General features: G+C 41.0%; 3 protein-coding genes, 1 non-coding gene and 1 pseudogene across 5 annotated transcripts; 4 read left to right on the forward strand and 1 right to left on the reverse strand.

Annotated features, from left to right (window-relative positions):
* Positions 1-25,999: 25,999 nt before the first annotated feature.
* LOC110908987 lies at positions 26,000-31,661 on the forward strand (annotated as a pseudogene).
* Positions 31,662-32,374: 713 nt separating this feature from the next.
* On the forward strand, positions 32,375-32,526 carry LOC118486833. Its single transcript, XR_004880000.1, has one exon. It is a non-coding gene; the product is annotated as a U4 spliceosomal RNA (small nuclear RNA).
* A 1,039-nt stretch (positions 32,527-33,565) lies between these two features.
* Positions 33,566-38,669, forward strand: LOC110908986. Of its 2 annotated transcripts, none has more exons than XM_022153992.2 (18): positions 33,566-33,877; positions 33,981-34,021; positions 34,118-34,209; positions 34,328-34,366; positions 34,460-34,513; positions 34,724-34,798; positions 35,508-35,573; positions 35,683-35,725; positions 36,097-36,142; positions 36,220-36,313; positions 36,408-36,460; positions 36,580-36,664; positions 36,747-36,849; positions 37,186-37,278; positions 37,380-37,446; positions 37,564-37,630; positions 37,718-37,771; positions 38,317-38,669. In XM_022153992.2, exons 2-18 carry the CDS (start codon positions 33,982-33,984, stop codon positions 38,446-38,448), a joined length of 1,203 nt encoding a protein of 400 aa, XP_022009684.1. In that variant the 5' UTR covers positions 33,566-33,877; position 33,981; the 3' UTR covers positions 38,449-38,669. The 2 variants fall into 2 exon arrangements, with proteins under 2 accessions (XP_022009684.1, XP_022009683.1); XM_022153991.2 differs by having other exon boundaries at positions 33,567-33,877; positions 33,959-34,021.
* Positions 38,670-39,211: 542 nt separating this feature from the next.
* Positions 39,212-54,364, forward strand: LOC118486533. Its single transcript, XM_035983037.1, has 2 exons — positions 39,212-39,705; positions 48,744-54,364. The coding sequence occupies exons 1-2, from the start codon at positions 39,681-39,683 to the stop codon at positions 54,362-54,364; spliced, it is 5,646 nt and encodes a 1,881-aa protein (XP_035838930.1). The 5' UTR covers positions 39,212-39,680.
* A 1,115-nt stretch (positions 54,365-55,479) lies between these two features.
* LOC110907148 lies at positions 55,480-59,048 on the reverse strand. The gene is made up of 4 exons (XM_035983038.1): positions 57,596-59,048; positions 57,109-57,522; positions 56,140-57,035; positions 55,480-56,076 (listed from the first exon to the last, which is right to left on the reverse strand). The coding sequence occupies exons 1-4, from the start codon at positions 58,314-58,316 to the stop codon at positions 55,480-55,482; spliced, it is 2,628 nt and encodes an 875-aa protein (XP_035838931.1). The 5' UTR covers positions 58,317-59,048.
* Between the last annotated feature and the right edge of the window lie 5,122 nt (positions 59,049-64,170).

The following is a 64,170-nucleotide window of genomic DNA, read 5'->3' on the forward strand; positions in this document are numbered from 1 at the left end:
AATCAAGGACAGCCACAACAGCAACAGAACAACAATTCTGTCAGATCAATAGTTCCTGTTGGAGGAAATGCATCTGGATCCACAAACACTAATTCCCACAGAGGATTGGTTGTTCAAGCTGATGAAATATGCAACTGGAATCTTCAGCTTGGAGAAGGAGGAAATGGTGGAACAGCATGTTATGCTAAAGTGATTGAGAAGGTAGTAGAACCCGTGTCTGCTGGTGAATCTTCAGAAGATGAAGATAGTTCGGGTTATAGTGGGAGCATGACTGGGGAATCACGTGATGCTGGTGATTTGTCAAGTGATGCTTTGGATTTGGAAGTTGATGAGCTTTTGGCTGAAGCTGAAGCATTATGCAAGAGGAGATCTATTCTCTGCCAGAAATCTGCTGGAACTTCCGAGAAGCTTGCTAAGTTTTTCTCTGAAGATGGATCTTTTTCTTTTCATACAGCCTTTATGGCTCATGTAGAAGGTCAAACTTCTCAGGTATGTGATACTAATTCTGACTCTATTTTTGTTCCTGTTGAATGTGCAAAGTGTTTAAAATATGCAGAAAAGGAAAGTCAGTTTGAAATCACACAGAAACACAATCAAGAATTGATTGTAGATCTTTCTAAAGCAACCGAAGCTAACTTGTTTTTAACCAGAAATGAAAAGGAATTTAAAGCAACAATTGCATCATTAAGATATGATGTTTCAGAATTACAAAAGGCTGTTTTGCGAAAACAACATGCTAACAATAATCTTATTGACACAATTGAAAAGCAAATGGTAGAGTTAGCAACAGCTCGATGTGAATGTGAGACAATTAAGCAGAAATTGGAAAGCTATTCCAATTCCCGCTATGTTTTGGATCACATCATTGATGTTCAAAAGAAAAAGGGGGATACAAAATGTATTGGATTCAAATCATGCCCTCCCCCAATGAATCACAATTACTCCAAATTGCCTGATGACGCGGATATGCCCCGTTTTGAACCTACTGTGCCACTCGGTCTAGATGACTTTGCAGCAGGCCTCGGGTTCACAACTGGTACATCATCCTCGGGTCAATCAGAATCTGAGAATGTGACAGATTCATCGTGTGTTAAGGAACAGAGTCCTCCCATTATTGAGGATGCTGATTCTTCGGACGATGAATCTGAAGAAATTGTGAAACAACAGTCTAACTCGGTTACAACAGATATTCCAATCGAGATGTGTGATCCACCAGTGAAACCGAGTAAGACTGAAATGTCAAAAGCAATGGAATCTCTTGTAGTTAGCCCTGAAGGGAATAACTTGTTGTATACGCTCAAAGGAGATAGCAAAATCTACTCTAACAAAGATTTTCCAATTAAAAATGTAAATCAAGATTTAATTGAGCAAATTTTTGAAGGATGCACTGATAAGTTTTTGGGGAACAAAAGTGGAAAAGTTACCGTCACTCAATGTGATCCAATTCCGTGTGAACGAATTAGAAAACAATACGGAAACCAAAAACTACCTATTGAGCGAAAACAACAAATCAACTCCGGAAAGGGTAAGGTACAGGGAAAGAAGGCTCAGAACAAGAATGTTCAAGCACCTAAAGTTCAGCAGCCTAAGACTGGACAACCAAAGGTTCAACAACCTAAAGGTGAACAGTCTAAGGCTACTCAACCTAAGGCTGCACAACCTAAAATTCAACAATCAAGGGTTGAGCAACCTAAGGTTCAACAACAAAAGGTGCAAAACAAAAGAGCTCCTGTTAAGAAACAAGAACCAAAAATGAACTTTGTTGGATCCACTGGTTTAGACAAACTTGAAACATTTCAGGATAAATCTAATGTTGATTTTGTAAAACAAGTTAGAATTTTAAAACGAAATGATCAAAATAATTACACCCAACACACCAACGGATGTGATTGAGGTCCTAGTACGTCTAGATCACAAAGTTCATTGTCTGGTTCTTCGTCTGGTCATCAACATGTTTCTCCAAGGTTTGTAGAGCGGAGAACATGTTTTGAATGTGGCACAGTTGGACATATTGTAAGATATTGCCCATACATGACAAAGCTGAAGTCAAAAACGAGTGCTCCCCAAGAAATCAATTACCAAAAACGACCAGTTTCCCCGAAACAGGACCCACGTGTCTTGAAAGAAAGGGAAAAGAAGCTAAAGCAAAAGAATCAAAAGGTAATTGAAAAGGCCTTAAAATCAGAGGTCAAAGAAGAAAAACCTGTACAAGCAAAACCTGAAACTGTAAAACCAGTAAATGCTAAAACAGTAAATTCAAATACTGGTAAACGACAAACAGCTTGGAAGCAAAAGCAGGTAATTCAATCAGGGGGAGCACCACAAGTTCTTTTTCCTAATCATCAAGTGATTGAGATCACCTTCCTTGATGATCAAGGACGACTCAAGTCCACAAAGGCTTGGGTCCCCCTCTCCAACTAATCTTTGAATGAGTGTGCAGGATGTTCCAGGAGAAACTATTGATAGTCTTAGGATTGTTGATAGTGGAGCGTCCATGCACAAGATTGGCGACATAAGCTCCGAAATATTGTTACAAACTAGGAGAATGTTGTTGCCATTGGTGGAGAAAGGGAAAAAGAAAAGAAGACAAAAAATGTCTGGTGAAAGAATGTAGCTGAATGAAGTTGTAAAATTCGACCAAATGAAGAACGTGCAAAAATTTGGTTGTTATGGTTTTTGATCGGGTCCTCAGGAAAGATTCCAATGAAATGTACGCACCTGCAGAACGTCTGAAGTTCAAAATCAACAAAATAGACGTGTAGTGTACATTTCTTCGCGGTGTGATTGAAGAGAATGTGTTTGTTGAACGAACTACACCGGATGTGCAAATGTCTTGGCGTGGATTAAATAACCACACACTACTTCTCAAGAGGAAGACAAAGACCTTCGCTGGTGCAATGTGGAAGACCAGCCGGAACCAAAGGTTTCTGATCGGGTTGCTATGAAGAGATTTTTCAGTAGCTACAAAATCGACTTTGAAGTCCACACCCAGTGGATATCCAGTTTGGGAGAGTGCTCAGATTCCTTGTAATGCACGAAGCAGTTGCAGGATACGGTTTTTAAATTTCTAATCTCTCCTATACTTGTTGATTTTTAAGCTGCTATATGAATTATATCATCTCGTACAACACTCTTTGGCCTGGCACGTTGATCTCGAATATCACCTTACACGTGATTGTTTCACTATGAAACTCGTCAATGTTGTCATGGTCCGCACCGCTTACCGACGTGCCAACTGATTTTTCCAAAATTCGATAAATCCTTTCTGATAAAAACTTAATTTTGGTAAACGGCATTAAGGTCAAGCAAGAGTAAAACCAACGTCGGAAAATCATTTTTGTAAATACCTTTGTGTTTTAAATTTATCTTAGTTTGTTGATTTTAGGGGGAGTAAATCCAAATTTGAAAATCCAAAAACATTGAAAAATTTCAAAACCTGAAATACAATAGAAAATCAAAAATGAGTTTCCTGGCGAGCAAAAGAGAAAATGATAGTACATCAGTGGTCTATCCAAACCTCTTTAAACCTTAAATGAAAAACGATAAGCAGCTCTATATAAGATGTATCGGTAGGCTCACAATCATTTTAAAGTGTGCAGGGTGATATAAATCTTAAATCGACTGAAGACCAGGTGGAAACCATTCATTGGCATATGGTCTTAGTACCGAAATTTCGTTTGATAGATTGCCGAGGTTCTGAGATATTCGGTCTTTATGCTGCTTATCATCTGGGTATCATGGTTGTATCTTTTACCGAAAAATAACGGGGACGCAAGTCTAGATCTTCCATGATACTATACATACGTGTACATATTGCATACGACCTCAATAAGTGATAAACAATCACATGTCCATAACAAAATAAGTGATAAAATATCACATTTATCCGGGAGTCAAGTTCGTTTCTCTGTTGTACGGAAGTACTGACCTGTTCACGGACTTGCTCCTGTGCCCTCATGCATCGAAAATCAAGTTCCTCATCAATAAGTGATTTTATCACATAAGGGCTTGTTTTCAAATCAAAATAAGTGAGAATCTCACATCATATACGGTCAAACAGATGATAATCGGTATACTCACCGGTAAGATGAACCCTCGTGCATACCTTGATACGGGAATGTGTCGTGATGTGGATGAACATCGGTCGGTAAGTATCAATCATACCTTAACGTATCCCCTCGCCATGACTACATCTGATAAGTTGAGATTAAGTGGACAACAATACCGATAATTGTTATAGGATGCTTATCTTAATGTTAACTAACTGAACAACAAGAGTGTTTTGGCTTGACCGTACACTGATATGATTCTCTTACCCTTGAAACTCGCAAAAAGAATGTCTGTATATATTTATTTACTGCTTTCAGTCTTTACATTTCAAAATATTAAAACACACCTAAAATCTGTTTTAATATAAACTTTATAAAAGCCAAAAAGATTTTATTTCTGTTTTATTTTCGATCGTACGATGTTGGATATCGAGTCTTCGTTACCTGAAACCTGACTGAAAAACCGAATTGACTAAATCTTCATAAACGGTCGAAATTTGCAAGTCTTTGAAAGTTAAATCTAAAATTGACAAATTTATTAAACTTTCAAACTGTCGGACGGTGTTTGATTGAAACATGGTCATACGTGTGTCATTTGTTTATGCTAACTATATTCCAAGCAGTTGTTCTCATTACGCGTTTAGATTTCTTGCATGTGCAGATTCTAAAGGCAAGGAGAACATAGTCGATGACAAGCTTCGGAATGAAGACACGACGTGAAGGCCCTCAAAAGATGAAAATGATCGAGTTGCCGCTGACCATCATCAACACCACAAGGATCTCAAGCTATAAGGATCAAGTTTTTCACAAGCATAACTCAAGGAGGAGCTTATGTTAAGGGGGAGTTTGTCAACACACTTCCTACATGAAACGGGGAGTTTGTTGATACACTTTCTGCTTTCAAGACGTGAAGACCTTGAAGATCCTCCGACATTGAAGACTTGAAAGGACGTCAGAGACTTGAAGACACGAAAATCGAGACAAAGCTACAGCCAAGGGGGAGTTTGTTGGTGCAATTATGTCTGTACTTTGTCTGTATTTCGTCATGATACAAAACGATGTCTTTTGTCAGTCTGGGTTACGTCTTTTTGTTAGTCTGTACATGTGTTTTGATGTAAGTTTGACCAAGTCAACCATCCTCCTGGTTTGACTTGGCCAAACAGTTAACACATGGTTTGTAACATATGTTGTGTCGAAGGATGTCATCGAAGGATTGTTTATATCCTTCGATGACCTCGAAGGATAACCTTCGATGGATACAAATGGACCTCGAAGGATATATCATCCTTCGAGGTATATATGGATCCTTCGGTGAGATTCTGGTCGATAGATGATCTTTCGACCAGACATTCTGATCCTTCGACCAGTGTATCTGTCATGGGTATATATATACTCATGTAGTGTTCACTTCACAGGGGATGAGTAGAGACACTTAGGGAGACAGTTAGACAAGCAGATAAGGAGAGACACCTCACAGTGAACACACACACACTTAGAGAGTTTGCAAAACAGATTTGTAGACATTGAGCTTGTAAACGAACCTTTCATACATATTAATACAAGTGGTGTTAATCGGTGAATATTGTGTGTCTTGTGTTTGTGCTTGTTTCATCTCGGTTTGCACTCTAGCTTGGATTCCGCACTTGCTAGTGTGTTTCTCATAACAAGGTTAAGGTTTGAACTCATCCTCCGGGGGACCTACAATAACCTTTGATTATTTTCGCACTTTTGCACTTGTTTAAGAGATTATCTTAGTTATTGTAGTAGGCCCCTCTTTTGAAGGCGACGTTACCCTCAACCCAGTAGTTTGAGTCAGCAAGGATACAATCCAAAAGGGTCGGATTATTGGAAGATAATGAATTAAGTTATTAATGCAAATTATGGTAGGCCCCTCTTTTGGAGGTGACGTTACCCTCGACTAAGTAGTCTGAGTCAGCAGGGATACAGTCCTAAATAGCCGGGTTATAGTATTAATAGTAGTTAACTTATGAGGGGGTCAAAGAGTTTGGATCCCCGCCATCCAATACCTATGGGCATTGAAAGAGATCCTACTAAATTTGACCCAGGTCCCTTGCAGGACCTCTAAACGCTGAACAAGGGCAAGACCCTTACCAAACCGTTCCCTTAACCCCCGACCAGGTAGCCAACATACCTCCATATAGACCGTGGAGATATGAATGGTGAAAATCTTTTATTTTATATAGACAGTAAAATAATGCCAAGACACCACGGACAAATGATAAGGAAAGATCACCTTCAACATAAGCAACTAATTATTAAAGTCATTAATACAAAACCAAATAAAAAGTGCAAAAGATTAAAAATAAAAAGTATTATACTAAACACTTGTCTTCACCAAGTGATGTAAGAGACTTAGGCAAACATGGCCTTGATTGTCAAGAACTCTTACGATCAATCTTGGATCCCGAGACGACTCACACACTCTATGATGGACAATGGATGATGGTAGTGGATGATGGTGTTGTGATGGTGGTGGGTGGTGGATGAAGTGTGAGAGAGGTGGTGTGCCAAGGGATGAGTTGCAATGAAACCAAGCACTCCTATTTATAGGCTGGGCACGGCCCCGTGTCCGCTGGACACGGCCCCGTGCCTGTCTGACACTCTCTCTCTTCATTAATTGTAATTCGCAATTACAATTAATGCGCCTGCTGTACTTTCGCCACGCCCCCGTGTTCACTAGGCACGGCCCCGTGGTGGGCAATAGAAGCTTCTATAGGTTTGTCTTTTCTGCTGCTTCTTGGGCACGGCCCCGTGCTGGCTGAGCACGGGGCGTGTTTAGTCTTCTGCCTTCTCTATTTTGCTTGGGAGGATGCTGTTGAGGGGTCGGGCAATCCACTTATGTTCCTTTTCTTTGTATTTATGTTAGATTTAGCTGTCTTTTTGCTTCTTTTGTGAATTTGAGCTCATTTAATCCTGAAAATACAAAAGGAAGACAAAGACACTCTTTTTCCAACATTAGTACTTAAAAAGGGTTAGTTTTATGCCTCATTTGATGTAATTTATATGTTGCATTTTACACACATCATCAGCAAATCCATGGTGATTTGTTCCCATTTCCAAACTGGGATGTCCAATGGTTGCAGTTTGCCATATGGCTTCTGGTGCTCCGCTTTGACTTGTAAGCAGGTCAAACACTTCTCCACATATTTCACAATATCTCTTTTCATCCCGGACCACCAATAGTTTTGTTTCAGATCATTGTACATCTTGGTCGCACCCGGATGAATTGAATATCGGGACTTATGAGCTTAATCAAGTAGAAGCATCTTCACCCCACAAGTATTTGGAACCCAAATTCTTCTGGATCGAGTCTTCAACCCGTTATCTCCATCCGACAAATCTTTCAACTGGCCGATTATTCTTTCTTTCTTCCAATTCTCCTCTTTCACTGCTTCTGATTGCGCCTCTCGGATACGTTCAAGTATACCCGAGGTCACCACAAGTTGCATCGATCTTACTCGTATTGGGACATAGTCCGCTTTTCTGCTCAGAGCATCCGCCACCACATTTGCCTTTCCAGGGTGATAGTGTATTTCACAGTCGAAATCTTTCACTGTTTCTAACCATCGCCTTTGTCGCATATTTAACTCCTTCTGATCGAAGAAGTATTTTAAGCTCTTGTGATCAGTAAATATGGTGCACTTTACCCCATATAAATAGTGCCTCCATATTTTTAATGCAAATACCACCGCAACCAACTCAAGATCGTGCGTGGGATATTTCTTCTCGTGTATCTTCAATTGCCTTGAGGCATAAGCTATAACTTTGCCCCGTTGCATCAAAACGCACCCGAGCCCCGATAGTGAGGCATCCGAATAAACCACCAAGTCTTCGACCCCGTCCGGCAATGTTAGTACCGGAGCTTGAGTTAATTTCTCTTTTAGCGTTTGAAACGCTCTTTCTTGATCTACACCCCAAATGAACTTTTCTTCCTTCCGGGTTAGTTTTGTTAGCGGTGACACAATCTTAGAGAAATCTTGAATGAATCTCCTATAGTATCCCGCAAGTCCCAAGAAGCTTCTAATTTCCGAAGGGTTCTTCGGGGGATTCCATTTCGACACGGCTTCGATCTTTGACAGTTCTACTAACACTCCATCGGCACTTATGATATGACCAAGAAATTGCACCTCTCGTAACCAAAAGGCACACTTAGAGAATTTCGTATACAACTTCTCTCGTCTAAGTGTCTCCAACACCTCTTGTAAGTGGTGTGCATGATCAGCTTCACTTTTTGAATACATCAAAATATCATCGATAAACACGATGACTGACCTATCCAACCTTGGCTTGCAAACCCGGTTCATGAGGTCCATGAAAGCCGCGGGTGCATTTGTTAGCCCAAATGACATCACGAGAAATTCGTAATGTCCGTATCTCGTGCGGAAAGCCGTCTTCGGCACATCTTCCTCCTTGACCTTTAGTTGGTGATAGCCCGATCTAAGGTCAATTTTTGAAAACCAGTTCGCACCTTGTAATTGGTCAAATAAATCATCTATCCTCGGAAGCGGGTATCGATTCTTTACCGTGAGTTTGTTTAACTCCCGGTAATCGATACACATGCACATGCTTCCGTCTTTCTTTTTCACGAATAGTACCGGTGCGCCCTAAGGAGACACACTCGGCCTTATGAATCCTTTGTCAAGCAGGTCTTGAATCTGGGACATCAACTCTTGTAATTCCGACGGTGCGAGTCGATATGGTCCTTTTGCTACGGGTTTTGCGCCTGGAATCAATTCGATTCCGAACTCTACTTCCCGTTCAGGCGGTATCCCTGGTAAATCCTCCGGAAACACATCTTCATAGTCTCGTACTACCAGTACATCTTCAATCTTCTGTGATTCTTTCTCGGGTTCATTTGCGTATATCATGAATGCCTTGCATCCTCGCTTCATAAGCTTGTGAACTTTCAACATTGAGCATACTATGGGGTTGCCTCCTTTTTCACCATAGATCCCGCTTGGAGATATTAACTTTATCTCCTTACGAAAACACACGACCTTCGCGTGGTGCTGAGATAGCCAATCCATCCCAACGACTACTTGAAATTCCCCCATCGACATCGGGATTAGGTCTATCAAGTATTCTTCATCGTCAATGCTTAATTTGCAGCCTCGACAAACATCACAAACTATAAAACTTTTGTTGTCCCCTATTTCAACTTCTAAGGGCACAGATAACTTTGTCAATATAAAAGAAGGATGTCGAATAAATCCATGCGAAATGAAGGATTTATTCGCACCCGTATCAAACAATACACGTGCTGGAATTGAGTTAATTGTGAATATACCTGAAACCACATCGGGTTCTATTTTTGCTTCAGCCGCGGTAAGTTGGAAGGACCTAGCCTTCGCCTTGGGAGTTTCTGTTGGAGACTCTTTTGTGTCTCTCTTTCCAACCAACTCGGGGCATTCAGACTTTTTGTGGCCGGGTTGATAACATTTATAACAAACGGAAACTTTTCCGGGACATAACGATGCAGTGTGCCCCGTCTTCCCACATACCGGACATGGCTTGTCTTTGAAGCGGCACTCGCCTTTGTGCCCCTTTCCACATACTTTGCAACTTGGCGACCCGCCTTTAGCATCGACCTTCTTTCCCGATTCTCCAGTTCGGGCTTTCTTTGTAGGGCTTGGATTCACATCTTGTGCCCTTCGCTCACCTCTTTCAACTTGTTTCTTCAACTCGATTTCCCGTTCCTGAGCAACGTTTATGAGTTTGGTAAGGGTCTCGTATTTTGAAGGAGTCATAAACTCCCTATATTCAGCGCTCAACATGTTGTAATAATAGTATATCTTCTGCTCTTCAGTGGTGACTAACTCGTCACAAAACCTCAGCTTATCCATGAAGATGCCCGTGATCTTATCAATTGATTCTCCCTTTTGTCTTAATTGGATAAATTCCTCTTTGATCCTGTTGATAACTGCTTTGGGACTATGGTGTTTAAGGAACGGCACCTTAAACTCGTCCCAAGTCATGACCCTTGCCGCTTCGGCTCCCATTACCTTCTTTTTATTGTCCCACCAATCCTTGGCTTGATTTCTCAATTGACCGGTTCCGTAAGCAACAAAGTCACCTACGTCACAGTGGGTTCGTTCAAACACTCCTTTGACGTCACTCAACCATCTTTGACATATTATCGGGTCGACCTCCCCGTTATATATTGGCGGTTTACACTCCATGAATTCCTTATATGAGCACCCTTTGCGTTCTCCAGTTTTGTCTTTCATAAGGTTGACACTATCATCCAACCTTTTAACTCGCTCTTCGACAAGCGACAACACCGTGCTTTGAATCTTGTCTATAAACCCGGATAGGCTACGTTCAATTGCCTTCCCTACTTCTTCGGCAATTATTTCTTTCATTTGTGCGGTGCTTGTTTGCACCGGATTATCATCATTTCCATCAGACATCTTGAAACTGAAATGTTTACATTTAAACGTTAAACATTTCATTTATAACATTGCTTCTTTTGTTTCGGTTTAGCCAAGTTCTCAACTTGCTTTAACCGTTCACATTTGGTGCACTTTCCGGGTTTGAGTGTGTTAACACGCTCTTCCCATGCACTTCAATTCCTTTCTCATTCTTATATAAGACATAATTTGTTAACATAATAAGTTAATTCTTACCAGACGATCGATCGAGCTTGAACCAAACACTTTGTTGACAACCTTAAGCTCTGATTACCAACTTGTAACACCCATCTAATTTACTTGAATTTAATAATAGTTAAAACCATTTTAGATAAAAGATGCCTAGTTAACATAGATTTCATAAGTAGCAAAGACCTTAGTCAACTAATGACTAAGTTAAAACATCCAAAAGTGGTTTAACAATTTGTTTAAAACCCATAAGCATAATCTATCAAAGTTTAAAACATTGCGGAAGCTTGTAAATAGTGTTTGGTTCTTCAAAAGCTAGCTCGATCATCTTCCGGTTAGTTCCAACATCACCTAAGATCAAAACCACAACAAATGTTAGTTTTGATAAAGCTACTATGGATATAAACAAGTTTCAAGGGTCAAACAATCAAAGAATAAAATTTTCTCGGATCAAGGGGGCGTCGCGTGACGCCAAGGGCCTAGGCGTCACGCCTAGCCCTGATTTTCACAGACTCTTCGTTCAGTTGATGCTGTATATTCCTAGCTCAAAGTTTAATCAAGTCCCAACTTAAAATAGCCATAACTTATGATCCGTAAGTCCGTTTTTAGTGATTCTTTTTCCTATATGTCTGTAATTTCATGACCAACGTACCTAATACGATAGTCATACCAAAATTTTAACTTACGGACAGAAAGTCTATAAGTCGTTATACATTTATTCGACCCATTTCTACTTAACACAATTTACTACCATTTACCTAGTAAACTTATGATGCTTTATACCCAACATCCCGGGCTTATCATCACTCGCATTTCTTGACCAATCTCATGGCTTAAAGCTCTTGTGATTTCCAATACCATTTTGACTCTCTAAACACTAAAACAACAATTTATACAATTAAATGACCCGTTTGGCTCATCTTATGGAATTCCCAATATGATGACTACCAAACGATTCTTTATCATTCTTAGACTAGTAATTCAAGTAACGATCATGGTCGCTACAATCAACACCCTATTTATCCTATAATGAGACTTCACAAAATTTAACAACGATTCATTTAATGTAACGGGACAAGTTACATACCTTCAAAGTGGACCCTTCAAACGCAAGTTGCCACCGGCTTGTCCGCTTGATGCTTCGGTGTCCTTTCCTATAGAGTTCAATTATGGCATATTTAGAACTCTCTTTAAATCACATATCGCATAATTTTCCGAATCATCATAATTATGTGTTTTAACTTAAATTCTCAGTTTTAAGCCTTCTTTGAGGCATTTATGCAAACACTTTATGGGCAGATTTTTACATGATTAAATATCAAGTCTCTAGTTTATCACTTAGCCCTAATTTCACATCAATCAACCATTTAACATAATTGTTAGCTTCTATAATTCTGAAATCACTTCAAAATTGTCAAGTTACAATAGAACAATACCCAATTTCCTAGTGTTTATCAACTTCTACATAACCCACTAATCACCTACAATGGTGTTCATAGGTTTCACTAAAATTTCACATGATTTCAGCTTGTGTTTGTCTAGGGTTTGTCCCTAGACACTATATAGTTCCTAATTCATCATAAAACAAACATGCATCCAAGAATTTTAGATTTTCCCAATTTCATGAGAATTTCAAACAGAGAATTAGCACCAAATTTCACATACCTTGTAACCCCCTTGTGATGAGGATCACGAATCTATGTTCAGATTTCGATTTGGGACAGGAATTAGCCTTCTATTGATCAAATTTGTGGAGTTAGGGTTTGGTGAGAAGCTTTGGTCACTCCTCCTGTGTTCCTGATCGACCAGACACCAAATGGTGTGTTTGGTTTTTGTTTTAATTACTTCTAGTTTCAGATTTTTACAAGATTAACCCCTCCTCTTTTGTATAACTTATAGTTTGGTTGTTTTTAACTCTATTGTAAGTTATTTCTAGACTATTAGCTAACTAGGTTAAAATTCCTAGTTAGTAAATTCTTGTTTATTTATACTTTATGATCCTAATATAAAGTTTTATATTTTCGGGATGTTACAAGGATTCTGTCCTTGCCATAGGATAACTGTTCTTCAGTTACTCCTAGCCTTTCCTCAAGGTAGTTAGCTTCCAAGACAGCTTCCTTCTGTGCAGCTAACAACCTTTCATTCAAACTGTTCTTTATCTCAATGCTCTTGGCATTGATTTTTATAGGCTTCACTCTCTCCTTTCTACTTAAGGCATCAGCGAATACATTTGCCTTGCCAGGATGGTATCTTATCTCACAATCATAATCATTCAAAGTTTCCATCCAGCGCCGCTGTCTCATGTTCAAGTCCTTCTGATTGAACAAGTGTTGAAGGCTCTTGTGATCTGAATAGATCACGCACTTGGTTCCATACAAGTAAAGCCTCCACAGTTTTAGTGCAAATACCACGGCACCCAACTCCAAGTCGTGGGTGGTGTAATTCTTCTCGTGCACTTTTAACTGGCGTGAAGCATAGGCAATGACTTTGCCTTTCTGCATAGGCACACATCCCATACCGATGTGTGATGCATCACAATACACTACAAACTCATCAATTCCATCAGGCAACGTCAATACTGGAGCGTTGCTCAACTTCTGCTTCAGAATACCAAAAGATTCTTGCTGCTTAGGCCCCCAATCAAACTTGCTATTCTTGCGAGTGAGTAAAGTCAGGGGTGCTGCAATTCTTGAGAAGTTTTCGATAAATCGCCTATAATATCCTGCCAGTCCTAGAAAGCTGTGAATCTCCATAGGCGTCTTCGGCTCTTGCCAGTTCATAACAGCTTCAACCTTAGCGGGATCTACTTGGATACCACGCTCACTAACAACATGTCCAAGGAATTGGACTTCGCGAAGCCAAAATTCACACTTCTAAAATTTGGCATAGAGCTTTTCTTGATGAAGCAGTTTCAGAATATAACGGAGATGCTTCTCATGTTCAGCTTGACTCTTCTAGTAGATGAGAATGTCGTCGATGAAGACGATGACAAATTTATCTAGATAAGGCTTGCAGACGCGGTTCATGAGATCCATGAATGCGACTGGTGCATTTGTGAGCCCAAAAGGCATCACTAGGAACTCGTAATGACCATAGCGAGTCCTAAATGCAGTTTTGTGTACATCTTCATCCTTAACCTTTAATTGATGATAGCCTGACCTCAAATCGATCTTAGAAAAGTAGTTTGCCCCTTGCAACTGATCGAACAGATCGTCGATCATGGGCAAAGGATACCTATTCTTGATAGTAAACTTATTAAGTTCACGGTAATCGATGCACAGAAGCATCGACCCATCCTTCTTCTTGACAAATAGGATTGGCGCTCCCCAAGGAGACGAACTAGGTCTAATAAAACCTTTAGCTAGCAAATCATCTAGTTGCGTCCTCAATTCCTTCATCTCTGTTGGTGCCAACCTATAAGGCGTTCTCGCAATAGGTGCTGCTCCGGGGATGATGTCAATTCTGAATTACTTGCCTGTCTGGTGGCAAACCAGGTAGTTCTTCAGGGAAAACTTCAGGGTATTCAGAAATGACTGGAATATCTTCAATCTTGGGCTTCTGCTCATCAATAGTCACCTGTGCCATATAAATGACACAACCCTTCTTTAAGCTTCTAGATGCCTTGAGCATGGACACTTGCCCAGGCGGTCCATACTGTGTATCTCCCTGAATGGTAAGTGGCTCACCAGACGGAGTCTTGATCACCACTTGCTTCTTATTACAGACGATCTGAGCTTGGTTATGCGATAACCAATCCATACCTATCACTATATCAAAACCGGCTAACTTAAAGGGAATTAGGGACAAAGGAAAGAGTGGTTCCTAATGGATATGAAACATCCATCTAACACGGTTGATGCGGTTTCTATGGTTCCATCAGCTAATTCCACCTCATACTTCACACTTAAGGTTTTAACAGGCAATTTCAACAATTCACAAAACTTATTGTCTACAAAAGACTTATATGCTCCAGAATCAAATAACACTCTTGCATAAACATCATTAATTAGGAAGGTACCTGTTATCACATTGTCGTTCTGGGTAGCCTCCTGCGTGTTCATCTGAAAGACCCTTGCATTGGTCTTTTTCCCTTATTCAGCCTTCTTCGCAAGTTTCGGGCAATTTGACTTAATGTGCCCCTTCTCGTTGCAACTGTAGCACGTTGCGTCCTTCAGCTTCTTGCAATCGAGAGTCTTGTGTTCACTTGACTTACAAATCCCACATTCCCTTGGCTGTGACTGGGATTTCGACTCATACCTGCACTTCCCAAAATGATGCTTCTTGCAGGTTTTACACTTGGGCTTGTCACCCGTCAGCTGACCCTCCTTCTTAGATCCTGAACCCTTTTTATGGTCATTGTTTCCCTTACGTTTCTTATCTGACCGCCGTGAGTTGTCATCCTCACGTTTTCTTTTCTCAACATCCGAGTTCCTTAGCGATCTCTGCCTGACCGCGTCCAATGTAAGGGACAATGATATATCTGCTACAGACCGAAAAGTAGCTGGCCGAGAGGCCTTCACGCTTGCCTTAATTTCTGGGGCTAAACCCCCAATGAAACGAGCTATTCTTTTGGGTTCCGAGGTCACTAGATAAGGAACCAGCCTTGACATTGTATTAAAACTCGTAAGGTAAGCTTGGCAATCCAGGTTCTTCATAACCAATGATAGGAAATCAGACTCAATCTTTTCCACCTCATGCTGAGGGCAGTAGTTTTCCTTGATGAGGGCAACAAATTGATCCCATGTCATATTATACAGTGGAATCTTCCCGGTAGCTTGAATCAGCGATCTCCACCAGGCTAGGGCCTCACCCTTGAAAGACTGAGATACAAACTTTACAATGTAACGCCCCAAAAATATAATATTTAATAAATATGGCATATACTAGAATTATGTATGAAATAACTTAACTAGAATTGACTAACTATGTTTAGTTAACCTAGTTTGTACATCTACTAGTCTCAAGAATGAAAGAAATAAGTTAACTAAAGTGCAAGGGTTAATCTTGCACATTTTTAATGAAGTTTGGGTTAAGTGGGGAAGACCACAAAACATCAGACATAAGTCTGATGTTGGTATCGAATGCAAGGCAAGGAGGCATGAGGGTTTCTCATGGTGATGAATGTTGAAGAATTGAAGTAGAACCCAACCTTAACTCTCTTGCTTGAATCAAGATTCTACATCATCTAGCCCTATAAATCACTTGGTAAGTTGTAATTTTTGATTTGGTGATTTTGATATGAAGTGGGTTATGATCAATCCACGAATTTGTATGAAATTGAGTTTGGGTATGTGTTAGAATCATCATTTAGAAGTTGTGTTAGGTGCAATTTTGATTGTATCGATGAGTTGGGATAAAACCCACTTAGAAATGGTAAGAAGATGAGGTTTAGTGAAGATTTATGATGAACTATGTAATGTTGATGTTAGAGTAGTGTTATAGAGAGTTTAGATGGATAATTTGATATAAAACATATGAAGCTTGGTTATGATAATGATTTGTGAAAGATTATGTTAATGCATGGATGAACTAGGAAGAATGTGCTTTAATTAGTTGTCCAATATGCACTAAATGGTCTACGCACACCAAGTGTATAATGGAATGTCTAAGTGAAGTTAAGATGGGAGATTGTATGAAATAGCTTGATATATATGATTAAGATTAAGTAATGATGTAATTAGTAGTATACTAACGTGAAGAAGGTGCTTTAGATGGAACTTATACAAGAATTCGGGTTGAATGTATGTCTTGGTCAAGACTATGCATTAAGGACTTGTACATTATGTTTGATATCACTAGGTGATCATGTGGTTGTAAGCATAACTGCATTGTGAGTAAGAAATGTATATAGTGTCATTGATATAGCATAAATGATGATACGGATACATGAGGATAAGCCAAAAGTTTGTATGATGAACTGTTGACTTTTGAAGGTCAACTATGCATAAGAAGCGTGATTTGGTTTGTTGTCGTAAAGGTAGGATTATAGGAAGTTGTATGGTACATGTTATGTTAATATGCGTTATTTGTGATTACATGATGAATTTCATGAGTTTGAAAGGATATGAATTGGATTATATGTCATATGCTTGTTAGTTGTGAATAAAGAAAGTCAAATGGGAAATATGCATTTGACATGATCGTTAACATGCGTAATCATGTATGCAAATAAGAATGTGATTGCGATGATGTCAAAGTATAGGGATCATATCAAGACGGATAAAAGCATAGAAGGTTAAAGGATCAAAAGGAGACAAGATAACGGACACGAACTCGGACGTACGAGGTAAGTGATTTCCGAATCACTTCTTAGTTTGTTAAGTAAGGTTATGTTCTAGTTAATTAGGCATGATAATTGAAGTCAAATAAGAAGGGTTGTATGAAATTGATGATTTACGTTAAGTAGGCCGAATGGGTCAAAAATGTGGTTTTATTACTATACCGGAAGGGTGGTGTAAGTAATCGATTACGGTACTATAACCGGATATGGGTAGAATTGTACATAAGTACGCTAAGCAAGAATCGAAGACGCGGATTAATAGTCTAAAGACTCGGTTGTGAGTCATGTTCAATAGACAAACAATTTCTCATATGAAATTGTATTAACAAAGTTTACTTTCGTATAAATGAATGACATGAATAGGTTTAACGCATACCGGGTATCGGGTGCATAAATCCCAAGTACGAACCTCAGATAATGTAAAAGTATTATAGTTATAATGTTTATGTAAGTCTTGGGTTAAAACAAATGAGTAGTTTGACGAAAACATGAACGGGTCGAATAAGTGAAAGCGGGTATATAAAGCCGAGAGCTTTAAGTGAATGTTTTCCTTAAACCGGATGTTGGATTTCAAGTTCATATGATAGAATGTGAATTTACAAGCATGTAGGAATAAACGGGAGGTTAAACGGGTAAACGGTTCAAAAGTTATGCTCGTTTTAGTGCGTACGGACGACGAAACGGAGCTGCAGAAAAATGCAAAATCTAGAGGGCGTCGCCGACGGGCATGGGGGCGTCGCCGACGGGCTCTGGAAAGTCAGTTTTTGGCTGATGGGCTATTTGACTGTCTATGGAAGTTTTGGGCTACGGGCATTTGCAAGGGTCGTCGCTGACGCCCCTAGGGCCGTCGCTGACGGCCTCCCCATGTTCAAAAACCTAAAAATGTTATCTAAGTTGATTTGGGTATAGTAGGCTTCGGTTTATTATCCGTGGACCACGACGGGCCTCCCAAACATGATTTTGATCGTTCCTTTGACGTTTATGGGCTATAAATCTAAGTCTAAGTACCATGTAACTAATGTATGGATATATAAGAGGTATGTAAGATCTTGAACGAGTACGTAAGAGTATATGTACATATGTAGACATGTATTTAAGTATATATGAAGGCACGTATAAGTGCATGCAAGTAAGTAGAGACGTAGTAATGTATGTACGTATGTAGATGTGTATTATGTATATGTGAAGATACGTATGTGTATATGTACGTATGTAGAGACGTAGTAATGTATGTGCGTACGCAGATGTGTATTTTGGTATATATGAAGGTACGTGTGAGTGTATGCATGTACGTAGAGATACAGGAAGGTATGTACATATGTAGATGTGTATGTATGCACGTAAGAATGTATGTATGCATGATTTAGATACGTCGAGTAATACGTTATTAATAGTGTGCCTTGAGAATGAAAAGTAATGTAGGTACATTATTGAAGCCTCACCAGGATGTGGATACGCAGATGAAATGCTTAAAGTTAGAAAGATAACGAAATGGGAAATGTACGAGATTGAATCTTGTTTATGTATTGTATACTAATGTTATGAATGTATGTGGTGAGTGCAGGTTGTACGAATCACGGGCGGTTATCACGAAGAATAGATATCAAAGATCGAGTCACAAAATAGATTGTACGGGAATAATCGAGTATGTACTTTAGTAAACAGGACTTATACTTTATTTTTGTAAAAGATACATATTAAAACGAACTTTCAAGTAAGTCAAGACGTTTGTAATGAAAGAAATTTTATGGAACGAATTTCCGCTGTGACTTTTTGTCAAATACGTATTTGGGCCTTACATACAATATCCCTTTCAGCACATCCACTGATATCTACCACAGTGTCCATCTCATCCAACCACGTCATGCAATCCACTGCCCCTTTCTCCCCAGTGAAATCCCGGGGTTTGCAAGAAACAAAGTATTTATAAGTACAGGACTTAGCACGTGGTTTGTCATCAAATACTATCCTTTTGGACGGAACACTGTTTTGGTTTGAGGAATGTCGATCATCATCTTTCTTTGGCTCTTCTTTCTTAGAGGGTGGCTTGCTGTGAGCCTCAGAATGAGTCTTAGGCTTGGAATGCGGTGTAGATAGGGTCCTACTTCGAGCCCCACTAGATTCACTATACTGCCGCTCCATAGTTTTTGCAACAGCATTATCTACTAATGCTTGCAGTTCTGCTCCAGTCACATGAATCTTAGCGTTTTCATGGTTTTCTACCGGATGACTGTTTACTTCATCTTATCCAGCCATGTAGCTTTAAATGCTACATATAAGAAAATAATGGACAAGGTTTATTTAAAAGCTTTTACAGTATTTTATGATTTATTAACCATAGTTTTAATAGCCATTTTGAGTTAATTTGTTAATTATTTATATATTCAGGACCTTTATTACAATCCTATATTATAATTTAATAATAGCACAAAAAGCCTAGTCATACAGACATATTTAATTTATAAACCAAGATCTTTACAGAATCAAGGTATTTAAGGATTGAATCAAAGTTCATTACCTTTTTCTAGACAAGGAGTTGTAGGCTACTACTGTCTTTAGTCCCAAGGACATTAATTATAGCCCGTAGGCACTTCATCCATAAGGGATGGTTATAAAAACAAGGGAAATTTGGAATAATCCAAAATAAAGATGACATATATGATTTTAGCGAATCACGTTTTGCCAAAAATGTTAACATACTTTCAGATGCTAACAAGAATTGGAATCCTTTATGTAGCTTTTACCATCTTGGCCATGTCTGCAATGACATATAGACTAGGTTTTACCTTTGAGATTCTTTTAATGATTATCGCAGGAAAATCCTAAATTAAGATGTTAATATGGATCTGAATCTAATTATGGAACTACCATCTTGGCCTTGTCTTAAGATGACACATGGTTAGGTCTTGTCCTTTTTAGATTCTGCCATTTTATTATAATGGTAGATCTTTTAATAGGAATGTTATTTTCATTTATTTTATGTTTTATAATTAACAACAAAGATGAAAATTTAAATTAAACCATTCCATTCAAACAAGTACAAATTGTGCCCTAAACAGGACTTCTACTGAAATAACATGCCCACGCAGGGGCAGAATACAAAAAGACAAGCCCACGCAGGGGCTGAGTACAGAAACAAAAGTCCATGCAGGGACTTGATTACAACTAAATAAATAAACAAGGGTCTTCAATAGTCCCTTCTTTTGGACTTCCCCTTGAGTAGGCCTGCCAAACCTTTGAAGAAGCCTTGACGTTCCCTGCGGTCTTCTTGAACTTCCCGCTCAACTTGGTCCAATCTATCGAGAACCTCTTGTTGGCGTTCTGGCGGGATCAGTTGCGGCCGCGGCGGTGGCTGATACAGTGGTTGAGGAGGTGGCGGATGCTGGTACACATAAGGTGGGTACCCAGTGGTCCAAGGACCACCATAGGGCCCTTCAGGATGAAGAGCGTTGTAGTCCCATGTTGCCTGATAAGGATCAACATCCGCATAGTTGTAGTTTGTATGCGCCGGCTGCTCAAATGGGTTATACGCCGCTGAACCGGCGTATGCAGGGATTGGGTTATCAAAACCCAATGGTGGCGCTACAGGCGCAAAGTCTGCTTCCGAGACGGGGTTTGATGGTCCCCCCATCTGTGGTTCTTCTTCTTGGAGTGGCGGGTAGTGGCTGCCACTCGAGGGTTGAGGAGTGCTGATGCGGACTCCTCCTTGCGCGGACATCCGCGCGTTTCATCTTCTCCGCCTCGGTGGATCCGGAGGCGGCTGCTGAACTGGTGGTGGTGGTGGCGGAGTGACGGCCACGAAACGAGAATCCTCAGAAGGATCCTGCTGCAGCTACTGCTGGTACGGAGACGAGTGTTCAGAGGGGGTAAAGTACCACTCAAACTGGTTGAACCTCGCCTGATAACTGTCTGGACCACGATAGGGTGATCCATGAAAAGAAGACCCATCAGAGATTTCGATGGGATGGTTTGGGGTTCCGGTTGCAGGCTCGACGGGGTCCGTGTCCTCGTCCATATCCATGGCGTGATCGCCGGAGAAATGGTCCTCTGGTCCCAATGGGTTAAAACCCACGGGTTCTTGAATATAGTTAGCCGGGTTAAACCGGCTCTGAAAAGAAGGAGTGGGGTCATTGAATGAATGGTGCAAATCCGATCGCTGAAGAGGTATGAATGAAGGTTGGGGGTTGTTGGGCTCATTCTCAGACTGAGGCCCAAAAGAATGAAGGTATGATGGTGAGGAGCTTAGGGAGACGGATCGCCTCCCGGGTTCAATGTAAGTCCTCCAAGGCTCTTGGGGACTGGTGCTCATGGTGATTGATGGTGTGCGCCGGTGGGAAGGTCCGGCCTCGTGATCATGGCCCGTAACTGGGGCCTTGCCTCTGCCTCTCCGGAATCGTGGCGGTATTGTTAAACCTGTCAACATAAACAAAGATAACAACAAGAATATATATAAAATAAAAGACAAAAATAAAACAAAACAGAGTTTGTCCTATGTTCTTTGTCTAGACTCGAGGATCGAGGAATGTGCAATTCGTGTAACTGAGATTAAACACAAAAGGCTAGTGTTTAATTCACTCAGTGTTGGCTCTGATACCAACCTGTCACACCCCGATATTTCCACATATTACCGGTGGGCCCGGTGGGGAGTATCGTGACGTAGTTGATATCATCATAGTCAAACAACACAAATTTAAATGCACAGCGGAAGCGAAAGATAGATTTATTTCAACCGAATAAAATTGTAATATTAAGTATCACAAACAGTTGAAACAGATCCACAGGCGGATCAAAATAAAGAGGAAACTTGTTCAACAGACTTTAGACATCTAACCTTGCGAGACTTCTATTTGATGCTAGGAGAGACAAGCCTATTTCGAGTAGTACCTGCACTTAGCCTTTTTGGGAAAATACGTCAGTTTACACTGGTAAATACAATTTAACTAACTCATTTTGAAAATGTTTAAAAATTGATTTGAATGCACGTGGCACAAAAGATCTTATAACTTGGGATAATTATTTGTATATAATTTTGTAAAAGAATTACATGTTTCTTATACGTTCAGTAGCCCGGGTTGAACACCGGGTTAAAGATTAATTGACACACCACATGGTATAGTCCCGCGGCGGGTTATTCCCGAAACCGGCGGTTATACCTTATTATTTATAAGTGCACTGGCGGGTGTACACCTACACCCGCGTGCTAAGGTCGTGGCCATTTCTTAAAATGATGCCAAGGATATCCGGGACATGGTCATTAACCCCCCAAAGGTTTTAAGCAAACAAAACAATTTAAACGGGTCATTTCAATGAATTAACCACTATACAATTAAAGATTCAATGCCCGACCAAGCGGTATTTATATACCGTACCCCAAGCCCGTATAAGGGAAAATAAGTTAAAAGTATTTACCTTTGCAAGTAATAATCACAATAAGCAAGTGCACGTAGCTTTTACCGGGTCTCCTATTCTGGAACGAAGGTTTATAATAACCTATTAGATTCCTAACGGGTCTTTAATTTAGCCTAAGCTTAGACCGGTTAGTTTTAAAGATAGATACGGTTCAAACGCATGATTAGGCGAAGACCGGAATAGAATGTGATTTAGACCCGACAAGTTTGGAGATTTGTATAATATGGGTAAACTAAACACATTCTGGATTTTGAGACAAAAATGATATGGTTTGACCCGTTTCGGCTAATATATGCAAACTAGTTACATAAGCCGATCCGAACGTGAAAAGTGCGTAACGGGTAACCAAATGAATCATATACAAGTTTCCTAAGTTAATATGCCTTAAATATATTGTGACATCAGCAAGATATCTTCTATTATGCCCAAAATGATTTTAAACTCAAACTATGCCCCGAAGGGGTATTTTGGTCATTTTAAAGGTTATAAAAGAGTTAAATAATAATCTGAGTTACAGGTCTGATTTAATCAGTAAATATACTTAATTTAATAAGTTATAACAGTAGGGTATCATGTATATGTGAAATTTATTAATTATAACCATACTATGCACCGTAGGGGCATTTTGGTAATTTCACATAAGCCTAAAAGGTCAAAACTGGAAATCTGAGTTTAAAACTTTTGCTTACTGTTAAAATATAAAAATTTACTGAATATATCAGTAGACATCAAACCTTATAAGTTTAAAATAGTTTTAATACATACTATGCGTTAAAAATGCTTAAAAAGACGATTTGGAGCCATTTCCGGGTTTTTAAAGGAAAGCTGATATTTTATTATTCCAGAAGGCTCAAAACATTTTATTTATTATATTAGATCAGTAGAAAAAGTTTTGGTATCCAAAAGGATTTGTAAAACTCATTTTATAGCCCAAAAGGGCAAAACCGACAATAACCGAATTATACTTAGAACTCTAAGTTATGCTCAGCCTAAAAATAAATAAAAATCTCCAAAAATCCCAAAATATTATTTTATATCAGTGGGTAAAAAGTTTGATATCAAAAATTGGGTTTAGATAGGCTATACGCTAATTATGTCATTTAATTAATAAAAAGCTCTCTAATTACGCTAATTAGCATAACTCTTAATCTAGACCTCAAACTGATGTCAAATTTTAGGTACAAGTTTATAAATCAGTAACTAAGGTGTCCACTCTTTTACATTTTCAAAAATCATGTTTAAGGTGAAAAGGGCATAATAGTCAACATTTAAGCATTTAACGGAAACATGCAAATGATTTAGATAACTAATGAACCAAGTTGTATAATCTCAGAGAGTTATACTTATATGAAACCTGGTCCTAATAAAGCTCTAAGGCATTTCTAAACTATGCTAGAACGGGTCAGAACTGAAAGTCAAAGTAGAAGTCAAATTATGCGACTTTCGGTTTCGAACCAAGCCTAAACTGAAAATTGTCGGGGTGAACATGTTTAGGCATGTTCTTACATTAATTACCAAGTTATATTAATGATAAAATGGGTTGCATGGCTTCTACATTGTTGATTATGCATTAATTTGAAAATAACCTTTTTGTTGACTTTTTAGGATTAACTTTGACCCGACAATTAACATAGTTAGAGTGGGAATCAGAGAGTACCCTTTTAAGGGTTTATTACCCACATAATTACCTACTCATAGGTATTTTTAATTCGATATTTGACTGGACAAATTATGAGTAATCTCGAAGTCAAACCTTAATTACGACGGTTTGACTTTTAGCTAATTAACTAAGCTAAACTGAATTAAAAAGGGCTAAGGACACTTACAAGAGTCCTAAGTATGATTAGGGATCCTAAGAAGGCTTGTTGCTGATCAGAGAAGCTCCAGAATAATACTTCAAGTGAGTTTGAATGAGCAAGTTCTTAGTGTTGCAACTTCAAGTCCTTATATAGGGAACAAAACTGCATAAGATCCTTACAACTAAGTCTAGGACTGATCCCAGATGTAACCATGTGTCCCTATAATGCCAAAACCAGTTGCCAAACTCCTGAATTCAAAAACCACTTAAGTAAGGCGGTGCAACAGGCTGAACAGGCATCTGTCCATTTTCTGCTGCCAGCGACTGTCTTACGGACCGTAAGCAAGAAGCCTTGCAGACCGTAAGCACCTCTTACGGACCGTAAGCCCTTGGCCTTGCGGTCCGTAACCGACTTTGGATTACATGGCCCAGTTGCAGTGCTTGCGGACCGTAAGCCTAAGACTATACGGTCCGTATCTGGTTACCAGAATCCAAAAACTTGAAAACTTTCAAGCTTTGGCCATGAAACTTTGAAATCTCTGAATCTTATGCTTTCCTTTCAGTGTAGGGACCATGAAGTCAGTCTTTGCATGTCTAGCCATGCACTTACACAACTTGGATTCTTATGGGGAATCTTGTCATGCATTTGAATAAGTTAAATCCTTTTGAATAAGAATTTTGATTATGAACTTGTTGTAACATCATTTAAATACCCAAATTCTTTATAAATTGAATTTATTTATTTAGGAATAACCGGCTAATTACATCAGATGTTTATCATAATGATTTAAGGTCTTGGGATTTATAACTTTGGTCGCTCAGAGGTGTTTTTATAACATGTCGCCCTTTTTAAATCCTACCATACATCTTTTATTTGATCCGGGTTCCTGACACGTTTATCTTACATGACACGTGTCTTTATTTTATTGGGTATGATTTTTACGAGGTGTTACAGTTTGACTACCGCTTTGACTTTCGAATCTAACCCGTTTGGTCAATATTAGGATTCGACCAAGCGCATTTTTATGACTATAGTAATATAGGGAATAACCCTCTGAGATTATATCTTATGGTCATATAGTTTGGTTAGTCATACGGCGATTCGAGTATATGTTCTTTTAAATTTATATATTTTGCTTTATTATAATATATAAATATAAAAATAAATATACTTGTTTGAATTCAAGTTGCGTATGGTAATGTACAAGTAATCGAAACACAACACACAACATACATGTCATACAAGTTGTCTCATGGTTTATTTTTTATTTTTATTTTTTTTGGTATAAAGTGATGTCGTTTACATTTTTTGTCATTCTAATAATATAATGTAACGCGTTAAAAATTCGAATATATTATCGTGACGTGTTTATTTTTATCTACCTTTCCATAAAAATTTTGTTCAAAATCAAATGAGAAATATAATGGACTTTTTTCTTTATCGTGACGAACCGAATTGATATAAATTCCATTGATATCATTCATACCACATCAATACCGGTGCATCTATTCTTTTTTATAATTTTCTTGGAGTTCCAGTATAAATTAAGAGAAAAGTGCTCGGGTAGTTCCTGTGGTTTGTCCATTTTTCACCTTTAGTCCCTAATTTTCTAAAATTACAGCTATAGTCCCCAACTTTTGCAATTTTGTTCCCGGATAGTCCCTGGCGTGGATGGAGGTTAGATTTTTGTGTTAAATGGGTGTGAAATGACAAAAATGCCCTTACTATTAAAAATTAACAAATAAAACATTAAAAAATTAAAAAAAAACATGTGGCCCCACCTGTCCACCTACCCACCCCACCCCACGCCATGTCTTCTTCCCATGTCTTTCTCTTTAACCTACAACCCATAATCAGCCACCACAGATCAGAGGCAACCAAAATTAACCTCAGATGGCCGTCGTCTTACACATCTATACCTTCTGTTACGCAATAATGGTACTTGTTTTGCTTGAAAGCCATCAGTCCCATCACCATCTCTAGGAAAATCTTCCTTCACATGATTTAGCAGAGCTTCATCACCATATGCTATAATACTTCCCGTTGAAAAATCTTACTTTATCGGCTTGTGTTGGAGCTTCCATGATGCAATTTTCGATGGCTGAAAGATTAGGAATAGCCATCGGAAGAAACTGTTGTGTCTCTCCGAAGACGATTGGAAGTTCAGAGAAGTCAATATTGGTGTCTTGAAATATTGGTATGGAGCAATTAGTGACTTCAAGATATTCGACACTAAGGGCATGTTTGGCTAAGCTTTTTGAAACAACTTATTGACTTATTGGCTTTTTCCCATCACATACACCCTCATTGCCAAACATCATTTTGGAGCTTATGACTTTTCAAAAAGCCAATAAGTCAATAAGTTGTTTCAAAAAGCTTAGCCAAACATGCCCTAATTTGGTTATGCATTTGAGTTTGATGAACAGAAGGTTATTTTACTCGACATATCTTCAATGTTTATCATTGATTCATCTGTGTTGTTGCAGGTAAAGAAGGTGAAAGAAGACATAGGGTAGGGGTTGGGGTCCACAGGTATTTTTTAATCTTTTAATATTTTAGTTGTTATTTTTTAATAGTAAGGGCTTTTTTGTCATTTCACACCCACTTAACACAAAAAACTAACCTCCATCTATGTCAAGGACTATTCGGGAACGAAATTGAAAAAGTTGAGGACTATTGCTGTAATTTTAGTAAGTTAGAGACTAAAGGTGAAAAATGGATAAACCACAGGGACTATCCGGCCATTTTTATCTACCCTTCCATAAAAATTTTGTTCAAAATCAAATGAGAAATATAATGGACTTTTTTCTTTATCGTGACGAACCGAATTGATATAAATTCCATTGATATCATTCATACCACATCAATACCGGTGCATCTATTCTTTTTTATAATTTTCTTGGAGTTCTAGTATAAATTAAATTCCATTGATATCATTCGTACCACATCAATACCGGTGCATCTATTCTTTTTTATGGTTTTCTTGGAGTTCCAGTATAAATTCCAGTGCAAAGGGAGTTGTGTTTGCATTGGGGATTACTTTTTGGAACCGTAAGTTATATTGGTTGTTTGTTTCGTACTAGTGCCGTGACGAACCAAACTGATACAGTCTAATAACATCGGTACCAGTATTCGTTTTTAGTCAATGTAAAACACGTTTCAATTGTTATACCGAGTGCCGGTATCGTACTAGTGATATAACAAACCAAAATGGTACGGACTGAAAAACCCGCCGCAATGCGCGACAGCTCCCACTAGTTTAGCATTAAACCACAAACTAGTTTTTTCTTAACAAAAATTTTTACACAAATTTGCGTCTGAGGCTTGAACCCTTGACCTCTAACATCTTTGAAATCTAGTGACTTTACCGTTAGCATTTAGACCCAAACCCCCCCCCCCCCCCCCCCCCCTCAAACCACAAACTAGTTGAATCAACGTAATTAACTCGGCAATATAACCCATTTCACTTTCAGTTGAAAAATATAAGAAAGGAAATTTCCATCGGCGTGGATTACAAACCGTCCTTTACTCCACTGACTGATGGATGTAAGTCAAAAGTCTACGATCATCGAGATTTCCAGCTTATGTATCTAGAATTGCAAACTTTAAAAATACGTACAAAATTTGGGATCAAGAGAAGAGGATGAGTTCACAAGAGAAGAGGAACTTCCAGATAGAGGCGTTTAAGCATCGGGTGGTGGTGGATCCGGAATATGCTGACAAGACTTGGAAGATATTGGAGCATGCCATTCACGAGATTTACCATCATAACGGCATCATCACTGTTACGTTCGAAGAGCTTTACAGGTTTCCATTATTATCCTTTTCCATCATCACCATAACTTACTTCATTAGGTAGAGTAGAGTAGAAAACATTACTTTTTTTTTCACTAGATGATCACTCTGTGGTTTGGCTTAGGGATGAGCAATTCGTTCCCGGTACTGGTATCGAATTTACCGAACCGGGTACTTTTTCTGTACCGACTTTTAGCATTTTCGGTACCGGTATTTACCGGTTTTTACCCTCAAATACTGGTACCATACCGAACCAGGTATATTCGGTACCGGTACCGGTACCCACTTTTAAGGATTTTCGGTACCGGACGGTACCAAGCTCATCCCTAGTTTGGCTATTAAGTTAGATGTCCTGTTATTTTGTATTGAATATATGATAACATAACATATGCTTTGTTTTGAAAAAATAACCTTCTGCAGGGCTCGAACCTGTGCCTACCCGGGTCTCAGTTTTAAAGGGACTAAGGGTATGCTAGATTGTTAGTGACTAGTGACTAGGGGTGTTCAAAACCGGATATCCGAAAATTCGGATATCCGAAATTACGAAAATTCGGATATCCGAATTTCGGATATCCGAAATTTTCGGATACTAGATTTCACTATCCGAATCCGTATCCGAAATTTCGGATATCTGAAATTCGGATATCCGAAATTTCGGATACGGATTCGGATAGTTAATCGGATATCCGAAAATCCAACTTTTTATTTAATTTTTATTTTTTTATTATTTTTTTCATATTCGCAAACGGATATTTCTGGATAGTTTCGGATATCCGAATATAAATTTTCGGATATTTTTCGGATACTTCGGATATTTTTCGGATATTTCGGATATTTTTCGGATATTTCGGATATTTTCGGATACTTCGGATATTCGGATATCCGAAAAAAATGAAAATTAAATTTTTCGGATATTTCGGATATCCGAAATATCCGAAAATTTTGAAAATCACTATCCGAATCCGAATCCAAAAAATTCGGATATCCGAAATTTCGGATATCCGATTTTTTCGGATATTTCGGATCGGATTTTCGGATACGGATACTTTTGAACACCCCTACTAGTGACCCAGTTGTTTTTACACGCGATATGTCATTTTAGTCCCTCTGGTTTGGGCCATTACGCCAGTTTAGTTCAAATGTTTCATTTTTCGCCTGTGGGTCCAAAAAGGTTTCACCGTTGCCATTTTAGTCCACTGGATTAACTTCATCCATTATTTTTGTTAACGAGAAAGGCAATTTGGTCATTTTATATGGCCGAATTGCCCTTCTGGTTCATAGAATTACATATAAAATGACCAAATTGCCCTTCTCGTTAACAGAAAAAATGGATGAAGTTAATCCAGTGGACTAAAATGGCAACGGTGAAACCTTTTTGGACCCACAGGCGTAAAATGAAACCTTTGGACTAAACTGGCAAAATGGCCCAAACCACAGGGACTAAAATGCTATTAACTCTATTTAAAATAAGTAAATAAATTTAGGCTCCCACGAGAACGGGCCCCGGGCCGGCCCTGGTCAAGTTGATAGTATTGGCATTCACCTCTTTCTTAAAGCTACATCTGCATTATTGATTGGTGTATTGTTATCACTTTAACAATCAAAAAATGATGGTTTATCAATATAAACCTGAATTTGTGAACAATAATATTTTGCCCCTTCCTTTCCTTGATGGTTACTTCTGTTTGTTGATTTTCTTTTTCATTTGTTTATAGTAGATCACTTATGAAAGACTAATTAGATGTCTTAATGTGGTTTGCCTAAAGATTTCTCAGTTAAGTTACGTCATTCTATAAGCATCTTTTTTTTTGAACGGCAAAGAATCTCACATGTAAACACACCCTGCCCGGGCTATGTCCAAGGTCGACTCCTCGACCGCCATGAGACCATGCCCCCAATGCGCGGGAACCGGATAGAATCCGTAAACCCTCGCCCCCGTCAAGTTCGAACCCGGGATTAAAGCCCTGATTCGTCCCTTCACCCAGATGTCCCTTGAAAATGGCCGAAGCGGGAATCGAACTTGCGTCTCCACTAGGGAGGGCAGGCCAATTTACCACTAGACCAAGTTCTCAGGATGAGTTCTTCATATCATTATTATTTTTAAATCCATGTGTTCTTTATACAGGTTTTGTTATTATTATACTTACTTTACGCGGCAACTGTATGTGCAGGAATGCATACAATATGGTCCTGCACAGTTTTGGAGAAAAGTTATATTCTGGACTTGTATCAACAATGACTGTGCATTTACAAGAAATAGCTGCATCAGTCGAAGCATCTCAAGGACCCTTGTTTCTAGAAGAATTAAACAACAAATGGACGCAACACAACAAAGCATTACAAACGATACGTGACATAGTAATTAATGTACATGGACAGAACATATATTCCTAGTACACACAAAACTCCAGTTCGCGAGCTTGGTCTTAATCTATGGAGGGATAACGTTATCCACTCTGTTAATATCCAAACGAGGCTACAAGTCACACTCCTGGATAGTGTTCAGAAAGAAAGAAATGGAGAAGTTATCAAGGGAGATTTAATGAAAGACATAATCAAAATGTTAATGGACCTTGGTCCTTCTGTCTACCAACAAGTCTTTGAACAGCCTTTTCTTGATGCTTCTGCCACTTTTTACCGAGGAGAATCTCAGCGGTTAATCGAATGTTGTTGTAATTGTGGGGAGTATTTGAAAAAAACTGAGAAATGTTTGAATGAAGAAATTGATCGGGTGGTGTGTTATTTAGATGCGAAAAGTGAAGTGAAGGTAACAAATGTGGTTGAAAAGGAAATGATTGAAAGTCAAATGAACTGTTTAGTTCACATGGAAAATTCTGGTTTGGTTGATATGGTTATCGAAGATAAGTACGATGATTTAGCCTGGATTTACAATTTTTTTCGCAGGCTGCCAAATGGGTTATCAGTGATACGTGATGCAATGACTTCTCACATTCGGGAAACAGGTAAACAACTGGTTATCGACCCTGAACAGGTTAAAGATCCCGTGGAGTTTGTGCAACGGTTATTGGAAGAAAAGATAAACATGATAAAATCATCAATCTTGCGTTTAACAACGATAAGACGTTTCAAAACGCTTTGAATTCTTCGTTTGAGTATTTTATTAATTTGAATCCACGGTCCCAGAATTCATCTCCTTGTTTCTAGATGACAAGCTTAGAAAGGGATTGGAGAGCAAAGAAGATGTCGAGGTTGCACTAGATAAAGTAATGATGCTGGTCCGTTACCTAAAAGAAAAAGACGAGTTTGAAAAATATTACAAACAACATTTGGCAACACGACTTCTTTCGGGTATAAGTGTATCTGAGGATGCAGAGAGAAGTTTAATACTGAAGCTGAAAACCGAATGTGGGTATCAGTTTACTTCAACACTAGAAGGTATGTTCGCTGACATGAACACCTCTCAAGGCAAAATGCAAGGGTTTTTGGAATAATCTTGATCGTTGTTGGTTGCATGGGGCGAATTGAAGGTTGAGTTGGTTTAGAGTTTTGAGTCAAGGTTTGTCTTATTTTAGTTTGAGTTCTAAATAAGGGTTGGGATATGTATGAGTTTTTTCTTGCTGTGTGTATTTAATTAGTGTTCGAGTCATAGTAGGTTTGGGTTATACGGGGTTTTGTTTAGATTGTTGGTATGGAGTTTGTTTTGCGAGTTCATTATAATAAAAAGAGTCGATCTCCAGGTTTGGAATCAGTCGAATTGTGTGTGGCGCCATGTGGCCTATGTTAGCCGACGTTCCGACACTCACTGTACACGTTCTCACAACCAGGTCATGGCCGACTCAAACGAGCCACATAAGTATATCAAATTACAGTTTAAACTACTTTCGACTAAAAGAGCTCACAAGATCATACAACGAGAACAATGAGATATGACTAGTATGAAGATTAAAAAACAATCATGAAAAGCATGACTCACTAAACTAAGGTTTTGAAAGTATTCCATGAGAAGACAACCTCATAAACCTCTCCAATCCGTTGTTTTTTTCCCTCAAATTAACAAATAAAAGTTTTTTTTTTTCTTTCTAAAGACTAAATTACAATTTTTGTACTTTATGTTCACTAAATTATCAACCATATCCTTTAAAAATTTGACTTTTACTCATCGTCCTTTATTTGAAAAGTTTTCTCGCTTATTGTCCTTTACACTAACCTCCATCCAATTTCTTTGTGTATGTGAAATCTCTAAAATACCATTTCATATTAAAATTCCCCTTCATTTCTATTAAACTAACTTCACAAGTTGATGTTGACCAGCTTGGTGAAGTTTGGAACCAAGATTTGAGTGTTGAGAGGGAGTTAAGGTTAGAAAGTGGAATTTGTGGTTGATCCCACATTGGTGGAGTGTACGAAAGAAGTTGGGGCGTGGGGTGTATTAAGATCGGAGTTGGGGGTAACGGTGAAGTTATCTTTGCGCTTGGGGCAATGACGCAGCTAATGAGGTAATAACCGAGACGCGTCAATTGCTGGTTGAAAACTATTTCCAAACCCCCTCCTCGGCTTGGGTCTCCCTTGGCCGTCGAGAATTTCTGGAAGGACTCCCTCTTGAGGGGAAAGTCCTACAATTTCTAGTTTTAATTTTTTTTAAACAACCATATTGTGAATTTTGTTTTTAATTTTTTATCAAAATGACGTCTCATTCTTTTAGTTTAAAGTAAAATTATGTGAGTTGTGACTTGTGAATGAATAATGTATAAAGATCATTTGAACATATACATACCGTATGATTATTCAGGGTACTACTAAGATCTTTCAATGTTTAACTATCTCTTGTTTTTACTTTATAGGTGGTTGGTGACTTTTTTTTCTCTTTGATCATTCTAGTATTGTACATACGTTTTTTTTTTTGTATTAAAAGAAAAAAAAATGAATCTTCTAGGGGTTGCACCATCTATCTCATAATGATAAGGTTTATCATCATTAATTAGTGGATGTTTGTATGTGTATTTTTGGACTCGTTTGAAGTTAGACGTGTAAGTTTTTTTTTGTAATTGGCACTCTAATTTAAAGAATCAAATTATATTAAAAAGGGATCAATCGCTTCGGAATGTTTTAGTTTATGATCCTATCTATTATTTGGATATACCAAGAAAAATATATGATGTAAAGAAAAGCAAACTTTAACAACTAATCAATCAAATTATGATCATACATTTGGGTCAAAGTCTAATACCTCAAAACAAACATGTAATCTTATATACTAACTAAAATAAACGTGACATCAAAATTTTGTTTATTAGTGTTTACATGAGGTAGTAGCGTGTGTATACATAAAGAGAATAATTAAAAAAAACATATAATAAACAAGCTGAAACTAGACCGAACTCGAACTTATAAACTTACTTAAAAGTCGAGTTCAAGCGCTTTGGTAAAAAAAAACTCTAAATTTAAACAAGTTAAGATCGGCCTCGTTCAAGCACATGTATTTGTATTCTGTTGTACATCCATAGGTAAAAGAACACCCACATCAGCGATCGCAGACAACGCTGGTAACTCGACATGCCACCAATTCTAGGGGAACCCACCGTCAAAAAGCTCACTTTGAAGACGTGTTATCACAAACAACACTTCAACCGCCAACCCCCCTTCGAAAAAGTCATACGAATACCGATAAACCAGTGGCCCTTTTTAGAAAAAGGATTAAATACTTGTTTTGCTTGCATCCGATCTTGAACCGTAAGTTACCGACCCGAACCCTAACAAATGGGCATTTCCCCCAAATCCTAAAAACCCACAACAAATTCAAGAACACACACTTGTGTTAAGCTTGAAGTAGTGCTACAGTGTAAATGCCATAAATCATAACCACCATCGTCATCATCATTATCGATTTATCCAATGTCATTGTGACAATTTCCGCCTGCTCCCTGTATTTTGTTCTTCTCATTTGTTCCTGCATAAAAAAATCAGGTAACAACCATTGATCTATCCAACAAACAATGAAACCATAATCTCAAATCATTGACATTAACATTTCTTGATGTTTTGTAGTCTTTACTTTTCTTTATTTTAGTATGAACCGCAGGATCAGTTTTTACCTAACCGTGTTTACAGGTAAATGGTGTAGTATTAGTAATTAAGATTTATGGGTTTGATTTCTTTTTCCATTTTGGAAACTAAAAATTTAATCTTTTTATGTTTAATTCTCAGCTTTGCTGTATCACATAGGCAGTGTTGATTCAGTGGTGGTGCCTGCAACCAATTGCTATGTTCTTGACAACTCTAGTCACATTTATGATTTTGTATCCTGATTATATGTATTTATAGCAATAATATTAGTGTTTTTATATGATGTTTTTCGAGTTTAAATGGCGGTTATATAGTGAAGGAAAGATTTGTTTTCTTTAAGATGTTATGCAGAGTAACTGGAATGGGCATCTGTTCGAGTATGATGGAGGGGTAATGTCATTAATCTTGATGGTTGTTGTAATTTGAGATGGGTTTTTTTAATCCCTGCTGAATGCGGCTGATATTTGTTTCGTTTTGTTTTAGAGTACTGACTGTGCGATTCGGTTCTGTAAAGATGTGGAAACGAGATCACAATCGGTAACCTTTAGTGCCTTACTTCCTTTAAGTTTGACAACAAAAAGTCCACTTTGATGTTTTGTATGTGTGAGTGAAACTGGTTGCTCTCACAATGCTTAACATTTAAAATATCTCATATTCAAGTGATTGAAAGTGTGTGTGTGTGTGTGTGTATATATATATATATATATCTTTTGAATTTTTAATCTGTACATGATGGGCTTACTGCAGGGATATGTTGGTTTTGGCAAATTTGAGGGCTTCAACTATTTTGTTGCCGGTTCAGAACGTTATAATTTTGTTCAAGTAAGCGGAATTTGAGAATTTGTATAAGAAATCCATCTAAACTTTTTTCTTTTTTTCGTCTTGCTTAATTGCTTCCTCAAGATCTGTTATTCAAATATTCATTTGAGAGAAATGTTGAACGTAGCCGCTTTCTATTTTTCTTAGGTGTGTTATACCTTTAAGTTCATTTCTGATTCACACATGTAGTCATAAGATACGTGAATCTGTTACATTTGTGTAGCAGAGGAAAAGAGCCTCCTGTTAGGTAATAACTCATGCAACAGACACCTCTATTTGTTTCTTGGAATATCATGCCTCATCATCGATTGCAATATCTGTGTGTTTTTTTAGTTTAAATAACAAATGAATAAGGATTAAGGCAAGTAGGTGAGGGAACCTTGGGGTTTTTCATGACTTGAAATCTGAAACCGTCTCATATTTATTTTCTTTGGCGGAACCGAAGGGGCTATAGAACTCGAATGCAGGATATCATGTTATCAACCGAAACGCTTCTTCATTTTTGGTACCTTAATACACGAATCTGATGTATTCAAATCATGAGTAAGGCGTATATTGATGATGTTAGGTAACTAAAAAAAACATAAGCGAAATAGTGCCGTGTGTCATTTTGGTCACTGTGGTAACCAACCTAAGTATCAAGCTAAGATATAATATTTTGACGATTATATATTTATATAGACTCACAGTCTTCTTAATTCTTACGCATCAGGAGTTTTACAATGGTGATCTTCAACACTGTGAAACAAGTCATGACAAAAGGGGGCGTACGGCTCAGGTAAGCATCTGCAGAAGTTAACATCTAGTCTAGTATATTCAGAGTTTATTCATTTGATACGGTTTGTGTTGTTTTTGACTACCTACTTTTTACTCTTGTTTGAATCCAGTTAAATATCATATGTGGTGATTGCCCAAATGCACAGTGCAAAAGTATGTGAGTTCTTTTGGATTTATTTTTGTTTCTGTTGTTTAAAATAGCTTGGCATGCTTTAGAAATGTCTGCTGGATCGTAATAATTAAATACATATTTCTATTTAATTATTTGCGTAACAAGTTAAAAAAATCACATGGTAATTAGGGTATAAATATGTAAATTCTTACTTCAGATGTAGTAAGTAAATAATACTGGCAAAGGTCAGATTTCCATAGTCTGTTTTTTTTTTTTTTTTTTTTTTACAAAAACGGTTAACCGAACATCTTTTTGGTATTTAAGATTAACAGATACGTAAGTTGTAACGGGTTATACATGTATGATTTTTGTGACTATAGATTCATTACTATTACTTTTTCCGTCTTTTCAGGTGAACTTGGATGCGTTTGCAATGTTTCATTTGAGTCAGATTGCAGGTTTTTTTTCTACATGATAACTTGAGTTAGACATATTAATGATATAGTATGTAATTATTTCCTATATTTGAGTGCAGAATTATCGTTGAACTTGCAATTCCGTGTGAGAAACCGGGCTCGCGAGTGTTTGAAGGATTCACAGTGGGCTATCATCCACGGTCATGGGAAATTGTAAGAATATATAATACTCCCTTTCTGCACCATTAGTTGGAAGTCACATTAGCAAAATATTATTTATCATTAACCCACTGCTAACGACTCATAGGTATACAACGGCATGACTCAATACGGTTACGAAAAGGCTTACAAGGACTACAGGTCTTGCCCCTTGTCTAAGTTAAATATATGGACGAATATTTGCTATAATCCATATTTCATAAATTTTATTATTACTTTCCATGTTTTTTCTAGAAAATTGTTACCTTTGTTTATTGCAGCTTTGATACGGAGCAGAGTCGTGTATCTCTGTATATGACTGCAGTTGCCTCTCTTTCTCAATTAGTTCAAAAACCAACTGTTACGGTATATTCGTGTACATAAACTAATTTTGTCTATAGTGATTAGCTTCAATTTGACGATAGTTTTCTTTTTGTATTTTTACTAGGTTTCTCCTAAGACCGGTTTGGAGGTTACTTTGTCTGGCTCCGCGGCAACAGGGAGTCCACCGACAACTTTGTCTCCAACGTTGTTGAATATCGATTGCATATGTACAAAATCTTCTATTGCTATATTTAGAGCTCAAAACGGGTTATTACGGGTCGAGGCGTGTTTCCTAGACACTTCTCTTAAAGTATAATCATTTATAAACAAACTGTGTGTAAAATAATAATCTAATATAGGAGCCCTTATGCATTAAAAGCTCACTTTTGGCGACTTTTGATCCATGTGACCAATTTGACCCGTTTTAGCTGTATTTTTATTTTGACCCATTCAAGATAACGCACAACCCGAATGGGTCAGAATTGCCACCTCAACTATATTTCACTGTCTACAATTCTACATCTTCTACAACTCGGATATCTGAATTCATGATGTATATTCAGGTCAAACGGCACGTGATGACCCGTATGAGGTTCAGCTAACTATACCAGTGGAGGGTTATGATCCCATCCAGTTTAGTCTTACAAAAATGTGCGGTAATGTTCAGTTTTTTTATCTTCCTCCTTTTTCGAGATGCAAATAAATCTACTTTTGACGGATTATTTAATCTGATGAATGATTTTTCTTAATAATTTAGAATCCAAGCAAAATGAAGCAGGAACATCTTCGAAAGGATGGGCTCTATTTGGAATCTTTTCTTGCATGTAAGTAAATTATCTTTATTTGCACAATTCTTTTATCATGGACCAGTCACATATTTGAAAATGGTTTATTGTTATTTACAAAATTGAAGTATTCATTAACAAAATGTGGTGGAGCAGATTCTTTGTCATTTCAACACTGTTCTGCTGCGGTGGCTTTATTTACAAGACTCAAGTACAAAGACAGGCAAGCATGCTATTTACTCGTTCATTAAAATGTTTTTTTTTTTTAAATATGTATATTTTCTCATGAGTTATTGTTTAATAAAAGCAGCATGGAATTGATGCACTGCCTGGCATGACCATTTTATCTGCATGTTTGGAGACTGTAAGTTAACATTTTCACATATAGGCATATATGTATGTATATCTAAGTAGTTAATGCGGTAAAATATCGGATATCGGTCAAGGACCGATATTTGAGATATCGGTTATCGCGGTGGGATATCGGTAATTTTAATATCATGCTAAATTTATATATATAGCAATTTAACACTAACAATTGTAACAAGAAGAACTGACTAAGACTTAAAACACTAACATTTAACAGTAAAATTAAGACTTAAAACAGTAATAGCAGCGATAAGAAGAAAAATGAACAGTAGAAATAAAAAGAATGGTACTGATATCGGGAAAATCGGTGATTTATCGATCAAATATCGGTCCTATATCGGTCAAATATCGGACAATATCGCTGATATTATCGGTACCGATATTCTGACCAATATTTTGTACCGCTATCTCGGCAGGGGACTGATAACCGATATATCACTGATATATCGCTTGATATATCGGGATATTAACTACATAGATGTATATATAAAATACAAAATATAGTGTTTTTAATTCAATTTCACATGGAAACAAATGCAGGTGAGTGGTGGGGGAGGTTACATGCGGGCGGATGATTTTAATGGTGCGTATGCAAGTCAAGCCTCATGGACCCGTGAGCCTGTTTCGGATGCAGGATCTTCAAGAAAAAGTGAGAGAAGATATGGGACCTAATCACCCTTCTCAACGTGTCATGGCTTATACTGCTCTTATACGTTAAACTCAAAAGAGATTATGATAGTTTCTGTATGTCAGTTTTCTTTGTATTTCTGTATCCATCTATTTCAATTTTGAAAACGAAAGTGTACCTGATACATTGTGTTGTAACAGAAGCCACTTGGGTATATTTTGACAAAATCCCATTGTGTTAGTATTTTTATAATTTCTTTCCGAAAGTTGGGTCATTTTGGGCAAGCTAACAGGAGTTTTTGGTTGGAAATAAGCGTATAAAGGAACCGAATGCACTCGGATGGAAGTTTGTTCGTCTTCTTTTGTTCAACTTTAACTGAACAAACACAAACACTTGTATCATTTTTGTGTTCATGTTGGTTTATATTTGTTCATGTTAGTTTATATTCTAAACGAATAAAGAAAAGTAAACAAAAGAAGAAAATAACACAAACCAACACAAACCTGCTGGAAGATTAAATAAACCGAAATCAAATTGTTTATAAGGCCATGAGTGGTCCTTTTGAGACGGACCTGATGATTTATCGATTATGTGTTGAGGTTGAGCTTTATAGCTCTTAATGATTTCATCACCCTTGTTGGGGTTGGTCTATGTATGAGGTAGATTTAAGATCGAAATCACCTACGTGAGTGTGAAGGTGGGGCCGCCTTCCATAGGAGATACGGGGAGCACTCATGAGTCCCAAGGTTTGCGCATGGCCCATGAAAGCATTGTAGCATCGCGGAGGTTGCATGGAACAACGGGCTTGGTATGTGACGAGGTGTGACCCGCGTCGCTCACCCGACCCGGTTACAACCTTTTATATTTACATAAATACCCAGAATTATTCTAGAACCTTCCATATCTATAAGGAAGGTGCATAACTAAATCTCCCACTTTTCGGGAAGATCATGTAAATCTCCACCTTATCGGAGCACATCCTAAAATAAGGGAAACCCTAATTGAGAACCTATAAATAAAGACAAATACGTAAGGTACGATCATCTAATTCCCATACACTTTTCCCTTCATATACTTCTCCAAAAGAACGAATACTTATTCTCACGCCGGAGGGTGGTTACAGGAATAACCCCATTCCTGTAACGAGTCCTAACGGTGTTTCTGTTTTGCAGCCACACGTTCGGGTCATTGATCGTTGAAGTTTCCAGAGTTGTTAAGGTCAGTGTTTCTTCATTGGCGCCATCCGTGGGACCAAGCAAGAACAACAAAGAGCTTCATGGCAAGTGATCAGAACATGGCTGGTCAAAGAGCGACGAATGATAATCTGACGCTAGGGGCGGGAGGCGTAACCGCCCCAGTATCATCACCGGCCGTTACCAGATCGTTAGATTTGGAGTTCGAGGCGGAGGGGCCACCACCAGGGTTTGGTAACGTTACCACCGTCTCTTCCCAGGCCGTGGTTACAAACCCTTACTTTTACATGCCCTCACAAACACAACCCGGAAGGGTGGAGGGAGCAGGCAGCGGCACCTCAGCCCCAGGGGCTGCTATTTCTTCACAGACTTCGCGTCTTTTCTCCACCCCAGTCATCACCTCGGCGAGTCCTAGCATCTTAGCACCTGGAACCAACACTCCCCAATACTACCAACCGTTGATCTCCAGCCCAATGCCACCGTTGTATTCAGCCGCACTCACGGCAGCATTGTCCACCCCGCCTCATCAGCCGGTCATCATGCCAACGGGAGTAATGAATGCCCCTGTCACGCCAGGCAATCAGATGTATTTCCCGGGATATTGCTACGCGCCCCCTTTCGGGTACTTACCCTCATACGGGGGAACAGCCTATCCCCCTCAGGGAATGACACAAGGGATGTCACAGTCGCCCTACGCGGCTTACATGCCGCCGTGGTGGAACTTTCCGAGTCCACAACCAATGTATACTCAGGCGTCAACTGAACCCGTACACGACAGGGAAAACGCGGTCCGACCCCGGTTTACTCCTTTTGAAAACTCCGGTCCAGGAACAGGTCCCGCCCCGGGTGCAAACAACCCACCGGCACAAACAGTGAACTTAGAAGAGGACGAGTTAACCAAGCCATACAAGCCAGTAGATGCAACATTCCGATCTAAATTTACACGCCGTATCGCCGAAGCCCCTATTAAGGAAAAACCAAAGATGCCCCAAACAGTCGGCAAGTACGACGGCCTCACCGACCCGGATGATCACCTTAATCTATTTAAGAGTGCGGGTGAGGTGGCTTGTTGGCCCATGCCCCTTTGGTGCAAAATGTTCGTACAAACCTTAGTAGGAGCAGCGCGAGTATGGTGGGACAGCTTACCCACAGGCGAGATAGACAGTTTCGAGGATCTGGAATCAAAGTTTATCCTACAGTTCAGTCAACAGCGCCGACATACGAAAGATAGGAATGAATTACTCCATATCCGTCGTCGAGACAACGAAACGGTAGAGAATTTTATCATCAGGTTCAATAAAGAAAGCCTGGCGATACCAGGTGTCACTAACGATTTGGCATGCGGAGCTTTCCTCCAGGGGGTTAATGATGACGAATTACTAAGAACGTTGCATGGAAGGGACGGGGTACCCCCGACCATAGACGAGATACTGCGGATTGCCAAAGTATACGTTATACAAGAAAAAGCGGTAGCGGCCAGCCACGCGGCTAACAGAAAGAAAGAAGCCTTGAAGAACCAAGAAGAAAAAGACAATCGGGGGTCTAAAAGTAAACACAGGGGAGACCGATATCAGCGGAACGACAGAGACTCGCGTTACGATAAGCATCGGAGCTCATACTCAAGAAATGAAACGTCAAAACCCCGTTCTGAATATCCCAATCTAAGCAAGACCCCGGCAGAAATTCTGGCCTCGGAAAACCTCAGGCTCAACCCACCAAAGCCGCTGAAAGATAACCCGAACAAGGATACGAGCAAGTACTGCGAATACCACAAGGGAAGTGGACACGACACCAACGATTGTTTCCAGCTTAAAAAACAAATCGAGTACTTCGTAAAGTCAGGAAAGTTGGCACATCTGGTGCGAGATATCAAGCAGGGTCCGCCGGTGGTCAAGGAGGAAAATGACAAGGCGGCAGGAAAAAGGCCGCGAGAGTTAAACATGGTCCATGCTGGTATAGGAAGAGGGGCTAAACGGAGTTTCTCCACCCTCGAGCCTTGGATGTTGGCAACAATGACCATCGAACCACGAATGGAAGATTTGCATCTTACCACGGACGCCCTGATCGTTTCCGCGGCAGTAGGAGATTACCGAATGAGGCGAATTTTGGTTGACACCGGAAGCTCAGAGGATATCATATACGAGCACTGTTTCGATAGAATGCAACCGGAGGATAAAAAGCTGCTCGAATCGGTACATGCTCCCATTAAGGGTTTTACAGGGGAAAAGGTGGATCCCATTGGTCAAATCACCTTCCCGGTAACCTTCGGGCAAGCACCCAAGGAAAGAACAATACTACTAACTTTCCTCGTGGTCCGCGCCGAGTCATATCACAATGTAATCATCGGAAGGTTCACTTTGGGGAAGTTAGACGCCATAGTCTCCACGGCAAGAGGTTTTATGAAGTTCCCAACACCGCAAGGTATTGCCACGGTGTTTCGAGATAGAGTTGGAGAAGTATTGGACACCAAACGATGCCGTCAAGGCCCCGCAGGGGTTACAGGGCCAGAGAGGTGGGTACTGAGCACACGCCACCCGGATCAAATGGTCACCATCGGCGATACTCTGTCCCCAGAGGTAAAGAGCAATTTGAAACAATTGCTAAAAAGAAACGTAGACATATTCGCTTTCGAGCACGCCGATATGACCGGAGTCCCTCGCGATAAAGCAGAACATAAGCTCTCCACGCTCCCAGGCATTAAGCCAGTCGCCCAGGGTAAACGCAGTATGGCCCCGGATCGCCGGGCAGCGGTCGTTAAGGAAGTACGCAAGTTAGTGGAAGCTGGAATCCTCAGAGAAACACAGTATCATACCTGGGTGTCTAACCCGGTCATGGTTAAAAAGCCAGATGGCACATGGCGGATGTGCATTGACTTCAAGGATCTGAACAAGGCGTGCCCGAAAGACGCATACCCGTTGCCGGAAATTGATTTAAAAGTTGACTCCCTGGTACCGTATCGATACAAGTGTTTTCTAGACGCATATAAGGGATACCACCAGATCAAGATGGCCAAAGAAGACGAAGAAAAAACAGCCTTTCACACCGACGTCGGCATTTTTTGTTACACCAAAATGCCTTTTGGGCTACGGAATGCGGGAGCCACCTACCAGCGCCTCATGGATAAGGTTTTCGAAACACAGATCGGGCGGAACTTGGAAGTTTACGTAGACGACCTGGTCATAAAAAGCAGCGAAGAGAAACAAATGTTGGCAGACATAGAAGAAACTTTCCAGCGGCTCAGAAAGCATAACATAAAGTTAAACCCAAAGAAGTGCTCTTTTGGGGTTGAAGAGGGAAAATTTCTGGGGGTAGTAGTTACCCACAACGGCTTTAAAGCCAACCCAGAAAAAATAACCGCCATATCGCGGATGCCATCCCCCCGAACGTTGAAGGAAGCTCAAGCCCTAAATGGACGACTGGTAGCAATCAACAGGTTCCTTGCAAGGCACGCTGAAAAATCACTGCCGTTTATAAAAACGCTGAAAGATTGCCTCGACAAAAAGAATTTTAAATGGACGGCAGAAGCGGAACGAGCTTTGCAGGAAATGAAGCGGTTCATAGAAAAACTACCCACGTTGACCGCGCCCAGACACGGCGAAGTGCTAAAAATGTATCTGGCGGCGGCCCACACAGCGGTAAGCGCGGTGCTCATGGTTGAACGAGAAGGGAAACAAACACCCATATACTACATAAGCCGGGTGTTGGCGGGGCCTGAAACGCGTTACCCTACACTGGAAAAGCTGGTATTAGCATTAGTACACGCCACCAGGCGATTAAGAAGATACTTCCAGGCACACCGCGTACAGATCTTAACTAATTACCCGCTACAGCAGATCCTGCACAAACCTGAGGTCTCGGGTCGGTTGGCTAAATGGGCTATCGAGTTGGGAGCCCTGGATATCGAATATCAGAAACGCACAGCAGTCAAGGGACAAGTTATCGCCGATTTCTTAGCCGAAATACCAGAAGGAGAGGTAGTCACGGACCCGGTTGTCCAAGACATACCAGAAACGAGCACAGCGAGGCAGACTTGGAAGTTGTACACAGATGGATCGTCTAGTGGTAAAGGGTCTGGGGCAGGTTTGATGCTGATAAGTCCGGACCAAATCAGGCTAATGTACGCCTTACGTTTTGATTTCGAGTGCTCCAATAACGAGGCGGAATACGAGGCGCTACTGGCTGGTCTACGAATGGCAAAATCCATGGGTGCAGCCAGGGTCGACGCATACGTCGACTCACTGCTGGTCAACAATCAAGTCAACGAAACATATGAAGCAAAAGACGAGGCAATGGCGAGATATCTGGCAAAAACCAAAGAGCTCATGAACTCTTTCGATAAAGTCACGCTCAACCACGTGCACAGAGGGAAAAATCAGATAGCAGACGCCTTAAGCAAACTTGCCACCTCCGGCATGGAAAAGGAAGTCAAGGTTGAGACATTACAGACACCTTCAATTGAACCGCGTAGCGTCTCCGCTGTCACAATGGAAGAACCCTGTTGGTATACCCCGATCCTGCTTTTTCTCAAAACCGGCGAACTGCCTCCCGCCAAGGGCGAGGCACGAAAGATTCAAACGAAAGCACTGCAGTACGAGGTCAGCGATGGTGTCCTGTATCGAAAATCTTACATGGGTCCCCTCCTACGATGCGTCTCCCCGGTTGAAGCGAAATACCTCATCAGTGAAATACATGAGGGTATATGCGGTATACACGCGGGTCCTCGAGCAGTGGTCGCTAAAATTCATAGCGCGGGGTATTACTGGCCCGGGATGCATGAAGACGCCGTCAGAGAACTGAGAAGATGCCTCAGCTGCCAAAAATTTGCCCCTCAAACAATTCGGCCCAAAAATAGTCTAGTACCGGTGACATCGGCTTGGCCTTTTCAGAAATGGGCTGTAGATATTGTGGGACCTTTCCCGCCCGCTCCCGGGAAATTAAAATACTTAATCGTGGCGGTGGACTACTTCACCAAGTGGGTGGAAGCAAAACCCTTGGCTAAGATAACGGCAGAAAACGCCAAAAAGTTTCTCTGGGAACACATTGTATGCAGGTTTGGCCTACCGCTCTACCTGGTAAGTGACAATGGGACGCAGTTCACGGATAGAATTTTTCAAGAATGGTGTGCCGATCTCCACATTCAGCAGATCTTCACGTCGGTAGCACACCCACAGGGTAATGGGCAGGTAGAGCGGACGAACAGAAGTTTGTTAGAAGGTATCAAAAAACGGCTGGGACACGAGGGAAGCTCGTGGGTGGAGGAGTTGCCACACGTCCTTTGGGCGCATCGAACAATGCCCAAGACCAGCAACAACGAAACACCATTTAGCCTTACCTATGGAATGGAGGCTATGATACCTGCTGAGGTAGGGTTACCATCGTTACGCCGTCTCGAAGTAAAAGATAACAATGACCAATCGCTGAGAGAGGGCCTAGATTTATTGGAAGAGAGGCGTGAGGCGGCCGCCATTAGCGAGGCACGTTACAAAAAAGCACTGGAAAAGTATTACAATAAGCGGGTGTCTAAATTAAGTTTCAAGGTGGGCGATTACGTCATGCGCGACAACGAAGCAAGTCGAGCGGAACCAACGGGAAAACTAGGCCCCAACTGGGAAGGTCCCTATGTCATCCAGGAAGACTTGGGCAAAGGAGCCTATCGCCTGTCCCGACTAGATGGCACGCCGGTCCCGCGCAGTTGGAACATCGCACAGCTGAAGAAATGCTATTTGTAATGCCTTGCTCCTAACAGCAAGAGTCAATTACCTTTTCCAGTTCGCATTTGTAACCCATCATGGGATTTTTACTCTTCGTTTATTTTTTAATGCAAGTTTAATAAAGATGCAAGTTCATCTATTACAAAAATTACCATCGCACAATGAATGCATTATCCGGTAGAAACAAAAACAACACCCTTAAACACGAAATATTTTTCATTATAAGTCATAGGGTAACTACAACAAGCGCTTACGGCGGGTATCTTGGTAATAGATACATAAACCGCCTCAAAAAGCAGATAGGCATCATTACATATACATAGCCTATCTCAAAAAATCAAAAACCAAGTACTTGTCCCTGTTTTTAATAAAAACCAAACATAAGGGAACCAAAATACAGAACATGTTCATAAAACACCTATTGATGAAAGATGGGTGCCGTCACCACTGCAGGGGTAGGCACCCCCACATCATCATCGTCTTCCACCACCACCACAGGGTTGACGGCCAAGGGAGCAGTTGAGCCACCAACCATTCGGAACATCAAGCCAGAGGCATCCGTCGGCTGCCCCTTCGTCCGACCACCGGACTGACGTTGGTAGGTCAGGCGATATCGCCGTTCAGGGTCCACCTGGATCAAGTCAGTCAACACATCAGCCGATAGCTGCATTCTGGGATCCTCTGGTTGAGGGTCCGGGATAACAAGGCTTTGACATGCTCGGTTGGCACGAACCGGAGCAGCATTTGGGATTGGTCGTCTGCTCCTAAGCATTGATCTTGTTACCGGATGCTGTAACATCAAAAGGCCATCAGCAGCGTCAAGCACCCGAAAGATCTCGGAAAGCCTTTGCCGGTATCGTTTTCTTTCCATGGCACAAACATAAACAAGAATGGAAACGAAGGGTGAATGTATAGCAGTAGTTAACAAGTTTTGACAGTGATGACATCAGGTATATTAATTAAAAGTAATCATCACACATCACAGAGTCATATTTTCAACGACGGTGGTGTCAGAAATCATGACATTTGCATTAATTTGGCTGTCAAATCAAAACGGATAATGGGCACTAAACCCAATTTAAACAGTATCAGCAAGAGTACACAACGAGCAAAACAAATGAATAACGGAATGGTCAGTCTTCTTCGGACTCGTCCGCAGGGTCCAGCATCAGACGTAGCGAGTCTATTCCATCTTCATTAACTTTATCCATCAGATCGCCATAGCAAGGTAGAGGTTCGGTGTACGCAGCTTCAAGAGCCTTCGCCATATCATCCTGTAACTTATTTTTGAGGGTTTGGAAGTCCGGCGGGACTCTTTCCGCTTGCTGGCAGTCCATGTAGCCCTTAAGTACACCATCATGATGACCAGCTTGGTAGGCAGCGGCGGAAAGACGGTCAATCAGGCTAGTAAAGTGGGACGACTCACGCAGAAATTCGAACGCCCCCACTAGCCCATTAGTTATCAACCAATTCCTGTCTCCCCGCATAGCCGCTAGCTGGTTGGTCAAATCATCGATCTCTGCATGGGATTGTGCCAGCGCGTCCTCCACCTCCCTTAACTTTGAAGACGACGATGCAGCAAGCTTATTGTTTTGGGTGACAAGGGAATCACAATGATCTTGCATCTCCTTGAATTTTGCCTCACGCTCCTCCAACTCTCCCTGCATCAGTCGGATCTTGGTATGACAGGTCTCTACTTCGGTTGTCAAATCCTGGTACCGCTCCTGAACCTGGGACACAAAATCAGTGTCAACACGAAATTTTTCCAATTGGGCCGATAACTCGTGTCTCACCTTCTGAGCCTCTGCCACAGCCTTGCGTTCCAACTCCTCTTGTACATTTTTCGCTTGAGCCAAAACCCTATCTTTTTCCGCCATATCGCGGGCCCATAAGATCCTTTCCTCAGCGAGATGTTCAGTTACCCTCCGCAAATCCTCCTCGGCCTTATTCTTCTCTGACAGAAATCGGGCCTCTTTCAACCCAGCGGTCTGCAGTTGACTTTCGAGGCGATGCTTGTCATCCCTCAGTTCTTGGATAATGACCCGGGCCTCATGAAGTTGGGTGTTATCACGCACCCACCGGCGCCGTATCTCTACCAACCGGCGAGGTAGGGTCACAGAATCTGATATAGACGAATTCATCAAATCCTCATTGTTTAACCCCTCAACATACGCCGCTTCAGCGGGGGGGTACGCCCTCTCAACCCAATGTTGGACAACTGGAGGAAAGATAAGTCGGGAAGATTCAGCAATCTTCCATTGAGGCTGGTAACGTTTATCCTGGGCATGAGGATCCCAACAAACGGTAGGTATAAACAAATCATCAATCAAGCGGGCACCATCGTCAGCAATGCCGCTGCTCGACGCACGATTATCGCCTCCACCCACGCTAGTTGCCTCATGCGCGGTCGACGCGGCAGCAGCATTGGTGTCAAAACCAGCAAACATGTCCTTGGGCGATTCAGGAAGGGTTGTGTCAAAACCACCTGATCGAAGCGAGGGCAGCGGCTCGGAAGTTACGGCTATGGATACCGTAGAACTAGGAATGGGCATGATGCAGCTCACAGCGGGAGCGAATGACGCTGAAACTTGTGGACTCGTAGGCATGCTGGTACTACCAGTACAAGACGCCGCCATAGTCGAAACAACAGTGGATGGCACACCCCCGGATGATATTCCCGCAAAGGTACCTGCACCACAAGACCAGACGGACGCTATCAGCAGGGACACTAGTATGCCATATGGTTATTTAAAATAAAATACCTGGTGAAATTGCACATGCGGCTTGCACCGCCTGAAACGCGCTCAGCGTAGGTGCCACAAAGATTTTCCTCTTTTTCGAAGCACGGCCAGGACTGGTCAGGTCGGAAGCTAAGGAAACTTCACGACTCGCGTTGGGCGTCTCTTCCATCACGGGCACGCTGACAGTGGTTGCTGCAGGTTTTCTCCCAGACAGCTTTAGCCGAATAGGTTTCTTCTCTGATGATGCTGAAGTAGCGGCCGCCATACCCGACAAGGGAGCGATATACTCCAAGGGATCCGTTGGCATCGCCGGTAGAAGAAATTGTTCCAGATGCACTTTCAACACATCTGGTTCCCCTTCATCAAGTCTCCGGTCGTTGGGTTTCAACGCCAGGTGATGTGGTGGATCAACAAAGTCAAACATCCCCCACTCCCCTGCGCAAAATACGTGATTTAATTAATACCGGATTTAAAAATATGTTAACCAGGTGTGGTAATGTAAACATACCTCCATCTTCCCGTTGGAATGAGGGATAACGCCTTATATCCGGCCATAACAGGCTCATACCGGCCATCACTAGCGCCCCTTCTGGAATAATAGTGCACTCAAAGGGGCGGCCACACAGTTGGCGCCATCCGTGGGACCAAGCAAGAACAACAAAGAGCTTCATGGCAAGTGATCAGAACATGGCTGGTCAAAGAGCGACGAATGATAATCTGACGCTAGGGGCGGGAGGCGTAACCGCCCCAGTATCATCACCGGCCGTTACCAGATCGTTAGATTTGGAGTTCGAGGCGGAGGGGCCACCACCAGGGTTTGGTAACGTTACCACCGTCTCTTCCCAGGCCGTGGTTACAAACCCTTACTTTTACATGCCCTCACAAACACAACCCGGAAGGGTGGAGGGAGCAGGCAGCGGCACCTCAGCCCCAGGGGCTGCTATTTCTTCACAGACTTCGCGTCTTTTCTCCACCCCAGTCATCACCTCGGCGAGTCCTAGCATCTTAGCACCTGGAACCAACACTCCCCAATACTACCAACCGTTGATCTCCAGCCCAATGCCACCGTTGTATTCAGCCGCACTCACGGCAGCATTGTCCACCCCGCCTCATCAGCCGGTCATCATGCCAACGGGAGTAATGAATGCCCCTGTCACGCCAGGCAATCAGATGTATTTCCCGGGATATTGCTACGCGCCCCCTTTCGGGTACTTACCCTCATACGGGGGAACAGCCTATCCCCCTCAGGGAATGACACAAGGGATGTCACAGTCGCCCTACGCGGCTTACATGCCGCCGTGGTGGAACTTTCCGAGTCCACAACCAATGTATACTCAGGCGTCAACTGAACCCGTACACGACAGGGAAAACGCGGTCCGACCCCGGTTTACTCCTTTTGAAAACTCCGGTCCAGGAACAGGTCCCGCCCCGGGTGCAAACAACCCACCGGCACAAACAGTGAACTTAGAAGAGGACGAGTTAACCAAGCCATACAAGCCAGTAGATGCAACATTCCGATCTAAATTTACACGCCGTATCGCCGAAGCCCCTATTAAGGAAAAACCAAAGATGCCCCAAACAGTCGGCAAGTACGACGGCCTCACCGACCCGGATGATCACCTTAATCTATTTAAGAGTGCGGGTGAGGTGGCTTGTTGGCCCATGCCCCTTTGGTGCAAAATGTTCGTACAAACCTTAGTAGGAGCAGCGCGAGTATGGTGGGACAGCTTACCCACAGGCGAGATAGACAGTTTCGAGGATCTGGAATCAAAGTTTATCCTACAGTTCAGTCAACAGCGCCGACATACGAAAGATAGGAATGAATTACTCCATATCCGTCGTCGAGACAACGAAACGGTAGAGAATTTTATCATCAGGTTCAATAAAGAAAGCCTGGCGATACCAGGTGTCACTAACGATTTGGCATGCGGAGCTTTCCTCCAGGGGGTTAATGATGACGAATTACTAAGAACGTTGCATGGAAGGGACGGGGTACCCCCGACCATAGACGAGATACTGCGGATTGCCAAAGTATACGTTATACAAGAAAAAGCGGTAGCGGCCAGCCACGCGGCTAACAGAAAGAAAGAAGCCTTGAAGAACCAAGAAGAAAAAGACAATCGGGGGTCTAAAAGTAAACACAGGGGAGACCGATATCAGCGGAACGACAGAGACTCGCGTTACGATAAGCATCGGAGCTCATACTCAAGAAATGAAACGTCAAAACCCCGTTCTGAATATCCCAATCTAAGCAAGACCCCGGCAGAAATTCTGGCCTCGGAAAACCTCAGGCTCAACCCACCAAAGCCGCTGAAAGATAACCCGAACAAGGATACGAGCAAGTACTGCGAATACCACAAGGGAAGTGGACACGACACCAACGATTGTTTCCAGCTTAAAAAACAAATCGAGTACTTCGTAAAGTCAGGAAAGTTGGCACATCTGGTGCGAGATATCAAGCAGGGTCCGCCGGTGGTCAAGGAGGAAAATGACAAGGCGGCAGGAAAAAGGCCGCGAGAGTTAAACATGGTCCATGCTGGTATAGGAAGAGGGGCTAAACGGAGTTTCTCCACCCTCGAGCCTTGGATGTTGGCAACAATGACCATCGAACCACGAATGGAAGATTTGCATCTTACCACGGACGCCCTGATCGTTTCCGCGGCAGTAGGAGATTACCGAATGAGGCGAATTTTGGTTGACACCGGAAGCTCAGAGGATATCATATACGAGCACTGTTTCGATAGAATGCAACCGGAGGATAAAAAGCTGCTCGAATCGGTACATGCTCCCATTAAGGGTTTTACAGGGGAAAAGGTGGATCCCATTGGTCAAATCACCTTCCCGGTAACCTTCGGGCAAGCACCCAAGGAAAGAACAATACTACTAACTTTCCTCGTGGTCCGCGCCGAGTCATATCACAATGTAATCATCGGAAGGTTCACTTTGGGGAAGTTAGACGCCATAGTCTCCACGGCAAGAGGTTTTATGAAGTTCCCAACACCGCAAGGTATTGCCACGGTGTTTCGAGATAGAGTTGGAGAAGTATTGGACACCAAACGATGCCGTCAAGGCCCCGCAGGGGTTACAGGGCCAGAGAGGTGGGTACTGAGCACACGCCACCCGGATCAAATGGTCACCATCGGCGATACTCTGTCCCCAGAGGTAAAGAGCAATTTGAAACAATTGCTAAAAAGAAACGTAGACATATTCGCTTTCGAGCACGCCGATATGACCGGAGTCCCTCGCGATAAAGCAGAACATAAGCTCTCCACGCTCCCAGGCATTAAGCCAGTCGCCCAGGGTAAACGCAGTATGGCCCCGGATCGCCGGGCAGCGGTCGTTAAGGAAGTACGCAAGTTAGTGGAAGCTGGAATCCTCAGAGAAACACAGTATCATACCTGGGTGTCTAACCCGGTCATGGTTAAAAAGCCAGATGGCACATGGCGGATGTGCATTGACTTCAAGGATCTGAACAAGGCGTGCCCGAAAGACGCATACCCGTTGCCGGAAATTGATTTAAAAGTTGACTCCCTGGTACCGTATCGATACAAGTGTTTTCTAGACGCATATAAGGGATACCACCAGATCAAGATGGCCAAAGAAGACGAAGAAAAAACAGCCTTTCACACCGACGTCGGCATTTTTTGTTACACCAAAATGCCTTTTGGGCTACGGAATGCGGGAGCCACCTACCAGCGCCTCATGGATAAGGTTTTCGAAACACAGATCGGGCGGAACTTGGAAGTTTACGTAGACGACCTGGTCATAAAAAGCAGCGAAGAGAAACAAATGTTGGCAGACATAGAAGAAACTTTCCAGCGGCTCAGAAAGCATAACATAAAGTTAAACCCAAAGAAGTGCTCTTTTGGGGTTGAAGAGGGAAAATTTCTGGGGGTAGTAGTTACCCACAACGGCTTTAAAGCCAACCCAGAAAAAATAACCGCCATATCGCGGATGCCATCCCCCCGAACGTTGAAGGAAGCTCAAGCCCTAAATGGACGACTGGTAGCAATCAACAGGTTCCTTGCAAGGCACGCTGAAAAATCACTGCCGTTTATAAAAACGCTGAAAGATTGCCTCGACAAAAAGAATTTTAAATGGACGGCAGAAGCGGAACGAGCTTTGCAGGAAATGAAGCGGTTCATAGAAAAACTACCCACGTTGACCGCGCCCAGACACGGCGAAGTGCTAAAAATGTATCTGGCGGCGGCCCACACAGCGGTAAGCGCGGTGCTCATGGTTGAACGAGAAGGGAAACAAACACCCATATACTACATAAGCCGGGTGTTGGCGGGGCCTGAAACGCGTTACCCTACACTGGAAAAGCTGGTATTAGCATTAGTACACGCCACCAGGCGATTAAGAAGATACTTCCAGGCACACCGCGTACAGATCTTAACTAATTACCCGCTACAGCAGATCCTGCACAAACCTGAGGTCTCGGGTCGGTTGGCTAAATGGGCTATCGAGTTGGGAGCCCTGGATATCGAATATCAGAAACGCACAGCAGTCAAGGGACAAGTTATCGCCGATTTCTTAGCCGAAATACCAGAAGGAGAGGTAGTCACGGACCCGGTTGTCCAAGACATACCAGAAACGAGCACAGCGAGGCAGACTTGGAAGTTGTACACAGATGGATCGTCTAGTGGTAAAGGGTCTGGGGCAGGTTTGATGCTGATAAGTCCGGACCAAATCAGGCTAATGTACGCCTTACGTTTTGATTTCGAGTGCTCCAATAACGAGGCGGAATACGAGGCGCTACTGGCTGGTCTACGAATGGCAAAATCCATGGGTGCAGCCAGGGTCGACGCATACGTCGACTCACTGCTGGTCAACAATCAAGTCAACGAAACATATGAAGCAAAAGACGAGGCAATGGCGAGATATCTGGCAAAAACCAAAGAGCTCATGAACTCTTTCGATAAAGTCACGCTCAACCACGTGCACAGAGGGAAAAATCAGATAGCAGACGCCTTAAGCAAACTTGCCACCTCCGGCATGGAAAAGGAAGTCAAGGTTGAGACATTACAGACACCTTCAATTGAACCGCGTAGCGTCTCCGCTGTCACAATGGAAGAACCCTGTTGGTATACCCCGATCCTGCTTTTTCTCAAAACCGGCGAACTGCCTCCCGCCAAGGGCGAGGCACGAAAGATTCAAACGAAAGCACTGCAGTACGAGGTCAGCGATGGTGTCCTGTATCGAAAATCTTACATGGGTCCCCTCCTACGATGCGTCTCCCCGGTTGAAGCGAAATACCTCATCAGTGAAATACATGAGGGTATATGCGGTATACACGCGGGTCCTCGAGCAGTGGTCGCTAAAATTCATAGCGCGGGGTATTACTGGCCCGGGATGCATGAAGACGCCGTCAGAGAACTGAGAAGATGCCTCAGCTGCCAAAAATTTGCCCCTCAAACAATTCGGCCCAAAAATAGTCTAGTACCGGTGACATCGGCTTGGCCTTTTCAGAAATGGGCTGTAGATATTGTGGGACCTTTCCCGCCCGCTCCCGGGAAATTAAAATACTTAATCGTGGCGGTGGACTACTTCACCAAGTGGGTGGAAGCAAAACCCTTGGCTAAGATAACGGCAGAAAACGCCAAAAAGTTTCTCTGGGAACACATTGTATGCAGGTTTGGCCTACCGCTCTACCTGGTAAGTGACAATGGGACGCAGTTCACGGATAGAATTTTTCAAGAATGGTGTGCCGATCTCCACATTCAGCAGATCTTCACGTCGGTAGCACACCCACAGGGTAATGGGCAGGTAGAGCGGACGAACAGAAGTTTGTTAGAAGGTATCAAAAAACGGCTGGGACACGAGGGAAGCTCGTGGGTGGAGGAGTTGCCACACGTCCTTTGGGCGCATCGAACAATGCCCAAGACCAGCAACAACGAAACACCATTTAGCCTTACCTATGGAATGGAGGCTATGATACCTGCTGAGGTAGGGTTACCATCGTTACGCCGTCTCGAAGTAAAAGATAACAATGACCAATCGCTGAGAGAGGGCCTAGATTTATTGGAAGAGAGGCGTGAGGCGGCCGCCATTAGCGAGGCACGTTACAAAAAAGCACTGGAAAAGTATTACAATAAGCGGGTGTCTAAATTAAGTTTCAAGGTGGGCGATTACGTCATGCGCGACAACGAAGCAAGTCGAGCGGAACCAACGGGAAAACTAGGCCCCAACTGGGAAGGTCCCTATGTCATCCAGGAAGACTTGGGCAAAGGAGCCTATCGCCTGTCCCGACTAGATGGCACGCCGGTCCCGCGCAGTTGGAACATCGCACAGCTGAAGAAATGCTATTTGTAATGCCTTGCTCCTAACAGCAAGAGTCAATTACCTTTTCCAGTTCGCATTTGTAACCCATCATGGGATTTTTACTCTTCGTTTATTTTTTAATGCAAGTTTAATAAAGATGCAAGTTCATCTATTACAAAAATTACCATCGCACAATGAATGCATTATCCGGTAGAAACAAAAACAACACCCTTAAACACGAAATATTTTTCATTATAAGTCATAGGGTAACTACAACAAGCGCTTACGGCGGGTATCTTGGTAATAGATACATAAACCGCCTCAAAAAGCAGATAGGCATCATTACATATACATAGCCTATCTCAAAAAATCAAAAACCAAGTACTTGTCCCTGTTTTTAATAAAAACCAAACATAAGGGAACCAAAATACAGAACATGTTCATAAAACACCTATTGATGAAAGATGGGTGCCGTCACCACTGCAGGGGTAGGCACCCCCACATCATCATCGTCTTCCACCACCACCACAGGGTTGACGGCCAAGGGAGCAGTTGAGCCACCAACCATTCGGAACATCAAGCCAGAGGCATCCGTCGGCTGCCCCTTCGTCCGACCACCGGACTGACGTTGGTAGGTCAGGCGATATCGCCGTTCAGGGTCCACCTGGATCAAGTCAGTCAACACATCAGCCGATAGCTGCATTCTGGGATCCTCTGGTTGAGGGTCCGGGATAACAAGGCTTTGACATGCTCGGTTGGCACGAACCGGAGCAGCATTTGGGATTGGTCGTCTGCTCCTAAGCATTGATCTTGTTACCGGATGCTGTAACATCAAAAGGCCATCAGCAGCGTCAAGCACCCGAAAGATCTCGGAAAGCCTTTGCCGGTATCGTTTTCTTTCCATGGCACAAACATAAACAAGAATGGAAACGAAGGGTGAATGTATAGCAGTAGTTAACAAGTTTTGACAGTGATGACATCAGGTATATTAATTAAAAGTAATCATCACACATCACAGAGTCATATTTTCAACGACGGCGGTGTCAGAAATCATGACATTTGCATTAATTTGGCTGTCAAATCAAAACGGATAATGGGCACTAAACCCAATTTAAACAGTATCAGCAAGAGTACACAACGAGCAAAACAAATGAATAACGGAATGGTCAGTCTTCTTCGGACTCGTCCGCAGGGTCCAGCATCAGACGTAGCGAGTCTATTCCATCTTCATTAACTTTATCCATCAGATCGCCATAGCAAGGTAGAGGTTCGGTGTACGCAGCTTCAAGAGCCTTCGCCATATCATCCTGTAACTTATTTTTGAGGGTTTGGAAGTCCGGCGGGACTCTTTCCGCTTGCTGGCAGTCCATGTAGCCCTTAAGTACACCATCATGATGACCAGCTTGGTAGGCAGCGGCGGAAAGACGGTCAATCAGGCTAGTAAAGTGGGACGACTCACGCAGAAATTCGAACGCCCCCACTAGCCCATTAGTTATCAACCAATTCCTGTCTCCCCGCATAGCCGCTAGCTGGTTGGTCAAATCATCGATCTCTGCATGGGATTGTGCCAGCGCGTCCTCCACCTCCCTTAACTTTGAAGACGACGATGCAGCAAGCTTATTGTTTTGGGTGACAAGGGAATCACAATGATCTTGCATCTCCTTGAATTTTGCCTCACGCTCCTCCAACTCTCCCTGCATCAGTCGGATCTTGGTATGACAGGTCTCTACTTCGGTTGTCAAATCCTGGTACCGCTCCTGAACCTGGGACACAAAATCAGTGTCAACACGAAATTTTTCCAATTGGGCCGATAACTCGTGTCTCACCTTCTGAGCCTCTGCCACAGCCTTGCGTTCCAACTCCTCTTGTACATTTTTCGCTTGAGCCAAAACCCTATCTTTTTCCGCCATATCGCGGGCCCATAAGATCCTTTCCTCAGCGAGATGTTCAGTTACCCTCCGCAAATCCTCCTCGGCCTTATTCTTCTCTGACAGAAATCGGGCCTCTTTCAACCCAGCGGTCTGCAGTTGACTTTCGAGGCGATGCTTGTCATCCCTCAGTTCTTGGATAATGACCCGGGCCTCATGAAGTTGGGTGTTATCACGCACCCACCGGCGCCGTATCTCTACCAACCGGCGAGGTAGGGTCACAGAATCTGATATAGACGAATTCATCAAATCCTCATTGTTTAACCCCTCAACATACGCCGCTTCAGCGGGGGGGTACGCCCTCTCAACCCAATGTTGGACAACTGGAGGAAAGATAAGTCGGGAAGATTCAGCAATCTTCCATTGAGGCTGGTAACGTTTATCCTGGGCATGAGGATCCCAACAAACGGTAGGTATAAACAAATCATCAATCAAGCGGGCACCATCGTCAGCAATGCCGCTGCTCGACGCACGATTATCGCCTCCACCCACGCTAGTTGCCTCATGCGCGGTCGACGCGGCAGCAGCATTGGTGTCAAAACCAGCAAACATGTCCTTGGGCGATTCAGGAAGGGTTGTGTCAAAACCACCTGATCGAAGCGAGGGCAGCGGCTCGGAAGTTACGGCTATGGATACCGTAGAACTAGGAATGGGCATGATGCAGCTCACAGCGGGAGCGAATGACGCTGAAACTTGTGGACTCGTAGGCATGCTGGTACTACCAGTACAAGACGCCGCCATAGTCGAAACAACAGTGGATGGCACACCCCCGGATGATATTCCCGCAAAGGTACCTGCACCACAAGACCAGACGGACGCTATCAGCAGGGACACTAGTATGCCATATGGTTATTTAAAATAAAATACCTGGTGAAATTGCACATGCGGCTTGCACCGCCTGAAACGCGCTCAGCGTAGGTGCCACAAAGATTTTCCTCTTTTTCGAAGCACGGCCAGGACTGGTCAGGTCGGAAGCTAAGGAAACTTCACGACTCGCGTTGGGCGTCTCTTCCATCACGGGCACGCTGACAGTGGTTGCTGCAGGTTTTCTCCCAGACAGCTTTAGCCGAATAGGTTTCTTCTCTGATGATGCTGAAGTAGCGGCCGCCATACCCGACAAGGGAGCGATATACTCCAAGGGATCCGTTGGCATCGCCGGTAGAAGAAATTGTTCCAGATGCACTTTCAACACATCTGGTTCCCCTTCATCAAGTCTCCGGTCGTTGGGTTTCAACGCCAGGTGACGTGGTGGATCAACAAAGTCAAACATCCCCCACTCCCCTGCGCAAAATACGTGATTTAATTAATACCGGATTTAAAAATATGTTAACCAGGTGTGGTAATGTAAACATACCTCCATCTTCCCGTTGGAATGAGGGATAACGCCTTATATCCGGCCATAACAGGCTCATACCGGCCATCACTAGCGCCCCTTCTGGAATAATAGTGCACTCAAAGGGGCGGCCACACAGTTTTACATACAGCGCATTTGACGCGTACGAATCTGCAGGGGGAGCATCATCCTTCACTTTATCCTTCGGTCCTTTATCTTGCCAATGCATTTCCCCGGGAATAGCACTGGCATCCAGGTAGAAGAATTTTTTCTTCCAATCCTTGTCTCTAGAACTTGTAGGGATCTCCCTCAGACATGATACTTCGGTATCCCGCCGATCAAAGGTAAAGAAAGGGGATTTCCACACAAGTACGAAGAAAGCCCTAAAGACGATCAGTTCTGGGATGTGACCAAGAGCTACGCAGGCATACTCAAATTGTCGAAGTTTCACAAGGCCAAGAGGATGTATTTGAGAAATGTGGATGCGGTAGAAATCAAGCACCAATTTCAAAAATTTGGTGATGGGTAACCGGAAGTTGCAAAACTTGAAAAAATCACTAAACAAAGTGATTTTACCTGCTTTCAGGGGAAAGGCGGTGTCGGTTTTTGACGGCAACACAGGATTCCATTCAGCCCTAATGCCATAATCATGGACCAAATTGTTGAAAGACATCACGCCCCATTTGCACAGTAGTACGTCCATGGAAGCGGCGGAAGAGGATTCGGTCGTTTTTGAAGCCATTGAATAGAGAAGATGGTGATAGAGTAATTTGGGGGTGATTTCTTGAACATCCGTTTAAGGCATCGTCTTTTATAAGATACGAAAACTTTTCAAATTCAAAAATGTGTACGAATCGACGCACGTGTCAATCACGGGAAAAGACAGCTGTCATTGACGAGATGACCCAACTGTCACATCCGCTATTTTCGCCGTCATTTCCAAAGGTCGTCACACAAATCATTACGAGTTTCCCCTTTTTCTTTTTCTCTTAGTCCGACCTAATGGACTCCCTCCATGAGCTCGGACTGGGGGGACATGACGAGGTGTGACCCGCGTCGCTCACCCGACCCGGTTACAACCTTTTATATTTACATAAATACCCAGAATTATTCTAGAACCTTCCATATCTATAAGGAAGGTGCATAACTAAATCTCCCACTTTTCGGGAAGATCATGTAAATCTCCACCTTATCGGAGCACATCCTAAAATAAGGGAAACCCTAATTGAGAACCTATAAATAAAGACAAATACGTAAGGTACGATCATCTAATTCCCATACACTTTTCCCTTCATATACTTCTCCAAAAGAACGAATACTTATTCTCACGCCGGAGGGTGGTTACAGGAATAACCCCATTCCTGTAACGAGTCCTAACGGTGTTTCTGTTTTGCAGCCACACGTTCGGGTCATTGATCGTTGAAGTTTCCAGAGTTGTTAAGGTCAGTGTTTCTTCAGTATGTGTTGTGGGTGTCTCGGCCAAGAACATCCAGTTCAAGAGTTATTCACTTGATGGTATTTTGTCGTTGCCTTACTTCACTATGTGTCAATTCAAATCGAAAGATATTTACACTTGAGTACCAATATAAAGAACTTGTGATCTGAAGAGATGTGAACTGCTGAAGAGATCTGAACTGCCTTGTCTGCCTTTGTGGGGGGTTGTTGGAGTTGAAAGTCATCCAAGGGAATAAACTACATTTATCTCACGTTGGCAAAAAGGAAATATATTATAATTATTTTCTTGATTTAATTACTTTTATTAAATTTTGTTACATGGCTGTTTTATACGGTTTTTATATTTTCCTAAAACCGTTGGCTTCTTCCCTAATTTTCGGATCACTCGTTCCACAAATCTCCATCTCTAGTTTATCTTGCGCACAAGAAAATCAGTTAAAAAACTGTGTTAACCTTGGGGAGCGATCGGTGAATATACTATTTGCGCCACGGTAATGACTAAATCGCTTTCGCTTTCAAGGCAATGTAATTACGCACGACACAGTCTTCTGTTCATTCTTTCTTCTCGTATATTGTTGATTTCGCAAATTGTTTCCAACATCATAACTTTTTTCGTTTTGGTATAATAATATTTTTATTGGCAGTTCAAAAAAAAAAAAAAACTTTTTTTAGAAAGTGTACTTCACAAAAATTTAAACAAAATTTAATACCCGACTCCAACGGTCGTGCTAAATATTCGCGCACAATCGTAAATCAAGCGCCTCTTTCATATTTATATTTATGAACCCTAGATCCTAAATCACTCGAACCAACCCTGTTGTTTGATTAATGAGCGATTTCTTTAGAGAAAACAAGAATTGCGGGTTTAGGGTTTCTCAATCAAATCAAATTGCAGAGTACAAAATCACACACCATACATCATCGGCTGTTTCAGATATCTGAACTTAAAAACCCATCTTCGAGTACTTAGGGTTTTTCAATCAACTTGATCTAGCGGAGAATCAACAGGTATAACGACCACTTTATCCATTTTCCTTTCAATTGTACATTACAAAACCCCACTATACATCAGTTGATATTTGATTTGTTTTGAAACAAACAAGAATTTGCAGGGTTTTGTGAGAATGGCGAGTTTAAGGTTTTTCAATCATGGAATTTGACGATCATCTGACGTGTTCTTGGTCTGCCGTAGAATTAATTAACAGGCAAGTTTCTTCCGCAATGGTTTACGATAATCTTGATCTTTTGAATTTGTTAATTTTCTGGGTTGATTAGTGATCAGATCTGCAGGGTTTGTAAAGATAATCTAGATTTTTTTTAAATTTTTAAACAACTCTGCAACTATTTTCTCTTGTTTTTTCAGTCTTTTCCTTTGTTTTGAACTTGACTTCTAAACTTATTTGATTTTGTAGTTTTGTGAAGGGGTTGTTTTATTTATAAACTATAATTTTCTTGTTTTGTATGGTGTTTTATAAGACTGAACTCACATGTAAGAACTTGTGATCCTGTTACAAGAACACCTAAAAACCCATTTCAATTGTTTTGTACTTTGAGGCTTGTACCTTGCAGTTGATTGGGCGTATGTATGTTGTGTTTGTAGCATGTATTGCTTTCTCGATGGAAGTTCTTTATGTTGTTTTCACGTTTGTTATTGTTCTATACCTTCCTGAATCCTTTTGATTTTACGTTTTTTTTGCTAGTCGCGTTTGTTCAGCACTCTCATATTATTGAAGTTGTTTCACTTCTCAGTTGTTTTAACGTTTTCAACACTCCCATATTATTTTTGATGTTTTCTGCTTGTTCTTATTTTAGTTTTGAATTTAAATTCTAAACTTATTTGATTTTGTAGTTCTGTGAAGATATTGTTTTATTTATAAACTATTGTACATTTCGTGTTCTATATCGTGTTTTACAAGACTGAACTCACATGTGAGAACTTGTGATCCTGTTACAAGAACACCTAAAAACCCATTCCAATTGTTTTGTACTTTGAGGCTTGTACATTGTAGTTGATTGGGCGTACGTAGGTTGTGTTTGTAGCATGGATTGCTTTCTTAATGGAAGTTCTTTCTGTTATTTTCAGGTTTGTTTATTTTATACTTTCCTGAATTCGTTTGATTTTACGTTTTCTTTTTTGGCACTCCAGTATTGTTGAAATTGTTTCACTTCTCAGTTGTTTCAATATTTTCAAAACTCACATATTATTGTAGATTTTTCTGTTGTTTTTATTGTTCTTGAATTTGAATGTTAAACTTGTTTGATTTTATAGTTTTGTGAAGTACAAACTGTTGTTCTTTTATTGTTGTTTTTACTTGGTTTTTAACAAGACCGAGCTCACTTCAAGAAATAGCACCACTGTTACCGGAGCACCTAAAACCCCATTTTAACCTGTCACTGTACTTTGAGGCTTGTACTTTGCGGTTGATTGGTGACGAAGGTAGCTACTGTAACGTGAATTGCTTTCTTGATAAAGTTCTCGCTTTTGATCTTTTTGATGATTTTTACTATGTTACTATCATATTTTTTTTTATTTCTTGGTAATGAGATTTTTTTTATATATTTTTTAATAGCTTTATGGTTTGACAATTTATATTGTATTTTACAAGACTGAACTCACTTCGGGAAATAGGAATTCCATTACCAGAGCACCTAAGAACCCAATTCAACTTGTCTTTGTACTTTGAGGCTTGTACTTTGCGGTTGGTTGGGTGACGAAGGTTGCTATTGTAACGTGAATTGCTTTCTTGATAAAGTTTTTTCTTTTGATATATTTTTTATGATTTTGACTATGTTTTATATAACTTTTATTTCTTGGCGATGAGATTTTTTTATATAATGTAATAGCTTTTTGGTTCGATAGTTTTATATCAGTATTTTCCTTTGTTTTTAACTTAACTTCTAAACTTATTTGATTTTGTAGTATTATGAAGGGGTTGTTTAAGTTATAAACTATCGTAATTTTCTTGTTTTATATGGTGTTTTACAAGACTGAACTCACATGTAAGAACTTGTGATCCTGTTACAAGAACACCTAAAACCCCATTCCAATTGTTTTGTACTTTGAGGCTTGTACTTTGCAGTTGATTGGGTGTATGTAGGTTGTGTTTGTAGCTTGGATTGCTTTCTTAATGGAAGTTCTTTCTGTTATTTTCAGGTTTGTTTGTTCTATACTTTCCTGAATTCGTTTGATTTTGCGTTTTCTTTTTTTTTGGCACTCCCGTATTGTTGAAATTGTTTCCCTTCTCAGTTATTTCAATGTTTTCAAAACTCCCATATTATTGTAGATGTTATCTGTTGTTTTTATTGTTTTTGAATTTGAATGTTAAACTTGTTTGATTTTATAGTTTTGTGAAGTACAAACTGTTGTTCTTTTATTGTTGTTTTTACTTAGTTTTTAACAAGACTGAGCTCACTTTGAGAAATAGCAACACTGTTACCGGAGCACCTAAAACCCCATTTTAACCTGTCATTGTACTTTGCGGTTGATTGGTGACAAAGGTAGCTACTGTAACGTGAATTGCTTTCTTGATAAAATTATCTCTTTTGATCTTTTTGATGATTTTTACTATGTTACTATAATATTTTCATTTAATTTCTTGGTAATTTTTTTTATATATTTTAATAGCTTTATGGTTTGACAATTTTATATTGTATTTTACAAGACTGAACTCACTTCGAGAAATAGGAATTCCATTACTAGAACACCTAAGAACCCAATTCAACTTGTCTTTGTACTTTGAGGCTTGTACTTTGCGGTTGGTTGGGTGACGAAGGTTGCTATTGTAACGTGAATTGCTTTCTTGATAAAGTTTTTTCTTTTGATATATTTTTTATGATTTTGACTATGTTTTAGATAGCTTTTATTTCTTGGCGATGAGATTTTTTTAATATAATGTAATAGCTTTTTGGTTCGACAGTCTTTTCCTTTGTTTTTAACTTAACTTCTAAACTTATTTGATTTTGTAGTATTATGAAGGGGTTGTTTAAGTTACAAGCTATCGTAATTTTCTTGTTTTATATGGTGTTTACAAGTCTGAAATCACATGTAAGAACTTGTGATCCTGTTACAAGAACACCTAAAAACCCATTCCAATTGTAGATTTTTCTGTTGTTTTTATTGTTCTTGAATTTGAATGTTAAACTTGTTTGATTTTATAGTTTTGTGAAGTACAAACTGTTGTTCTTTTATTGTTGTTTTTACTTGGTTTTTAACAAGACCGAGCTCACTTCGAGAAATAGCAACACTGTTACCGGAGCACCTAAAACCCCATTTTAACCTGTCACTGTACTTTGAGGCTTGTACTTTGCGGTTGATTGGTGACGAAGGTAGCTACTGTAACGTGAATTGCTTTCTTGATAAAGTTCTCTCTTTTGATCTTTTTGATGATTTTTACTATGTTACTATCATATTTTTTTTTATTTCTTGGTAATGAGATTTTTTATATATTTTTTAATAGCTTTATGGTTTGACAATTTATATTGTATTTTACAAGACTGAACTCACTTCGGGAAATAGGAATTCCATTACCAGAGCACCTAAGAACCCAATTCAACTTGTCTTTGTACTTTGAGGCTTGTACTTTGCGGTTGGTTGGGTGACGAAGGTTGCTATTGTAACGTGAATTGCTTTCTTGATAAAGTTTTTTCTTTTGATATATTTTTTATGATTTTGACTATGTTTTATATAACTTTTATTTCTTGGCGATGAGATTTTTTTATATAATGTAATAGCTTTTTGGTTCGATAGTTTTATATCAGTATTTTCCTTTGTTTTTAACTTAACTTCTAAACTTATTTGATTTTGTAGTATTATGAAGGGGTTGTTTAAGTTATAAACTATCGTAATTTTCTTGTTTTATATGGTGTTTTACAAGACTGAACTCACATGTAAGAACTTGTGATCCTGTTACAAGAACACCTAAAACCCCATTCCAATTGTTTTGTACTTTGAGGCTTGTACTTTGCAGTTGATTGGGTGTATGTAGGTTGTGTTTGTAGCTTGGATTGCTTTCTTAATGGAAGTTCTTTCTGTTATTTTCAGGTTTGTTTGTTCTATACTTTCCTGAATTCGTTTGATTTTGCGTTTTCTTTTTTTTTGGCACTCCCGTATTGTTGAAATTGTTTCCCTTCTCAGTTATTTC

Source organism: Helianthus annuus, chromosome 14 (genome assembly GCF_002127325.2).
Source record: "Helianthus annuus cultivar XRQ/B chromosome 14, HanXRQr2.0-SUNRISE, whole genome shotgun sequence".
NCBI lineage: Eukaryota > Viridiplantae > Streptophyta > Magnoliopsida > Asterales > Asteraceae > Helianthus > Helianthus annuus.

Bases quoted from the DNA above. Each gene is read 5' to 3' on its own strand.
- LOC110908986 (XM_022153992.2), top strand. From the start codon at position 33,982: ATGAACCGCAGGATCAGTTTTTACCTAACCGTGTTTACAG. The intron at 34,022-34,117 runs GTAAATGGTGTA...TTTAATTCTCAG, and splicing joins TTACCTAACCGTGTTTACAG to CTTTGCTGTATCACATAGGC. The intron at 34,514-34,723 runs GTAACCTTTAGT...GGCTTACTGCAG, and splicing joins TGGAAACGAGATCACAATCG to GGATATGTTGGTTTTGGCAA.
- LOC118486533 (XM_035983037.1), top strand. From the start codon at position 39,681: ATGGCAAGTGATCAGAACATGGCTG. The intron at 39,706-48,743 runs GTCAAAGAGCGA...AGAACATGGCTG, and splicing joins AAGTGATCAGAACATGGCTG to GTCAAAGAGCGACGAATGAT.
- LOC110907148 (XM_035983038.1), bottom strand. From the start codon at position 58,316: ATGGCTTCAAAAACGACCGAATCCTCTTCCGCCGCTTCCATGGACGTA. The intron at 57,523-57,595 runs GTATGTTTACAT...TATTTTGCGCAG, and splicing joins ATTCCAACGGGAAGATGGAG to GGGAGTGGGGGATGTTTGAC. The intron at 56,077-56,139 runs GTGAGACACGAG...TTTGTGTCCCAG, and splicing joins CTGTGGCAGAGGCTCAGAAG to GTTCAGGAGCGGTACCAGGA.